This window comes from Leptonychotes weddellii, chromosome 8 (genome assembly GCF_054177405.1).
Source record: "Leptonychotes weddellii isolate Sample4059 chromosome 8, ASM5417740v2, whole genome shotgun sequence".
Classification (NCBI taxonomy): Eukaryota; Metazoa; Chordata; class Mammalia; order Carnivora; family Phocidae; genus Leptonychotes; species Leptonychotes weddellii.
Genome location: NC_138376.1, coordinates 18,248,766 through 18,317,066, shown reverse-complemented (window position 1 = coordinate 18,317,066; position 68,301 = coordinate 18,248,766). Strand labels below are relative to the sequence as shown.

At 45.4% G+C, this 68,301-nt stretch overlaps 3 protein-coding genes and 1 non-coding gene across 4 annotated transcripts in view; 2 read left to right on the top strand and 2 right to left on the bottom strand.

Moving 5' to 3' along the window:
- The first annotated feature begins 11,727 nt into the window (after positions 1-11,727).
- LOC115943330 (U6 spliceosomal RNA) lies at positions 11,728-11,830 on the top strand. The gene has a single exon (XR_004077914.2). It is a non-coding gene; the product is annotated as a U6 spliceosomal RNA (small nuclear RNA).
- Positions 11,831-17,130: 5,300 nt separating this feature from the next.
- LOC102731213 (heat shock cognate 71 kDa protein) lies at positions 17,131-19,374 on the bottom strand. The gene is given in 2 exon segments (XM_006727932.3): positions 17,131-17,488; positions 17,491-19,374. Coding segments are annotated over 2 exon segments (1,938 nt in total). The 5' UTR covers positions 19,313-19,374; the 3' UTR covers positions 17,131-17,372.
- A 25,464-nt stretch (positions 19,375-44,838) lies between these two features.
- Positions 44,839-47,334, top strand: PPP1R3G (protein phosphatase 1 regulatory subunit 3G). The gene has a single exon (XM_006740474.3). The coding sequence runs from the start codon at positions 45,670-45,672 to the stop codon at positions 46,723-46,725; it is 1,056 nt and encodes a 351-aa protein (XP_006740537.2). The 5' UTR covers positions 44,839-45,669; the 3' UTR covers positions 46,726-47,334.
- Positions 47,335-66,901: 19,567 nt separating this feature from the next.
- The window catches only part of LOC115943328 (LYR motif-containing protein 4), a 122,081-nt gene continuing 120,681 nt past the window's right edge, over positions 66,902-68,301 (bottom strand). Inside the window, exon 3 of the mRNA XM_081827533.1 lies at positions 66,902-67,339. Within this exon, the coding sequence (XP_081683659.1) occupies positions 67,271-67,339 (69 nt within the window). The 3' untranslated portion in view covers positions 66,902-67,270. The remainder of the gene's footprint in view (positions 67,340-68,301) is intronic.

Below are 68,301 nucleotides of genomic sequence, written 5' to 3'. Positions count from 1 at the left end.
CAGGAGGGGAAGAATGAGGGGGGTATCAGAGGGGGAGAGGAACCATGAGAGACGATGGAGTCTGAAAAACAAACTGAGGGTTTTAGAGGGGAGAGGGGTGGGAGGATGGGTTAGCCTGGTGATGGGTATTAAGGAGGGCACGTTCTGCATGGAGCACTGGGTGTTATATGCAAATAATGAATCATGGAACACTACATCAAAAACTAATGATGTATGGTGATTAACATAACATAATAATTAAAAAATAAATAAATAAGTATTTGGAACTTGATCCTTCTTATGGCTTTAAGGAAACCACTTCTACCTTATTCTTTGTTTCCCTCATTATGAAACAGGAATGATAGCATCTTGTAAGATTGCTCATAGTTAATTAATACATGTGAAATTCTTGGAAAAAAATATTAAATACATGATAAATATTTTCTGGTAAATATTATCTAACTAAATTTATAAATAATAGCACTTTACAGCCACATTAGAATTATAAATTAAAGCCCATTTGAAAATATATACAAATATATGCATATATATACATACCAGTAGGAAAAGAAAGCCACAATTATCAATGAACAAAGACAGAGAATATCCCTTTCATATAAGATTATTTTGATCAATATAATAAAAATATCTTGTGACTGATCTCTTTTCACTTAATTGTTTAATGTTATTTGGGCTCTGCCTAAATCATATGAAATTGAATATAGCAGGAAACTGTAACACTGCTGGCCTTTTTTTCTAGCTAATGAAGAGAAGAAGAATGATGAAATTATCCTGAAGATAAGCCATTTTATTTATTTAAAATTTGCCTCTGCTTTAGGAATCCAGGACTATACAATGAGAGAGCTTTGCATTTCTACAGGGAATGTTGCTACAAATCAGTGTCTCAATCTTAGCACTATTGAGATTTGGGGCAGCTGGATAATTCTTCACTGGGGCCAGGGCCGGGGGGGAGGGGCTATCCTGTATATTGCAAGATGTTAAACAGCATCCCTGGCCTCTACCCAGTAGAGGCCAATAGCACTCCCACCCCAATGTGTGGCAACCAAAACCATCTCTAGACATTGCTAAATGTCCCTGGGGGGCAAAATCCCCCCCCACCACTCCTACAAAAGTCTTTCTGTGCACAAGTGGGCCCCCTTTTAAATGCACTGAGGACAAAGGTCCACAGGTGGAGGTAGGTTTTTGTGTTCCAAACTGTCATTTCCCATTGGTTGGGCAGATACAGCAGCCTCCAGATGCTTGGATGCCCCCACTTCTCACCCCCAGGCAGAAGTAGAGGCACAATAGGGCCTGCTTGCATGGCACCTTGAATGAGCTGGAGTTACGGGCAGTTCTTGTCTGCTCACAGCACTGCCCAGGTCCTCCCAGGGCTCATGCCTCACCTTCCTACACTCTGCAGCTGGGCCATCCTTTTGGTTTTTCCTCAGTTATCCAAAATCCTTATCTAAAAAGTTTCCTTTATCATTAATTATGTCACAGACATGTTGACATTTTGTCCAGACAAACAAAAATCAAAAAGATCTTTGAGTTTTCTATCTTCATACATTACAACTTGAAAACAAGACTAGAGGAAAGAATGTGTAGAAACACATAAAGAAAGTGATATGTTAAAGCTGGGAGGGGTCTTAGAGCTGAGCTCCCAACAGTCAACACCTGCCACATTCCAAGGTCCCAGTTGCTACAGGTAGCTAATGGCTGCCATATTGGACAGCGTAGACATGGATCATTTCTGTCACCATGGAAGTTCTTGCAGGGGGCACTGTCTCAGAGAGTGCCTAGGTCACAGGCCTTATTTTATAGATGAGTAACTAAGTCCTAGAAGTTGTAAAAAAATAATCCAGCTGGGGCACCTGGGTGGCTCAGTTGGTTGAGTGTCTGCCTTCAGCTCAGGTCATGATCCCGGAGTCTGGGATGAGTCCCACATCGGGATCCCTGCTCAGTGGGGAGTCTGCTTCTCCCTCTGCCCCTCACCCCACTCTCGTGTTCTCTCTCTCTCACTCTCTTTCTTCAAATAAATAAGTAAAATCTTTTAAAAAAAAAATCCAGCTAAAAAGGGTGCTTGGCTGGCTCATGTAGAAGAGCTTGCAACCCTTGATCTCCTGGTAGCGAGCTTGCGCCCCACGTTAGGTGTAGAGATTTCTTAAAAAAAATAAAAAAGATAAATAAACTTAAAAAAAGAGTAATAATCCAGCTAAGAGAAACAGTAAGCTTGTGGCAGAGCCAAGACTGAAAACCCAACCAGTTAATTCCACTCCTGAGCTCTTTCTTCCACATACTACTTCACGGTAAGTCCAAGCTTGGAACGCCACAGGGCGTTCCTGCCACTGTAGCTTAAAAATGGGTGTCAGAGGCAAAAAAACAATTCCATATAATTAAGACAATGGACCCCCTCCCATGCCATGGCTGTCATTCACTCGCTGCTCAGGCTCTGTACCTTCCATGCTCCACAGCCTGTCAGGGGGCTTCTGGGGGCCTGAGAACCAGCCTCCTCTCTCTTTCGCCCATGCCCAACCACTCACGAAATCCCATTCCTTTTCTTTAAAAGCTCTAGAACCTACTCCATCCCCCTTACCATCTTTGTTCTAGCTCTCATCATCTTTTTAAAAAATTATTTTAATTTAATTTCAATTATTTTAAAGTGTGACATTCATTAGTTTTTAGTATATTCACAAAGTTGTACGACCATCACCAGTGTCCAATTCCAGAACATTTCACCTCCCCAAAAAGAAGTCCCACAGCCATCAGCAGTTAACCCCCTATTCTCCCTGCTGGCCTCTCCCTGACACCTGCTAGTCTACTTCATGTCTCTAGAGATTTGCCTGTGGCAGACATTTCATATAATGGAATCACACATTATGTGATCTTGTGTGACTGGCTTCTTTAACTTAGCATAATGTTTTCAAGCTCCATCTTTCCTGTAGCACCTGTCAGTGTCAGTACCTTCTTTCTTTCTTTCTTTCTTTCTTTTTTTTTTTTTTAGGCCCTTTTTCTTTTTAATGGCCAAATACCCTTCTGTACGGATATCTCATATTCTGTTGTTCCATCCTCAGGTGGTGTACGTTAGGGTCGGTTCCACTTTGAGGCTATTATGAATAGTGCTGTTATGACCAATGCTGTGCAAGTTTTTGTGAGGACACGAGGTTTCAATCCTCTTGGGTACCCCATCATTTTTCAATAACATTAGTGGATAAAGCTTGCAGTTTTCCCTGTCTCCAGGCTTATCCTCTCACTTCATTCTCCAAACCAACATTAGAGTCTTTTATCTTATTATTATTATTTTTTTAAAGATTTTATTTATTTATTCATGAGAGACAGAGAGACAGAGGCAGAGGGAGAAGCAGGCTCCCCGCAGAGCGGGGAGCCTGATGCGGGACTCAATCCCAGGACCCTGGGATCATGACCTGAGCCGAAGGCAGACGCTTAACCGACTGAGCCACCCAGGCGTCCCTATTTTATTATTTTTTTAAGATTTTATTTATTTACTCGACAGAGACACAGCGAGAGAGGGAGCACAAGCAAGGGGAGTGGGAGAGGGAGAAGCAGGCTTCCTGCCGAGCAGGGAGCCCGATGCGGGGCTCGATCCTAGGACCCTGGGATCATGACCTGAGCTGAAGGCAGACGCTTAACGACTGAGCCACCCAGGTGCCCCTAGAGTCTTTTAAACACGTAAGTCTTCCATGTGTATAAATCAGATCATTCTGAGCCAGTTTGTAAAAGCTTTCAATAACTTTCTATTGCACAGAAGAAAAAAACAAAGCCCAAAAACCTCAGTGTGGCCTACCTCTTCAACCTCGTCCCCAGGGTGATGATGGGCCCCGGGGCCATTGGCCCCTGTTTCCCCCAACTCACCTTTAGGTAAACTGAGGCTACAGGGAGGGCCACCAAGGAGCAGCTGTCATTGGTAGTAGTATCGTTTGCTACTTTCTTGTCCCCGCCAGTCCTCTGCCTGGGGTGCTTAGACAATGGGGACAGGGCAGACAAGCCTGCCCTACTGCAGCTTCTCTTTCCTCCCCTCGGGCCATTCCTGAGAATCCAAGTCTCAAGATCTCAGACTGCTAGAGCTTCAAGGAGCCTCGGGAGCTTCCAGTCTGGTGATTTGAGGGCTGTGCTCAGGGAGCCCCCCAGGTATGAGGGCAGAGGGCGTGAGACCAAGTGGGCAGGGCTCCATAGCATGTGGTTTTGTTTGAGGAAAATTTTTATTAGCTGAAAGCAAAAAGAGACCTGAGAACAAATTTATTTTTTTTATCCATGTTGATTGGTTGATATGTCTCTTTTATCTCACGTATAGGCTAAACCTCCATCTCTTTTCCCCCCGCCATGTATATTTTGTTGATATGTGGGTCATTTGTATTGTAGAGATTCCCAGAGCCTCAATTTTGTATCTTCATTTGTTTTTGTTGTTTTTTTTTAACACGTTCCTCCTGCCTGTTTGTCTCCTGTAAACTCTTCATTAGATCCAGAGGTTTGAGGAGATTCAGGATCTGTTTTGTGTTTGTGGTGGGGCTGGGGGACAGAGCAACTTCACAGACGGTGGTGTTTCCTCCTACCGGGAAGATCCACAGTCTGGTGGTCTTTCTGGTGATGTTAGCAGCCATTAACGTTCATTGCCAAGTCCATGGCCCATTAGGAATTACAAATCGTGGACATTCTAATTCTATTACTCCTTTTCCATGTGTTAGCTGGAATTCTTCTGTAACCCTCTTCATTTACAGATGAGGAAACCAAGGCTACAGCCAACAGAGCTCTTGCTTCTGCAAGCCAGCCTGGCTGCCCCGCTCTGAGCATCGCGGAGCGACAGGTGGTCCTGCCTCCCCGGGGAGGCCTGGCGAGGCCAGCGGGCCCGCAGCGGACTTCTGGCACCCTGAAGCAGGAAAGGGAGCAGCTGAAGAACAGAAGGATAAATGCTGGCAGGAAAAGCTGACAATGAGCTTTAAATCAAAGGTAATAATATAAGCGGGCCGCGCGAGCTGGGGCCTGGGGCAGAGGTCCAGGAGGAGGAATCCTCTTGTTGATGACTCGCCAGCCGGCAGGCATAGGCACAGGCAGGAAGTGCTGCCTCCAGAAATATCATCACAGACGAGAAGAGGCTGACCAGGCTTTCAAGAAACTTTGGTGGAGAGCTCCCAGACACAGACTTAGGGGAGGGAAGGGAAGGGTGACGCGGGCAAGGAAGTGGAGGGGCTTTGCGAGGCAGGAAGCCGAGCTGTCATCCTCCTCCCGTCCCTCGTCCCTCGTCCCTCGTCCCTCGGGGCTCCCGGACCCAGCCTGATGGCAGAAGCTGCAGGATCCAGCTGCAGTTTTTCAAACCAATTAAGGAGAAGTGCCGCGGCCCCAGGAGGGCGTGCTGTGGGCCTCTCCTGAGTCAGCAGGCTCAGACTGGGACCTTTGGGGACGACATCTGAAGGCTCTAATTGATCCCCTCAGAGTTAAAAATAAGAAGTAGCAAGCAGCTAGTCTTTTGACTTTAAACTGCTGCAGGAGGGTGGCTCTTTTTCAGCAGAGGTTTTCCATCAGAGATGCCAGAGAGCGGTGTCCCTGCTTGGCTTAACTGTTGGTACAGAGGCCCCGTACATCCCCTTTCCATTTGCACCGTCTCCTTCAGGAGGCTTCAGGTCCTGAATTCATCAGTTAGCCAGAAGTAAGTTCCATTTGGCAGGACAATACGGCCATTCAAAACAAAGCAGCCCAAATCTCTCAGCTGAGAAAAGTCACAAAGTCTCTGTGTTCGTCTTAAACCTGAGTCACTCTTAAGACAGTTGAGTGAAAAGCTGTGGAATATAACAGAGAAAGTGGGCCAAACCATCCCCTTTGGTCATTTTGTGATCCGTAGACCAAACTGCTGGCTGTGAAGGTTTTACTTTGCCTCCAATATTTCTGGCATTGTGTAGATGTTTCTTCAGAAAAAAAATAAAAAGGTCCTATTCACCTCCAAGTTTGAGAATCAGAATAGAAAGGTCTGGGCTTGCAGAGTGGGGAAGGGAAATGAAATCGGAGCGTTCACTGTCCTTAGGAGTGATACCCAGACTTCTCTCTTTCCCAAACCATGAACGCCAAAAATACTTTTTCTGTTTTTCTATGGAAGTTGGACAGCAGCAAAATCATCACTGACTGTCGTTTATGAAAACACAGCTCAGTACAGTGTAATCCATATAAACACAGGATCCCAGTATGGCCCAGTCCTGGCATGGTGTCGCCTTCCAAGAAATAACAAGCCTGACATTACAAAAGTAGGGTTGAGAGGAGTCCAAATCTGTATTTAGTCTCTTGAGGGAACTTGAAAGAGGAAACAGTTTTTAGACACAGCACAACATCTACAAAAGGTTCTATTTCTTCATCTTTCTCTCCCCTGGCACCCACGCCTTCCATCAGAGCTTCCCACGGACCCCACTTGGCCCCTCTCCCTTTTCCCCTCCTTCCTCTCGGCCGGTCTCTTCACTCTATCCATCCACTGTGGCTTTCTGGATTCTATCATTTTCTTAGCACCTGGATTCTGTACAAAATAGCCCCGAAGAACCAGAAATTGATCTAATAAGAAAGTGGGAGGTGGCAGGCAGAGGAAAGGTTAAAAGGTGCTCTTCCTTTGTTGGATCTTTGTGAGTCTAGCCAGGCAGGAAAGCATAGTTACTGTATCTCCCAGAGGGGCTTTGCCTCATCCCTAATCCCATACCTGTTTTTTCTCCTTCCAGTTGATCAGGATTCCTGACCAGGACTTCTGAAGACACTCACTCTCTGAGGGTTTCCAACATTTCTCTTTGCAGACCAGGGAGCAAAGATACTGGCTTAGGGGCTTAATCCCTGTGTCTAGCAAGAAGAGGGGAAGTTGTACTTCTTTCCAGGGGCCTTTGACCGCTAAATGACCCATGCTGCCACAACAGGGGGATGGTTCCAACCCCTGAAAGTCTGAGAAGGCTACAGGTGTCACTGGATGGTTTCACCATCCTGGGACCCACCTCAACCATTCCTTCCCACAGAAACCACAACAAAGGCTCTTGCCCACAGCTACTCCCTCTCCCTCTGCCTCCAGATCAACCCGGGGTGTGTCCTACCCCCTCCTCTTGGGAACTGTGAGTAGTAAACCATTTTTTTCAAAGGCCAGTGTCTCCTAATCTGTTGACTTTAATATACCTCAAATTTTCTATTAATACACAGTTTTTGTTTGTTTGTTTTTTGTTTTTTTTAACAGCTAGGAAACCTCTTATCCCCCTAAATGTCAGGGGTTCAACTTCAAGAGGGTGAGGCTTACCTGCTTTATTCCAGGATTTCCATGTGCACCCTGGTGCCTAACTCTGACTTCTATTGGATTTTTCCAGGTAGGTGGCCATGGTTTCTTTCTTTCTTTCTTTCTTTCTTTCTTTCTTTCTTTCTTTCTTTCTTTCTTTCTTCCTTCTTTCTTTCTTTCTTTCTTTCTTTCTTTCTTTCTTCCTTCTTTCTTTCTTTCTTTCTTTCTTTCTTTCTTTCTTTCTTCTTTCTTCTTTCTTTCTTCTCTTTCTTTCTTCCTTTCTTTTCTTTCTTTTTCTTCCCCTTCCTCAGCCCTGATTAACTGACAAACGTGAGAACTTAGCCCATTTGGTTTGTGATGAAATCCAGGATTAATTAGCCATTCTCAGTGCTTAATTCTCCCGGACTGACCTGACCCAGTCACTTCTGATTTTCCAAGCTAGACTCTTGCATCGTCCTGGTGGAGGGAACACGTTAGCACGTTATGAATACAAAGATGAAGCAGTCTTGCCTTTTTATTTTACCCAACTTCCTTTGCCATTCTACAAAAACTTCTTAATTTCTTATAAAATTATATGTCCTTTGAGATCAGGTTAAAAGTCAACTTTAAGCTGCTAATTTCATAAAGGCATCTTTTAGATTGGTGACCAACTCTTATTTGTGAGTATATTCTGTGTTTCTATCATCGGTATATTTTCCTGGACCTCTCCTGGTTTTAGCACTGAAAGTCCAGCACCCTAGGCCTGGGAAAAACAGTATGGTTGGCCATCTGACTTTTACATATCCTCAACTTCATGAACTTACTTAATGCTAAAAGCAGACTTTCCAAACCATACATTTGCCTTAAAATAGTGATTTCAACTCTGGTGAAGTCTCCACGTATGCCTTTGTCTTTCTGGTGGTTGTCCCAATCTGTAATGGTCTGTATCTGATCCACTTGTGTCTGGAGTGCTATAAATCCAATTAATATGGCAGTGAAGTCACATTCTTGGATTGGGCCTACAGTGATTCTTTTAATCCCAGATATAGCTGAGCACCATATCTTAGATCCAAAATCTAATACAGTAAGCCTTAAAAAATATGACTCATATAAGCCTAGAAGTTCACATGACCCCCATTCTCAGTAAAGATGTCATATTTAAAAAGCAATTCAAGTTTTATGTACATTATAAACACTAACATATTGCTCATTTTATCCTTATTATAATAGCATTAAATATCACAAAGTGGAAAGAATTATGGGTGAGTTATGGGTACTGTGGAGTTCTGCTAAGTGGTTCTGTACCCTGGTGAAGATAGTAAAGAGGGTATCTACCTCTGTTTCCTCCAGCTTGAGGTCTCTGTTAGAGTCAGAAGGCTCCTTAAAAATCAGTCAGCATTGCTCTCCTTCAATAGTTTTCTACAGTGTATGTGGTTAATAAATTCTGGGTGATTAAATGGCCTTGTTAAGCTCAATTTCTCAGAGTCATTGTCTACTAAATATTTCATTTTCCATTAAAGTTATGAGCATCTGAATCCTAAGATTTGTATAGAATATAGATGATAGACTAAAATTTTGGTGATAGAAAGCTCTTGATGATTCTGTAAGAACTTTTCCATATGATCACTCTCTTTCATGGTTATCTGGGCTCAGCAGAATGGCAACAACACATTTAAAGACAGGCTCTATTTTGACACTGTGCATTCTGTGCTGTCCATCAGGGACCCCTACTTCACCTTGTGATTTTTTACACAAAAAATGTCAGTGATGCAAGAAGGAGGGTGGCAGCCTAAGGAGGAGGGTGGGTAAGATCACTGAGTAGTGTGTACCTCAAGGGAGGAAACCAGTGCTTAAAGGAAAGTAAGTATTGGCCTGAAGGGGACAATGAGAAGGGACAGAAAGCTGGTAGTCCCTCTGAGCTCATGGAACTGGGGAATAAGTATAGAAGAATTAGCAGAACTTGCTCCAGAGGGCTGCAAGGGAAGCAGTTCCCTCAGGGGGAGCAAGGAGATAGAGCAACCTTCAGAGAGGAAGTTGTGAAGAGACCTGAGGACAAAGGGGGTTTTGATTACAGGGTGAGGAAGATGTGAGCGGGCTCACTGCAGAGGAAGCTTTGAAGAAGAGCCAGCGTTGGAAGGAAGAGCAGTGAGGTGATGAAGATCTTGTGGATATCATCACTGTGAGACAGGCTTGATGTTTGTCAGGACTACCAGACCTTCACCACCACCTCTGGCCCCAGAGGACTCTTGTGTTCCTGAAGTGGGAGCCTGCATCCTCCTCTGCACACACAACACGGAGCCCCTGCTACTACTACCCACGCTGAGAATCTGACGATGGGCTCTTCTTTCAGGCCTGAAGGCACTGGCAAGTAGGGAGCTTGCCCTCAGAAGACCAAATTTTCCACCTAAGGCAGCTAATGTACACTATGTGCTGTGCCTGAGAGTCCCTTGCACCCTGCTACACCCACAGAACTACCCCCTGCCAAAAGAACACAGCAGCTGAGATAAGCAGTTTTGGAATTTGTAGGGCCTAACACTTAACAACTGCTAGAACCTTCAACAGGTAAGGTATTGGCTATTCTAACTCTGTTTCTTCATCTTTAACATGGGAATAATAATAGCTCATTATAGCAGTACATGGCCTCTTTGATTGAGAGCCTAATTTGGATCTTTTTCAAAAGAAAAGTTCTGGGGTTTTTGGGGTTTTTTTAGATATATATATTTTTTTTTATCAGAGAGAGAGAGAGAGAGCCAAACAGGGAGAGCAGCAGGCAGAGGGAGAAGCAGGCTCCCCACTAAGCAAGGAGCCTGATGTGGGACTTGATCCCAGGATTCTGGGATCATGACCTGAGCTGAAGGCAGATGCTTAACTGACTGAGCCACCCAGGCAACCCTCAAAAGAAAAGTTTGGGTAGAATAGTTTGAGATCTCTTTTCAAAAAGAAAAGTTTGGATGTAAGGAAGATGGTGAAGTAGGAAGCATCCAGAGTCCCTCTTTCCATGTAGACAACAATTGCACTGGCAGAAATTTCTCTGATGTAGCTATTTTATACCCAGGGAATCTACTGAAGGCTTGCAACATCTAGAAGAAGGCTTAAATGGTAAGTTGTAGTTAATTTTGGTCAACTTCAACTCTTAACACAGTAGCATCCCCCACCCACCAGACCCCTGGCAGGCAGCCATGCATATGTTCCTGAAGCAGCTTGCACACAGTTTGCAAAAGCTAGGATGGGTGAGAAGGACCTTGTCCTCTAAATAATAGGGATCTGTCTCTGATCACTGATTGCTGCTTCTGATTGCAGAGATGCAGACACAGAGATAGGCAACATTGTTGTAGTTTTCATTGCCATTTTTATAAACCCTGACTTCTCCAGCCAAAGTGCTTTCAGGGGGATTTAAACAGTTGGCCCCTGTTTTGGGAGACTTTTTTCCCTTCATGCTCCCCTTTTTTTCCTTTTGGGGGCTAGACATTTAAGGACTAGGACATTCAAAAGCAACTGCATACACATTTAAAAATATGAATACATATACATTTACACACTTGAATTTAAAAAGTCACAGCATGTACCCAGGGAAGGGCACAGGCTCAGAAAAGACCTGAGAAGACCTTAGGTTTATATCTCAGGCTGATTTCTATAAAAACAAAACCAAAAACCAGCAAGGGGAGAATCTGCATTCCACACTTAACACATGATAAGATTCAAATGTCCAGTGTTCAACAAAAAGAATCAAAGGCATATAAAGAAACAGGAAACTATGACACATTCAAAGGAAAAAAAATAGAGAACAGACACCATCCCTGAGAAAGACCAGATGGCAGATTTATTAGACAAAGACCTTAAAACAACTGTCTTGAAGATGGTCAAAGAGCTAAAAGAAGCTTTAGACAGAGTCAAGAAAAATGATGTATGAACAAGATGTAAATGTCAATAAAAAGATAGAAAACATAAAAAAGAGATCACAAGCTGAAAACTACAAAAACTGAAATGAAAAATTCATGAAAGAGAATCAGAACAGCTTTAAGTAGGTGGAAGAAATGGTGAACTTGAAGACAGGATCATCAACATTCTCAAGTCCAAGAAACAAAAAAGAAAAAAAGGCTAAAGTCAACTGAGGGCACCTGGGTGGCTCAGTTGGTTAAGTGACTGCCTTCGGCTCAGGTCATGATCCTCTGTAGCCTTGTGTAAGTGTCATGCTTCTCCCTCTGACCTCCCCTCTCTCATTCTCTCTCTCAAATAAATAAATAAAATCTTTAAAAAAAAAAAGAAAAGAAAAGTCAACTGAGACTATAGGACCTGTGAGATGCAATCAAGTGGACCAGCATACATATTGTAGGAGTCTCAGAAGGAGGAGAGAGAGAAGAGGGCAAAGAGATTATTTGAAGAAACAATGATTGAAAACTTCCCAAATTCGATTAAAGCCATGGAAATAAATATCCAAGAAGCTCAATGAACCGCAGTAGGATAAACTCAAAGAAACCCACACCAAGAGGCATTATAATCAAACTATCAAGACAGAAAATCCTGCAAGCTTGCTTTAGCAGCACATATACTAAAATAGGAACAATGCAGAGAGGAGTAGCATGACCCCTGTGTAAGGATGAGAGAATCTTGAAAGTAGCAAGAGAGAAGTGACTCATCACATACTAGGGATCAATAGTTGCAGAAAAAATGGTGATGGAGAACACAGCTTCCCCGTTATCCCACGAGTGATTGGACAGCTATCTACAAACAAAAACAGCTCTGGGAGACCTCTAGAGTCCACTTAGAAAGTTTAGCAACACAGTGTAACAAAAATAACTGAGAATAATCAAGAATTGCATTTGCTTGTATCATCCCATACCCCAAACTGGCATTGTGGAGCATCAAGAAGGAACTTGCCAGCTAGAAAGAGTTCCTTTCACCAGGAAAGAAGAGCAGGATGAGCAACAAGTTTTTCCAGCCTCTTGGGGCACTGGGCAAGTGACCTGCTTCAGTTCCACCCCAATCAGACTAGCAAAACTGAAACACACAGAGCTAGCTAGGAACAAGGAAGAAAGGCAGTGGCTTGATTAGCAGACATGCAGTGAGAGCAGATGCAGTTTACAGAGATCTGATCTGCAGACAAACTCAGCAAACTTTGCTACTGACAAAGCCAATGACCAGCACAGCAGCCACAGACACCCTGCAGATTTTGCCAGATTTTACCCCATAGGTAAACACATTTGTTCATTGACACTTAGTTGCTTAATTTCCTCCTCATTCTCTCCCATCCTGACCCTGCCAGAGACAGCCATTTGACAGCCATCCAAGGTCTCCGTGTCTGCAGCTGTGCAAGTGTAAGATACCTGAATCCCTCCTCACCTCTGCCAGGGCCCTGGAGCCATGCCTGCAGCCAGCTTGGGCCTCTGCAGCTGCATGAGCACAAGACCCTAGCCTAGAACCCTCTCCCTGCTGACCCCCCTCCTGTGCCCTGCTGTGCCCATGGAGGTTAGCCCCTCTAGGTGTGTATCTACATACCACCAGGCTGAGGCCTATCATCTGCTCCACAAGAGTATGCATGCCCTGGGGGTGGGAATCGGGGGAGAGTGTAAAGCCACAGGTGAGCATGCCAACAGCCAGAGCCCTCCCCCCATCCAATTGCTTGTGGGTCTGCATCAGACCCTGCCTTCTGTCACTGGCCAACAGCACTGTGCCCAGCAGCTAGCCCCTTCCACTGTGTACTGGCATGTCCCTTGGGTGATTCCTGTCACTGACCTCCACTACAGTATGCATGCCTGGGAGGAGGATATGCAGCCACAGGAGAGCAGCCTGATAATCAGGGCCAGTTTCTGGTGAGCTCATAGTTGGCCCCAGCCCTTGGTATCTGCCTTGGCCCCATCACTATGTGTGTGTCTGTAACACCCCTGCCACTACATAGGCATCTGCAGCTGACCCCCACAGCTGAGTGTGTGCACACTTATGGTTCTGGCCACCACCACTGCCTGCTGAAGTTCCTGGTACCTAGGAGTGCTGCTGAAGACTCCAAAAGCTATTGTAGCCACGGCAGACCCTTTGAAGTTCTCACCAAGGACCATACAGTTGTTAATGTTGTGGGCCCCAGTGACTTGAGCCAAAGAGACATCATGCCCCCTCAGACCCAGTGCTGCCTTGTGTTCCCAAACTTGGCACCATACACCATTAAACCCAGGGTCACAGCACAGTCCAGCATGCCCCCATCCACAGGTGAAAGCTTCTCTTCCTGAAATCAATCTATAAAGTCTAGAAGAGGTAACTGCTTCAGACATCTACACAAGGCTACAGGGATCATGAAGAATCAAGGAACATGTCTCCACCAAAGGAATACAGTAAACTTCCATTAATTGTCACCAAAGAAACGGAGATGTGGGAATTGCTGAACAAAGAATTCAAAAAATCTCTTGATGCTCAGAGAACTACAAGAAAACATAGATAAATGATTTAACAATATCAGGAAGACAAAACAAGAACAAAATAAGAAGTTCAACAAAGAGATAGAAAACATTAAAAAGAACCAAATGTTGGAGTTGAAGAATGCAATGACCATACACACCTCAACATAAGAAGGACTATCTATGACAAGCCCACAGCTGAGAGCATCCTCGATGGGGAACATCTGAGAGCTTTTTTTCTAAGATAAGAAATGAGACAACGATGCTTACTCTCACCACTCTTATTCAACATAGTACTGGAAGTCCTAGCCAGAGCAATCAGGCAAGAAAAAGAAATAAAAGCCATCCAAACAGGAAAGAAAGAGATAAAACTATCTTTGTTGTAAATGATATGATATTATATAGAGAAAATCCTAAAGACACCACAAAAAAACTGCTAAAATGAATCAATAAATTCAGTAAAGTTTCAGTATAAAAAATCAACATACTGGGGTGCCTGGGTGGCTCAGTCATTAAGCATCTGCCTTCGGCTCAGGTCATGATCCCAGCGTCCTGGGATCGAGTCCCAAGTTGTGCTACCTGCTCAGCGGGGAGTCTGCTTCTCCCTCTCCCACTCCCCCTGCTTGTGTTCCTGCTCTCACTATCTCTCTCTCTGTCAAATAAATAAATAAAATCTTTTTAAAAAAATTAAATAAATATAAATAAATAAATAAATAAATAAATAATCAATATACTAAAAACAGTTGTATTTCTTATATGAACTCTACCTCTGAAAATAATAATACACTATATGTTAATTAATTGAATTTAAATAAAATAAAATAAAAATTAAAAAAATAAAGTGAGATTGTACAACTCTGTAGCTTGTGATAACAAAAAAAAATTTTTTTAAGTTGCATTTCTATACACTAACAACAAACCATATGGAAAAGAAATAAAGAAAACAATCTCATTAACAATAACATCAAAAACAATAGCATACTTAGGAAAAAAATTAACTGAGGAGGTAAAAGATCTATACCCTGAAAACTACAAGAGTTTGATGAAAGAAATTGAAGAAGACACAAACGGAATGATATCCCATGTTCATGTATTAGAAGAATTAGTATTGTTTGAATGTCCATATTATCAATAGTCATCTATAGATTCAGTGCAACCCCTATCAAAATTCCAATGGCATTTTTCATAGAAATAGAAAAAACAATACTATAATTTGTATGGATCTACAAAAGAACCGCATAGTCAAAACAATCCTAAGAAAGAAGAACAAAGGTGGAGGTATCACATTTCCTGATTTCAAACCATACCACAAAGTTATAGAAATCAAAACAGTATGGTACTGGAAAAAAATAGACCAAAGAAACAGAATCAAGAGCCCAGAAATAAATTATTGCATATACAGTTGATCTTTGAACAATGCAAGGGTAAAGGGTGTCCCCAACCCCCTGCCTGGGCAGTTGAAAATTTGTGTATAACTTTGACTCCCCCAAACTTAACTACTAATAACAGCCTACTGTTGACTGGACACCTTACCAATAACATAAACAGTTGATTAATACACATTTGTATGTTATATGTATTATATACTTTGTCCTTACAATAAAGTAAGCTAGAGGGGGAAAAAGTTTTAAGAAAATCTAAGGAAGGGAAAATATATTTATGGTACTATGCTGTATTTATCAAAAAATAAGTCCACATATAAGTGGATCCACACAGTTCAAACCTGTGTTGTTCAAGGGTCAACTGTACAGCCAACTAATATTTGACATGGGAGCCAAGAATACTCAATGGGAAAAGGATAGTATCTTCAATAACTTGTATTGGGAAAAGTGGATAACCAGATGCAGAAGAATAAAATCAGACCCCTCTCTTACACCATTCACAAAATGAAATGGATTAAAGACTTAAACACAAGACCTGAAACCATAAAACTACTAGTAGATTCCATAGGGACAAATTTCTTGACATTAGTTTTAGCAGCAATATCCTAGATATGACAACAAATGCACAAGCAACTAAAGCAAAAAGAAATAAGTGGGACTACATCAAATTAAAAGACTTCTGCACAGCAAAAGAAATAATCAACAAAAGTAAAAGGCAACAAATGGAACGGGAGAAAATATTTGCAAATCATATATCTGTTAAAGGATTAATATCCAAATCCTATGAAGAATTCATGTAATTCAATAGCAAAAAACAAACAACCTGATTTTAAAATGGGTAGAGGAACCAAATAGACATTTTTCCAGAGAAGACATACAAATAGCCAAGAGGTATATGAAAAGGTGCTCATCATCACTAACCAGCAGGAAAATGCAACCCAGAATCTCAATGAGATATCACCTCACACCTGTTAGGATGGCTACCATCAAAAAGACAAGAAATAACAAGTGTTGGTGAGGATGTGGAGAAAAGGGAATCCTTGTGCACTGTTGTTTGGAATGTAAATTGGTGCAGCCACTATGGAAAACAGAATGGAGGTATCTAAAAAAAATTAAAAATAGAACTACCATATGATCCAGCAATTCCACTTCTGGATATACATCCAACAGAAATGAAAACAGGGTCACAAAGAGATATCTGCACCCTCAGGTTCATTGCAGCATTATTCACAAAAGCCAAGATATAGAAACGATCTACATGTCCATCAATGGATTCATGGACAAAAAAGACATGGTGTATATATAATGGAATATTATTCAGCCATGAGAAAGAAGAAAATATTGCCATTTTGACAACTTGGATGAACCTTGAGGACATGAAATAAGTCAGACAGAAAAAGACAAATGCTGTATGATATCACCTATATATGAAATCTGAAAAAGTCAAATTCAGATAAACAGAGAGTAGAGTGTTGGTTACCAGGGCCTGGATAAACCCTTTCCTCCACCCCAGTTCACTGACAGTTCCACAGAGCACAGAAGTAAGGAAATAGAAATGGCTGGCTGTAGAGTAAAGTCTCTGACTTTGGCCTTGGAGCCAGTAATGCAGAGGAGGGGCTTGAGGGGAGAGAGAAAGAGAGGGAGGGGGGAAAGGGAGAGAGAGGAGGGGAGAGGGAGGGACTGTGGTAGGGAGGGACAAGAGAGACAGAAAGAGAGAAGAGGGATGTCACTCACTGGGAAATAAGTAGCAACAGATTTTTGTCAGAAATAGAAGAAACAGATTTCTCTAGAATAGCATGGGTAAAGGACTCTGTTCTCAAATGTGGAGCAATCATCTCTGGGAGCTTACTGCAAATAGTAATAAGTGCTCTGACACAATAAAGCAACATTCATTTAAAAATTGGACATTGAAACCAGAATCTCTGGGCAATTATTTTTTTTTTTTTTTAAGATTTTTTTTTTATTTATTTATCTGAGAGAGAGAATGGGAGACAGAGAGCATGAGAGGAGGAGGATCAGAGGGAGAAGCAGACTCCCCGCCGAACAGGGAGCCCGACGCGGGACTCGATCCCGGGACTCCAGGATCATGACCTGAGCCGAAGGCAGTTGCTTAACCAACTGAGCCACCCAGGCGCCCTCTGGGCAATTATTTATAATATTTTTTTATGGTGCCAATTTTAAATACAGTTTTAGTTAAGACATTGCATTTTCCACTTAACAATACAGTGCTTATAAAGTGCAATGTTTATTTCCTTTCCCTGTGCACATATTCCATATTCAAGTATCAAGAATGCCCAGTTTATTTACTATAGCAGCTCAACATTAAAACTGCCATGGAATTTGCTACAAATTTGGGTCCTTCAAATATTTTGTGTGGAACAATGTTAGACCTATTCTCAGGTTGGCTTAATCAACCTCTTCAATGGTGGGTCCAGAGGAGGCACCACCAGAGGGAGGAGCTCCACCACCAGGGAAGCCTCCAGGCATTCCTCCTGGCATACCCCCTGCACTCTGATACAGTTGGTAATGATGGGATTGCAGACTTTCTCCAGCTCTTTCTGCTGGTGTTCAAATTCTTCCTTCTCTGCAGTCTGGTTCTTATCAAGCCATTTGATGATTTCATTGCACTTGTCAAGAATCTTCTGTTTGTCCTCATCATTGATCTTGCCCTGAAGTTTTTCATCTTCAACAGTTGCTTTCATGTTGAATGCATAAGACTCAAGTGAATTCTTGGAGGACACCTTGTCCTGCTGTTTCTCATCTTCAGCTTTGTACTTCTCAGCTTCCTGGACCATGTGCTCAATGTCTTCCTTGCTCTAGCGGCCCTTGTCATTAGTGATGGTAATCTTGTTCTCTTTTCCTGTGCTCTTATCCACAGCAGAGACATTGAGGATACCATTAGCATCAATATCAAAAGTGACTTCAATCTGAGGAACGCCACGAGGGGCAGGAGGTATGCCTGTGAGTTCGAACTTGCCAAGTAGGTTATTATCCTTGGTCATGGCACGCTCACCTTCATATACCTGAATAAGCACACCAGGCTGGTTGTCAGAGTAGGTAGTGAAGGTTTGTGTCCGTTTGGTAGGAATGGTAGTATTACACTTGATGAGAACAGTCATGACTCCTCCAGCAGTTTCAGTGCCAAGAGAAAGCGGAGTGACATCCAACAGCAGCAAATCTTGAACGTTTTCAGATTTGTCTCCAGAAAGGATGGCTGCCTGGAGAGCTGCACCGTAAACAACAGCCTCATCAGGGCTGATGCTCTTATTCAGTTCTTTTCTGTTGAAGAAATCTTGTAGAAGTTTCTGAATCTTGGGAATACGGGTAGAACCACCCAACAGGACAATATCGTGGATCTGAGACTTGTCTAGCTTGGCTTCCCGGAGGGCTTTCTTTACAGGGTCCAGGGTGCCACGGAACAGATCAGCATTTAATTCTTCAAACCGGGCATGAGTAATAGAGGTATAGAAGTTGATTCCTTCATATAGAGAGTCAATCTCAATACTGGTCTGCATGCTGGAAGAAAGTGTACGCTTAGCACGTTCACAAGCAGTACGGAGACGACGAACTGCCCTCTTGTTTTCACTGATGTCCTTCTTATGTTTGCCCTTGAACTCTGCAATAAAATGGTTGACCATTCTGTTGTCAAAGTCTTCTCCACCTAAGTGGGTGTCTCCAGCTGTGGATTTGACCTCAAAGATCCCATCTTCAAGAGTAAGGATTGACACATCAAAAGTGCCACCTCCTAAGTCAAGGATCAGCACATTCCTTTCAGCACCAACCTTTTTGTCTAAGCCATAAGCAATAGCAGCAGCAGTTGGCTCGTTGATGATTCGAAGTACATTGAGACCAGCAATAGTTCCAGCATCTTTGGTAGCCTGACGCTGAGAGTCACTGAAGTATGCAGGTACCGTGACAACTGCATTGCTAACAGTCTTCCCAAGGTAGGCCTCTGCAATTTCCTTCATCTCCATCAAAACCATAGAGGACACCTCTTCTGGATAGAAACTTTTTGTCTCTCCCTTGTATTCTACTTGGACCTTGAGCCTGCCAGCATCATTCACCACCATGAAAGGCCAATGCTTCATATCAGATTGGTCAACAGCATCATCAAATCTACATCCAATCAGGCGTTTGACATCAAAAACTGTGTTGGTGGGGTTCATCGCAACTTGATTCTTTGCATGATCACCAATCAATCGTTCGGTGTCAGTGAAGGCGACATAACTTGGGGTGGTTCAGTTTCCCTGATCACTGGCAATTATTTCCACTTTCCCATGCTGGAAGATACCCACGCAAGAGTAGGTGGTGCCAAGATCAATGCCAACTGCAGGTCCCTTAGACATGGTTGCTTCTGTGTGGGCCTGGCTCGGCTTGAGAAGAAAACAGCTGTCTGGTGATCTAGCCCAGTGTTCAATGAGACCCTATAATATTTTTAATATTGTTTCCATGTTAACCATACAGAAAATTGCATATAGCTCCCATTCTGTTTGAAAGAATGTCAGCCATTTTCACTGAATCTCTTTGTTGTTTTCATGAAGTCCCAAGGTAAGGACCCTTGCATAGATAGCAGTGGGTGTGTTCTGCCTATTACAGCAAAAAAATTCTAGAACCCAATGTGGGCAAGAACAGATAAACAGCCCTGCTCCCAGAATGTGTCTTGACCAGAGGTAATATGGTCTGGTTAACCTACCTCAAATTCTCATAATAGTACCTGTGCTTTCACTGACTTGCCATTAACAGAAAATCACTGAAACGGCTACTTACATGTGACACACATTGTGTTTTTTAGTCTAGTTAAACTCTTACCTTCACCCAAGAACTAACGTGCAGATGGCTCTATCCTCACAAAGGTTACCTGGTCATGGCTGGAATCCTCATCTGAGTGTCTCTACAGGGGTGGAGGGAGGAGGTGGGAACACAAGGAAAGAAGTTAACCATCATTACATGAGTGCCTTGTCCCAGGCACTATGCTTCCACAAATGTTTATGATTAATTGCCTTAATTCTGAGAGGCTGGTACTACTGTGTCCATTTTCCAGATGGGGAAACTGAGGATTAAAGAACTGAGTAATTTGCTCAAGATCCCAGAGTAAAGACATGGGAAAGCCAAAATTCCAAATGAGTTCTGCCCTACTCCAATGCCTCTGGTCTTTTCACAGGCTTATGCCATCACCTAATGTTTTTTTTTTTTTTTAAGATTTTATTTATTTATTTGACAGAGAGAGAGAGACACAGCGAGAGAGAGGGAACACAAGCAGGGGAGTGGGAGAGGGAGAAGCAGGCTTCCCCCTGAGCAGGGAGCCTGATGCAGGGCTCGATCCCAGGACCCCAGGATCATGACCTGAGCCAAAGGCAGATGCTTAACGACTGAGCCACCCAGGCACCCCTGCCATCACCTAATCTTGAGCTTACTCTCAGTGTCAAGTCATCCAGAGTATTTCTAAACACACTTCTGATAATTGTCTTATTATAAGGCATGCCAAAGAGATGGAGGAATGATGCCTGGTTATAGGAGGAGATGTAGAGATAGAAAGAAGAGTAGGCAGGAGACAAGAACTGACTTGCTTTTACCATGATGAAATCAGGGTATCTAAGATTGTTTCAGATCTCTGTATGTTACATTGCAAGGCCAAATACAACATGTCCCTCAAGATTTGGCCCAAATGCTACCTGATCCATGCTGTGCTGTCTTCACTTTCTACCCCACTTTTTAATCCCCTTGGTTCAGTTAAATGGGTTTTATTTACCCAACTGCCATCTCAGGACTGAATATATTCTACCTTGCGTCCCTCTACCTCCCACACAGGCAGAGATCTTCGAAGTAGGAGGAAGGGATCCTGAGCTAAGTAGGTCTCTGGTCACCATGCCAGAATCTACTCAGAGGTGGAGATTATGGCTTCAATTCAGGGGATTGAGGGACAGAGCCAAAGGGAACCTACTAAAAGGTAACCTCAGAACAGTTGAAAGCCATGCACATCCTCCCAGATGGAGCTACTGGTGTTACTCCCAAATCAGTAGTTCAAGTTTTTGGTCCTGGGACCTCTTTATTGTAACTATTGCTGTTGTCATCATTGTTGTTTTTGAAGACCGTGAAGAAGCTTTTGTTTATGTGGGTTATACCATACTTACCATAATAGAAATTAAAACAGAAAAATCTAAAATATTGATTGATTAAAAAAAATTGTATGTTAACATAAAAAACCTTCTTTTATGGAAAAACCCTATATTTTCCAAGACAAAAGAAAATTAGAAAGGAAGCAATGTTTTATACATTTTGCACATCTTTTTAGTGATTGGCTTAAAAGAGGACAGTGGGGGCGCCTGGGTGGCTCAGTTGGTTAAGCCTCTGCCTTCGGCTCAGGTCATGATCCCAGGGCCCTGAGATTGAGCCCCGCATCAGGCTCCCTGCTCAGCTCAGTGGGGAGCCTGCTTCTCCCTCTCCCTCTATCTACTGCTCTGCCTACTCGCACTCTCTCTGTCAAATAAATAAATAAAAACTTAAAAAAAAAAAAAGAGGACAGTGGATTCGCTTACCTGCTTCTGCACTCAATCCTTGTCAGGTTCCAAATAGTTACGTCTCCTTTATTGTTAATTACCTAAGACCCAGTGTCTGCTTCTTAAGGGTTTCGCCTCCCTGAGGAGTCCAAATGGGGCTCTCTCTGCCTAGAGAGAGGAGATGGTTGGAGCCCAATGAAACCACTTGGGCCACTGCTTATCTTTGTCACATGGGATCACTAATGGAAACAAGTTCTGTCCAGATGCTGTCTGCCCAGACCCACTTCCCCAACAATCTGCCCAAGCCCACCGTCTCCATGGGAATAGGATGCTCCAAAGGCACAGCCTTTATTTCACACCCCATCCTCAACCATCGTTCTCCAAACCACAGCATCTGTGCTCAAAAGAGAGTGGACTGGAGGAGCGTCCCTGCCACACCCTGGTCCTACCCCCACAGCCTGCACGCCCTCTGTCCTTCTTGCCCTTTTCTGCTTCTGGGTCTTGCCTAGACCCTGTGTGGTTGGCTCAGCTTCAGGCATCCTTGGGGGATACTCAGTGGGTACCCATTTCCAACCTATAGCCTGCACTGAGGACTCTTGGCTTTGTCTGCCTCCAGAGGTTATCTTTTCCCTTCTTCTTTCATAGTCCCCTATTATTTTTCCTGTTTTATCAATGGCATGTTTGATTTTACAGCTCTGTATCTCCACACTATTCAAGTATATAAAATTGCCTTAATGTCTGCTGTTTGTTTTCCATTTTATCTTTCTGCTTTAATTTCCTTTATTTTCTTTAAGGTAAAAATGTCCTGCTTCCAACTTGTTTTCCTGGATTTTCTATTAACTATTTTTAATTGGAAAAGTAATAAAAGCACGAGATGAAATGGAAAATGATAAAAGGGTAAACAATGAAAAGCAAGCAAGACCGCTGGTCTGCTAATCCCTGTCTCCAGAGGCAACAGTGTTACCAGCATCTGGTGTTTTCTTCCAGAAACGGTCTATGCATATAATAAGCATACTCCTCCCCCTTTATTGAACCAATAGAAGCTTGCTTTTCACACAGTCTGGACCTTTGGTTTTCTTTTTAACCTTGTATCTTGGAGACTGTTTTAAATCAGCATGCAAAGACCTACCCCAATATTTGTAAGGGTTGCACCAATAACACAAATTATGGATGTACATAATGTATCGAATCTGTCCCCTTTTTATAGAGCACGTAGGTTGTTTCTGATCTCTTCCTGTTACAAATAGTACTTCAGTAAAGTATGTACATACACATGAGATTATGGAAAAAGTTCTAGAAGTACAGTTCGTATGTCAAAACTATTTGCTTTGAAAATGTTGGTAGATATTATCACATTGCCCTCCAATGCATAGGTCATAGGTATCGTAGGTGTTGGAAGTATTGTTCCCTGTATGTTTTCTTTAGATTTTGTTTATTATATATATATTTTTTGTCATGAAGAAATGATAGGTTTTTATGCAAGTAAATTATTTTTTTATGCTTTGCAGATAAATTCATGTATGGCTTTTGACCTGTGTTTCTTCCTTAATTCAGGTCTTCTCCTATCTAAGATTTTTTTCCCCTGTACTGTGCTTTTTTCTAGTCTCTTTTGTTTTCAATTTTGACATTAAAATTTTCAGTCTCTCTGGAATTTATTTTGAGAATTAGAATCAAGGAAGAGCTTCATTTCTTCCCAAATGGTCAACTGGTTTTACCAGTAGTAATTTTTTTATACATTTTTTAAAAAAAGATTTATTCATTCATTTTAGAGAGAGAGTTGGGGGGAAGGGGCAGGGGTGAGGAGAGTGAGAATCCCAAGCAGACTCCATGCCAAGCACAGAGCCCAATGTGGGGCTTGATCCTAGGACCCCTGAGACCAGCACCTGAGCCGAAACCAAGAGCAGGAAGCTCAACTGACTACACCATCCAGGCGCCCCATCAGTAGTAGTTTTTAAATAATTCATCTTTTCTCCACTGATGCTAAATATCACCTTCATCACATAGTTCCTATTGTTATTTCTAGGTTCTCTGTTCTGTTTTAGTGATCTGTTTTCCTAGTCACATGTGTTAAGTAAATAGCTTTAAAATATGCTTTAATATGTGTTAGGACCAACCTCCTCCTCATTCTTTTTTTCTTCTCAGACTTTTCCTGGCTAGTTTCTTTTCTTTTTTTTTATTTATTCATTTGAGACAAAGAGATAGAGAGAGAGAGCATGAGCAGGGAGAGAGGCAGAGGGAGAGGGAGAAGCAGGCTTCCTGCTGAGCCAGGAGCCCAATGTGGGGCTCAATCCCAGCACCCTGGGATCATGACCTGGGCCGAAGGCAGATGCTTAACTATCTGAGCCACCCAGGCCCCCCGTTCCTGGCTATTTTCATATGAATTTTAGTATATAGCTTTCCAACATATTTTTATTTTGGGGGTTCCCAGTAAATTTGTGGATTCTCTTAGGAAGAATGAACACCTCTCTACTATTGTTTCTTCCTATTCAAGTACAGGGCCCTTCTTTTCATTTATTTATGTATTCTTTTGTGTCTCTCAATAGAAAAACAGTTTTATTCAATGTACAGATTTGAGCCTATATATTTCTTGTTAAGTTTATCTGCAGATATTTTATACTTCTTGTAGCTTTTATTAAATGGAATATGTCCTCCTTGCCCTAAGTTTTTAGTTTCATTATTTAAAACAAAATCAAGTATCTTTATTTGGGGGGGTATTATTTTACTTTTAACTCTTTAATATTTAATTCATTCTTAATCCTTCAATCCTTCTATTTTTGTGATTTAAACTTATTTCTCAGGCTTTAGCTTTTTGTCTCCTTTATCCCAAACATGATCGATAAGCAGTTTTCTGTTTCATGTACCGACTATTACCCAATGTATACTTTCTCAATGTCCACCAACACCCGCAAACCACCATTCATGTATGACAACTAACAAGCATCTCTGTCTTCCAGATGCGCCTGACTTTCGGTCAACAATTCAGTTCTGGCTGAATTACCACCTCTGCCGTAGAGCAGTGATTTCCCAACTACGTGAATATTTTATTTCATTTTTGCCCTTTTTTAATATAAAAGAATGAACAACTCTAAAATAAAAGGGGTTGATTTTATTTGTAACACAAATGAGATAAAGATATTAGTTGTGCCCCAAACTTTTAGCTTACTAAGCTTACATAGCTTTAACGTGTGTTCATTAGAAATAGCTGAAGGGTAGGTAAGGGGTTTGTGTGTGTGTATGCGTGTGAGGTGATGAGAATATTCTAAAACTGGCTGTGGTGATGGTTGCATGTATCTGTGAATACACCACAAAAACACATTAAAAAAAAAGCTTAAAAAAAACATTGATTTTTACACTTCAAATGGGTGAATTGCATGGTATGTGAATTATACTTCAGTAAAGATATTTTCAAAACAGTAAAAGCAAATGAAAGAGGCTGTTAAAAATGTGGGGGAAAAGAACATCAAAGATTATATCCATAAACCTGGGGTAGGAGTATAGGAAATGGAGAGAACTTGAACATTTTGGGATGACAATTGTCATAAAAAATTCTTTTGATCCAAATGCAAAGAGTTTTTCTTAAGAGGGTTTGATAGGTGTAAAAGAACTACTGATAGGGATACAAATAAGTTCTAAAGAGAAGATAAGAAAGTTGATAGGATACCATCAAAATCCCCTGCTCAGTCTGTGCAGATTTACCCCAACTAAATCCATCTCTTGTGTTTGCCCATTTGGCTCTCTAAGCTGAAAGAACCAGATTTAAAGGAAGCATCACTTTTTTTTAAAAAAAAGCTTCATTTAGATATAATTTACATATCATACAATTCACCCATTGTATATGATTCAAAGGTGTTCAGTATATTCACAGATACATGCGATCATCATCACTGTCAGCGTGAGAATGTTTCACTGTCTTAAAAAGAAATCTTATCCCTTTTAGCTATCATTCCCTGCCTCTCCAGTCTCCCAATCCTAAACAACCACGAATCTACTTTCTGTCACCATGGAGTTCCCTCTTGGGATATTTCATATATATGGAATCTTAGAATTTGTGGTCTTTTGTGTTTGGCTTCTTTCATTTAGCATATTTTCAAGGTTCATCCAAGTTATAGCATGTGTCAGAACTTTCTATGCCCTAACAATATCCCATTGTACGTAGATACCATATTTTGTTTATCTAGTCACCTGTTCATGGACACTTGGGTTCCAGCAACATGGCAGACCAGGATGACATCTATCACTGCTACAAATACATGGAGTAAGCCTGGATAAAACACACACACATCCCCAGGAAATTATATACTTTATACTCATAAAGTTGATTGTTTTAAGTTACAGGGAAAAAACCCACATAGCTCCCTTTCAAACCAAGTTTGAAAGAATGAAATGTAAACCCTTGGTATCAGAAATAGAGAGAGAAAACAGAACGCAAGTGGTAGGAAGCAGTTGATGCGGGAGTATGGGCTGGATAGCAGCATGAGGGGCAGGATTTCAGAGATGTGGTGCTTGGCACATCTAACGGAAGTGCTGAGAAAGTGTGCCCGCTCTCCTTAGTGTCACTGGTAGGGGAAGAGTGACAGGTCTGGGCCATAGGTGGTGGTGAGGTGGATTGGGTCTGAACCCAACACCTGCATGGCCCAAGAACTGAAGCCTGAGAAAATAATACAAAATCAGGCCTGTGACCATTGAAGCCTCCAAAGGTGCTCGCAGAAAGAAACTTCATACTCTTCTGGACCATGCCAAAGTTTTCACCACGAAGGGCTCACAGAACTCCCACAGAAAACCATGAAAATGAGTTCGCTCACAAAGTCTTATAAACCACTGGGAGAAATAAGCATAATGCGGAGCTGTAACACCCAGAAACTGAACATTTACCCCATCATTGAGGACATTGTAATTTTGTAGTTCTGTAAATGGAGGTCTTTTATACATGTGTTTTGCTCAACTGTTGGATAATTAACTCTGGTACTTTTGTATAAAAGTAAGAGTTTTGTACTGATATTTTGCTGTTTTTTTCCTATTCTCCTGGTTTAAAATGCTATTATTCTAATTTCCTGATCATACTTCATTCTCCTCAATCTCAGAACCTCTCTGTGCTTTTCCTCTCTGATCACAGTTTAATTTATAATCTCTTTTTCAGAAAGGCCTGAGGTAAGTATGGCCTGAGGCAGGAAGGATTAGAAGCCTTGTTTATTCTGAGCTGCCCATCCTTTTCTTTTGAAAGTTCATCCTTTTTAAGGATGCTTCTTTAAAAACATAACAAAACAAACAAGCAAAACCTGCATTCACCACCTCCCTAGTCCCGGGTGACACTCAGGACAAAACTAGGTCTCCGTGCAAATGGACATGAGTTGCTGGCTCTGTCAGATGATTTCCGGAGTCATGTGCTAACGGACACACTGCACAGTTTAGAGTCTGTGATTCCTCACGAGTATGTAACTGCTGGACTGGGGGCAAACCAGAGCCCCAGCGCAACCAGGAGGGGAAGGGAAGAAGGCAGTCACATGGGAAGGGACCATGGTAGGACCCATGTAACACTGATGTCCCCGTGGTCAAGGGGCCCACGGAGGTGGGTGGCGTGGCCAGTCCTCCACCAGGCCTCTCGAACTGTGAGCTCACAAACCAGCCCTCCGATGAAGGCGTTTCCATCTCTCGGCTTCCTTCTCAAGAGGCACAGGGGGATCTCTGAGGGCATTTCCCCTTCGATACAAAGCTGTCCTGAGTAGCATGGTTAAATGGGATAAGGTGGACAGCACGCTTAGACTGTTTTTACAATGGTGTAATCTAAGAAGGCAGGGAGGCCCATTTCATCTACAAAAGCCTTGGTCCCATGATGCAATAGTACATCTGGCTGAGGCTGGGCTTTAGGGGTCCACTGTACCCCCCGGAGAGAGCCAGGTCCCTCCCTCCAGCCACATTCACCAGACTTCCGTTTCCAGCGGCCATGCCTTCCCTGACCCCCTTACCCATCACGACGTCTTCCGCTCATCCTATCCTCCTTACCCCTCCCCCTTACTTTGCTTTTAACGAGTATCATCATTCACACTCGCGTGAACATGATCTGAGCCCCTCTCGAATAGAATCCCCAACAATCCCAGGACTTTGGGCTGGCTCACCTCTGCACCCCAGCACCAGCACTATGCTATATGGTCAGTGAATGAGGAAGAATACTCCCGACCGTGTGCTGTTACCAGGCCAGATCTCATGCTGGGTACCACTGTGGACCGGGTTGGGGGCGCCATCTCCCAAGGCTAGATCAATCCTTTTAATGATTGCTCAGCCTCTCTAGGCAATTTGTCCCCTGGCATCCTTTCCCCAGACCCTGAACAATCCTCTTCATCTCTGTTCACCCCAGCACGTTGATAACCTCACCCAGGGACTGTCATCTGCTTCCCAGGAACTGGCTGGCCACACTTTGCCTCCCAGAAAAGGAATGTGACCTGCTCAGCGGAGGCAGTGGTCCAGTGGGAGCTGCCTGCCTACTGGTCTGAAGCTCTGCAGTAAGGCTTATAGCCACATTCTTTCAGATCTGGTGGACTCTCCCTGGCCCAGAATCTCCTGGAACATTACAAGAGTCCACTCTCAATCTGTTGTTAGCTTTGGGGGGTATGTTTTAACAATATATACCTGTAAGGGACCAGGGTTTTGGAATAGTCTCCATTCCAAAGTCAAAATTTTTGAACTTCTATCTGCTGGCTGGAGAAAAGAAAGAAAAAAAAAAACAAAACATTGATAGAAATAAGGGTGACAGATGAATCATTCTTTCCATCTTGCTCACAGAAGTTGCTATTCCAGCTGGCCCTGATTGGTTCTCTGGCAAATAGGATGTGATATCCGTATTTGTATATTTGTCTTTATTCATCTTTTAAAATTTACTGTATTTTTTAAATAATTAATAGACTTTATTTTTCAAAAATATTTTATTTACTTATTCGAGAGAGAGCAAGAGACAGAGCAGGAGGGGGGGCGGGGCAGAAGCAGGCTCCCCGCTGAGCTGAGCAGGGAGCTGGATGCGGGCTCGATCCCAGGACCCTGAGATCATGACCAGAGCCAAAGGCAGATGGCTAACCAACTGAGCCACCCAGACACCCCTAGACTTTATTTTTTAGATCAGTTTTAGGTTTACAGAAATACTGAGTGGAAAGTGTAGTTAGTTCCCATATAATCCATAGTCCCTCACCCCACCATTTTCTATATTATTAACATCATGCATGAGTGTGGCACATTGGTGATAATTGAGAGGACAGTATTAGGCCACTATTATTATTTCAAGGCCATAGTTGGTATTAAGGTTCACTCTTGGTGTTGTACATTGTATGGGGTTGGACAGATGCATAATGACATGTCACTGCTCTTATAGTATCATACAGAATAGTTTCACTGCCCTACAAATCCTCTGTGTGCAACTTATTCATCCCTCCCCCCAGACCCTGGCAATCAGTGATCTCTTTACTGTCTCCATAGTTTTGTCTCTTCCCATAATGTCATATAGGCAGAATCATACAGTATGTAGCCTTTTCAAATTGGCTTCTTTCATCTAGCATTTAAGTTTCCTTCATGTCCTTTTGTGGCTTGATAGCTCATTTTTTAAAATTCCTGAATAATATTCCATTGCATTGTATAGCTATACCACAGTTTTCCATTCACCTATAAAGGACATCTTGATTGCTTTAAAGTTTTGCCTTTAAATTTATTTCTAATTATATAATTGAAACATACATATATTCATCTGAAGAAAACATTAAAGCAATACAGATAAACATTAATTTCCTTGTTATTACTGCACCTCCTCCATGTTTATTTTTTTTAAGATTTTAGTTACCTATTTGACAGAGAGAGACACAGCGAGAGAGGGAACACAAGCAGGGGGAGTGGGAGAGGGAGAAGCAGGCTCCCACTGAGCAGGGAGCCCGATGCTGGGCTCGATCCAGGATCCTGGGATCATGACCTGAGCCAAAGGCAGACGTTAAACGACTGAGCCACCCAGGCACCCCTAGATTTTACTTATTTTTGACAGAGGGACAGAGAGAGTGTACAAGCAGGGGAAGCAGAAGGCAGAGGGAGAGGGAGAAGGAGACTCCCTGCTCAGCAGGGAGCCTGATGCGGGGCTCAATCCCAGGACCCCAGGACCATGACCTGAGCCAAAGGCAGACGCTAAAGGACTGAGCCACCCAGGTGCCCCCTCCTCCACGTTTAACACATTGCCATGTGCATCTTTCTAGACATTTCTTATGCTTTTATAGACACTTATGTTCCTAGACTACATTAACTATCTATTGCTGTGTAACAAAATAACCTTCAATTTAGGAGCATAAAGAATAAACATATTTTACAGATTTTGAGTGCTAGGAATTTGGGAGTGGTTTAGTTGGGTGGTTCTGACTCAGTTTCTCTTGAGGTTGCACTGAAGATATGAGTGAAGGCTACAGCCGTCTGAAGGCTTAGATTGGCTTCCAAGGAGGCTTGCTTGCCCAGAAGACCGGCAGATGGATGTTGGCTGATCACGGGGCTGCCTGAGTGCTCTCACCACATGGTGGCTGATTTTCCTAATGCTTTCCTAAAGGAGAGCAAGGAGAACCCTCAGTGGCTTTTGTAACCCAGCTGGGAAGGTGTGCCCAGTCACCTCCACAGGCTCCTGCTGGTTACACAGTTCCGCAGGTGGGGGGCGGGGAGTGGAGGGGGTGGGACGTTAAATACCAGGAGGCGAGGATCCCTGGGCAATTCATGGATTTGTTTTGTGACTTTTGTGGGAAACTTTATATTTGGCAAAAGGAAAAATTACAGATTTTAATCAATTTCGGCTTTACCCATATAAAGTAAGCAGTATTAAATCCGCGGGACACCTGAGTGGCTCAGTCAGTTAAGCGTCTGCCTTAGGCTCAGGTCATGATGCCAGGGTCCTGGGATCGAGCCCGCCTCGGGCTTCCTGCTCAGCAGGGAACCTGCTTCTCCCTCTGCAACCGCCCCCCTCGTGCTCTCTCTCTCAAATAAATAAATAAAATCTTTAAAAATAAATAAATAAATAAACCATCCTTTAAAAAACCAAATCCAATGCCAGTTTGTAGTAAAAGATTTGTGTGGTGGAATTTTCACCATCATAATAATGGGATAATAAAATTACTAAATATGAATACACAATACGAAGATTTAAAATTTGCATGAACACTAGTCAATGCTTGGATATAGGAATATTGTAGTAATAAATTAACTTCCACATATTTAAAATCTTCTAACAAGAACACCCTACATTTATCTCAGTGTTGGATATGCTCTAAGTTTTATTTTTTCCCATTAAGAAAAAATCACAGTTCCTCCCACTCTGATTTGTTTTAGGCTTGGGCTCATAGATTTGGCCTTTGCTTATTTACAAAGAGATGCTTGTCTTAAAATAGTGTCGTCCATTAGCCCACCCATCTTGTGAGGTTCAAGTTCCGGCTCTAGGGGGTTTTGAAACAGGACAGGAGCCGCTGCTTGGTAACACAAGGGGTCAAACACGCTCCAGCCAGCACCTCCCAACCCCCACCCCTTTCACAGAGCAGCAACTATTGATCACAACTGAGTGCAAACTGCAGAGTACAACCGTGTGCTCATCCGGAAGAAAACCCACGTAAAAACACGTATTGGTGTCTCCGAATGCCATCGGTAAGGGTGTTGCATGACTTCTGGCCTGGTTTTTCCACACTGCGGCCCTCATCAGTCCTATGTCTAAGATCCGCTGCAGGTCTGGAGGGGGTAACCCCCGTGTGCGTTATTTAATCCCATGGGAAAGCAGGACTTGGGACAGAGAGAAAGTGGGGGAGAGTAGGCTAGGGAACAGTAAATGACTCAATAAACACATATAATGAGCACCTACGTGTAAAACTGTTTCCCGTAACAACTGTCATTATCAGATATGCTGTATATTTTGTATATGGTCTCCACTCCCAGCCAGACAGTAGGATGGGAGCTCCCTAAAGGCAGGGTTTTGTGACTGTTTTGTTGACCGCTGTGTCCCTGGCACCTAGAAGAATGTCTGGCACATAATCGACATGCAATAAATGTGTGCTAAGTGAATGAATGCACTATGCTAATAATAGGTCATATTAGAAAACAATCATTGAAAGCAATTTGCATGGATTATCTTCTTTAAGTAGGCACTAACATTATTCCATTTTACAGGTGAGGGAACGGCTCAGGGAGATCACATAATTTGCAGAAATGGTCTCCCAGGTCCTTATGCAGACCAAGCCTCCTATCTCACACTCCGGGAAAATTACAAAGACCAACTACACACAATCCCTGTTCTCCAAGCAGAGATGTGCTCATTGGAGAAAAGATTTGGAAACAAGTCAGACCCAACCAGGGTGGTAAATGGTAAGAAGTATACCAGAGAAGCAGGCAATAAACTCTGGGTCTGAGGGAGTGGAATAGGGGCAGATAGAAAAAGATAAATGCTAAGATACTAACAGGATTATTGCTGGATGAAATTATGAATGTTCATACTTTCTTTTTCCTACTTTTTCTCTATTTTCTAATTTTTCCCTAGTGAGTAAGTATTGCTTTTTGTATTAAGGAAAACAATACATTTATCTTGGGAAATTTTCCCTTAAAAATTAAAAAACACAGGGCACCTGGGTGGCTCAGTCTGTTAAGTGTCTGACTTTGGATTTTGGCTAACGTCATGGTCTCAGGGTCGTGAGATGGAGTCCTGCATTGTGCTCCGAGCTGGGTGTGGAGCCTGCTTGGGATTCTCTCTCTCCCTCTGCCCCTCCCCCTACTCATGCTCTCTCTCTCAAAAAAAAAAAAAAAATTGAAAGACACATTTTCTAAGGCAAATTTCCCCCTGTAGCATGCTCTATTACTGGTTTTTTGGATAACTTTTTTTTTAAGATTTTTATTTATTTATTTGAGAGAGAGGGTGAGTGAGTGAGAGAGAGCACACAAGCAGGGGGAGCGGCAGGCCGAGGAAGAAGCAGACTCCCTGTTGAGCAGGGAGCCCGATGCGGGACTCGATCCTAGAACGTTGAGATCATGACCTAGGCTGAAGGCAGACGCTTAACCGACTGAGGCACCCGACTGAGGTGCCCCTTGGATAACTTTTCAATGATACTCTGTGTATGCAGATATATGGCAATATATTTATGGTGAAGGTTTAATTTAATATGGTTTTGAGACAAAGTTTTTTCAAAATCCATGTATTTATATATTATATAAAATATATAAAAATATGCTATGTAAAAATATATATTAAACATTTTTTTCAAAACCATATTAAATTTAACCTTAACCTAAGGAGTCAGGAAGTGCCACTGAGGAAAGAAATGTATCTTGGGTGACTTTCCAACCACCTCCAACAAGCAGGGAAAGGGTGGAGGCCTCCTTCCAGGGCAGTATAAAATCCTTTTAAGGATGGTTTCCTCTTGGGCGCCTGGGTGGCTCAGTTGGTTAAGCGACTGCCTTTGGCTCAGGTCATGATCCTGGAGTCCCGGGATCGAGTCCCGCATCGGGCTCCCTGCTCGGCAGGGAGCCTGCTTCTCCCTCTGACCCTCCCCCCTCTCATGTGCTCTCTGTCTCTCTCATTCTCTCTGTCTCAAATAAATAAATAAAATGTAAAAAAAAAAAAAAGGATGGTTTCCTCTTAGGACGGGGGCGCCTTGTCCCTGCTTGCCTTTCTTCCAATTATCCTTCATTATAGGGTGGTGGAGAGGGAAAATTTTGGAAAACTCCCATCAAGTTTCTTTCACACAGCAGCTGTAAAAGATGTATTATAGGTTTGTGCCTACAAGTGCAGGAAGCTAATAAATTCTATTTCACGTAATTATCGTAAAAGAAAAATCTTCCTTTCCACATGAGCCTCTTCCTTCAGAACATCTCACAACTTGGCATCTGGCTTCTTCAGAATGTCAGTTAAGACGGAGAGAGCCAGAGAGTGTCAACAGAAGACTTAACATGGGAGTGACATCCTATCACTATTCAGTAGGAAGGAGGCCTTGGGCTCTACCCACACTCAAGGAAAAGAGATTATACAAAATGGAGGGCATTGGAATATGCCATCCCAAAATATGCCCACTTTGGCATGAGGATTATTTTGAGCTAAAGAAAATTAAGAAACAGTAGACAAAGAAAAAAGCTCTCTGCCCTCCCCCTATCTGGCTAGAAGCACAACATAAATTTCCATTTGTAAAAATGTTTTCCTCTCTTTACCCTAAAGAGGACAGCTCTTAAGACTCTTGATTCACATCAGCTCAGGCAGCATGGGAGGAAACTTACTAAAACAACACTATCTTCTGTTAGTTTCCCCTATACATTTACCTTACCAGCTTTACCACCTCCAAAAGGGTTTATCCTTTTTCCTTTGTTTTGCACTTCTCTACAAATTTATTGTTCTTTGTTAAGGTGATGTTTAAGCCCAAGTTCTAACCACTAACCACCCCTGTGAGTTACTTATCACTGAGTTTCTCCCCTGTGAATGAGTGCTGCACATGTAAATAAACTGTTTCCTTTTCTCCTGTTAATCTGTCTTTTGTCAGCTTAATTTTCAGGGTCCCCAGAACCTAGTAGTTTAAAGATTTTTTATTTATTTATTTGGGAGACAGAGAGAGAGCACAAGCAGGGGAGAGGGGCAGAGGGAGAGAGAGCAGCAGACTCCCCGCTGAGCAGGGAGCCCGGACTCAAGGCTCCATTCCTGGACCCCAGGATCATGACCTGAGCTGAAGGCAGCTGCTTAACAGACTGAGCCACACAAGGTGCCCCAGAACCTAGTAGTTTAGAAGAAAAGTTTTCTTCTTCTCCCTGTAGCCTGAACATCAGGAGGGAGGATCCCTGGGAACTATGTGGGAGCTGTCCATCACAGCACCATAGGACACCTTCATGTGGTGCTGTTGATGCTGGCTTTGTACCTTCCTGTCACACCACTGGCTGAGTAGACAGAGTGGGCCACAGTAACATGCTAGAAGCCATTCTGACACCAGACATCTAATAACACTTTAGATAGACAAATGCAGGTCATTGTGCACCACCTAAACATACTCCATTAAATTGAAAGATGTGTCCCCAACTCATTTGTCTCTCATCTGGATCCCAAAGTGCTACAGGACACTCTAAAACCACCTCACACAAGTGGTCTTAATTAATTGTGGTTAAAACACCATACTCCTGCAAATTTTACAAAAGCATGACTGTGAATACATCAGAAGGGGTCAAAGAACACTTAAGCTTCAGGAGTTTCAGTGTAAATCTGCCTCGGAGCAAAAGTCACCATTACTGACTAGGTTGATCCCAAAAAATGTCATAAAGGAGGTAAAATTTGGAAATTGCCTTAAAGACCAGGTCAAAAAGTGGAGGTGGGGGCAGATATTCCAGGCAATGAGAAGAGCAAAAGCACTTTTAAGGGAATAAGTTGTAGAAAAGTTTTCTCTAGAGCACTTAAAATATGATGGTAATGATAATGGTGATGATGATGGTGATGTTGATGATGGTGATGATCACGGTGATGGTGGTGATGATGATGACGGTGATGATGGTCATAGTAATAATGATGGTGATGATGATGGTGATGATGGTCATGGTGATGATGTGTGATGGTTGTGGTGATGATGGTCGTGATGATGTTGGTGATGATGGTGATGATGATGACATTATTTTACTGTGGAGTTCTTTGCTCAAACAATATGGTGGGGAATCCCAATATGTAACACAGGTAAAAGTACAGTTTCTCAGCTAGATTTGGAGCAGAGGGCCTAGGGCTCTGTTGTCTCAGCTCATATCAGCCCAGGGGGCTCCTAGAAGAATTTTGTGGAAAATAACTTCTTAAGGTGAATAGAGAAGAGGGGATGGAAAAGTGATTGGAGTCAGATTATTTACAGGTAAGGAGTTTGGACCATACTTGGGAGATGTATACGGATGGTGTCAAAGCAAAGGTCAGGTAAGATTCCTCCATCAGGGCTGCGCCAAAGGACTGGTGGAGGTCATGCTAGGTAACAGTGATATGGAAAAGGAAAAGATGTCCTCATTATAATAAAAGGAAGAATGGGCAGAGGAATAAGACCAAGCAGCCAAAGGTAGCCAGTGAGAAGGAAGAGTCACGTGCTATAATGAACCCAATTTTTATAGATTTTATTTATTTATTTGTCAGAGAGAGTGAGAGCGCACAAGCAGGGGGAGCGACAGAGGGAGAGAGAGAAGCTGACTCCCCGCTGCGCAGGGAGCCTGAAGTGGGACTCGATCCTAGGACTCCAGGATCATGACCTGAGCAGAAGGCAGATGCTTAACTGACTGAGCCACACAGGCGCCCCAAGTTCAGTTTTTAAATATTGAATCCTATGAATGCTTTTTTTAATATTTTTAAGATATGGCAAAATATATGTAATATAAAATTTATCTATAAGTGCTTTAAAATTTTTACTATTTAATAAAATGAAAAGATACTTGCACAAGACAAAGAATTCAAACAGTAGAAAGGATCTACAATGAAAGTAAGTTTTCCTCCCACCTCATAGCCCCAGTCCCTCAGCTCCACTCCCTAGAGGCAACCCCTATAACAGGATTTTTCCAGAAATACACCATGCATAAACAAACAGATATGTGTTGTGCATACATTAATTTTTTCCACGTAAAACTTCTGTCCTTCATTTTTTTTGCTTGTTTGTTTTTGTTTGTTCATATTTTTCCACTGAACAAACTAACAACATTTGTTCTTTTGGAGGAAACTGATGGGAAAGAGAAAACAGAATAGTAAGGTTCAGAGTAACTTCCATGTGCCTGGAGAGAAAGCAAATAGGGACGAAGTAGCCAAGCTTTGAAGTTAGATCTAGAGCCAAATGCTGGCTCTGCCACCTGCTCGTTGATATCCTTGGGCACATTCATTGACCTCTTTGAGGCTCATTTATTCTTTCTTTCAAAATTACTATAATAATTCCTTCCTGTTAGGAGACCCTGGGCTGCAACCAGCAGAAAGCTCAATTAAACTGGTTTAAATCAAAAGGTTGTATGATAGGAGGTCCAAAGACAGAGTATCATGATTCTCAATGGGGGAGGGAGGTTTGGAAACAAGAGTATGGATTTTATGGTTGTCACATTCCTGGGGTTGCCAGTGCATTTTGAGGGCAGGGCTCATGGATGTTAAAGATCTTAAAATGTTTGCTACAGATGGTCACAGCAAAGACTTGCCCTACTCACAAAGCCAATAGCCTTCCCACTGAGAAGCATCAACTTAGCAGCTCATGTCAACTTTCCGTTTCCCATGCTCAGTTAGCACCTCACCTCTGACTGTAGCAAGGTAGTTATGACTATTGCATCATCTCTTGCTCTCTCTTGGGAAGAAGGAAACATCCCTTGGAAGCTTCCTTTCAGACTTCCCCCTCACAACTTACTGCGCGGGATCACTTGCTCATTCCTGAACCAGTCATGGTCAGGATGGGGATTCCTCTGAGATCAGACAAATGCTACTGTGGAGGGGAGTAGGGGAAAGACGTGTGTGGGATACCTGCCAGAAAGGAGGAAGAGGGGTGTGTGTGGAGCTCGCCAGCCACATGCCCACTCCACTCCCTCACAGGCTGTCATGGACCCTATTAGGAGACCAAATCTCTGTCATGTAGTGAGAAGGCAAGACATGTGGCTTCCATCCCTCCTCCCTTCAAAGAAAGATGTCAAACCCAGTTGTTTCCCAAAACTTTCAGTTCTGCCTCACACACAGAGGGGAGAAAGCAGGCAGGCTCTGGACAAGAAGGTTGAGAGGGCAAATGAAGGGCCTCCTTCTAGAAGCTGACAGAGGCTCTGTGCAGCCATGCTACTACTTTAGTAGATTGGTATCAGTCTTGCGCTCCTAGTTTCGTAGGTTTACTCAGAGTTGTGTCACATATACCAAGAACTTTAAGTTTTTACACATTTGTTTATGCTTGTGATCAGACTGGTATTTACACTCATCCAAAGTCAAGTGAGAAAAGTCACTAAATATAAGTAAAATGACTTAAACGGACAGAAAATTGATATGAGAATAAAAAGTTAAATGAAACTTGAAGTGTTAATAGATAGGAAGTCAACTCAATTCTAATGGGCTCTTTAAAATGTAATGTTTAGGGGAGGCTGGGTGGCTCAGTTGATAAAGCATCTGCCTTCAGCTCAGGTCATGATCCCAGGACAGGTCATGCTCCCAAGGTCCTGGGATCGAGCCCCAAGTTGGGCTCCCTGCTCAGCGGGGAGTCTGCTTCTCCCCCCAACTGTGCTCTTTCATTTGCTCTCTCTCTCTCTCTCTCAAATAAATAAAAATAAAATCTTTAAAATGTAATATTTAAATGACCGTTAATTTCAGAAAAAAAATTGGTTGGGTATTAAGCCAGTCAGCTCTAGGAAACTTACAAATTACACTTAGAACATATTATGCAAATCATGTTAAAATCTTGATGATCAGAAAACATGAATAAAACTCATTGAAAGACAGAAACCAAAGAAATTAAGAATAAAAATAGAAAAATCCGTCCTTAAGCCTTTCTTGTTAACTCCTCATCCCTAGGAACGTGGGAAGGCCCCTTTTGACTTGATTTTTGGGGTTTTTTGTTTGTTTGTTTGAGCCAAAAGCAACATGACTTGTCTCCAGCGGGATCCCAGAGAGGGCTGCAGTGGGGTTCAGACAGGGCGCTGTGACCATGGGAGTCCAAATCCTGGCTCGGCAGATTCCACCCTGGATAACTAGAGTGATTCATTAAAACTTTGTAGGCCCTCATGACTCCATACTAGGTGTAACAGTAACCATCCCCGTGAGCAGTGTGAGGATATGTGACGCTGGTAGATTTTAACACACGGTGATGAGCAAGGGCTAGCTGTATTAGAGATCATTCCAGCCTCAATCTTCTGGGTAGCAGAAGATTGGTTAATGGCTTTGGTTAAGCAAATCATTAGGATCTTGCTTGGCTTTATTTTCTCCACTTTTGAAGCGAGTCAGCTGTATACTAAGACCTCTTAAGAGTTCCTTGACTCTCTGTTAAAAGGCCCACATAAGAAAGAAAAATGAACCAGGCGAGCAGGGTAATGTTTTTTTCAAATTTATTACAGGTTCATTCCAACGCCATATTTCAGTTGTGCTGACAAAAGTGGCCTAAGGCACTACAAAATTTGATCCTCTCAAGCTAGAGGACATTTTTCTACGAAGTTTCCATGGCTGCATTTAAGTTTCCATGGCTGCATTTTTCTGTGAAGTTCCATGGCTGAAAAATCACTGTGACTTTACCTTAATCAATCCAATCTCCTTCAAAAAAGCTAAAGAAGAGTTAGGGGAAATGTTTCTAAAATGCTTCTGCTCTTTTAAAATACTTTAAAAAGTAGGGCGCCTGGGTGGCTCAGTTGGTTAAGCGACTGCCTTCGGCTCAGGTCATGATCCTGGAGTCCCTGGATCGAGTCCCGCATCGGGCTCCCTGCTCAGCGGGGAGTCTGCTTCTCCCTCTGGCCCTCCCCCCTCTCATGTGCTCTCTCTCTCTCAGTCTCTCTCTCTCAAATAAATAAATAAAATCTTTAAAAAAATAAAAAATAAAAAAATAAAATAAAATACTTTAAAAAGTAAGTATTTTTGAAATACTTTAACATATTATATATGGTGTCTCTATCCGCTTAGATTCTGTGTTTGGGCCTAAGAATTAAACTGACAAAAAGACAAATTTACAAGAGAAAAGCATAAAAAGTTGATTTCATGTTAGGAGTTTTGTGTGTACGTGGAGGTCTTCACGTGTTAAGAAATGAAGACTGGAATAAACAGGCCTGAGAGCTTATGTACCACTCTAACAAAGAATGATAATCAGTGGGGCGGGGCGGGGGGATGGGGTGATGTGGCAAGACAGAGGAAAAAGGGGTCTGGGCTAAGGGTAATAAACTGTGGGAAAGTGACTCAGAAATACACGGGGGAAGCTAATGGAAGCTAAGAGTTAGTTTAGTAGGTTTGTTTGTCCACATTCATCTTGGTGTCAACTCTGTCTCAGGTGATAAGAATATTTTCTTTTTCCTGGTGCAGGAAACGATGCCCTGCTTTTAGGTAGAAAGGAGGAGGGCAGAGAGCCCTTCCTGTATCTGCTCTCAATTGTCCTCACTTCAAAATAATCAATGTGCCTGCTATGGTCTGCATGCTTGTGTCCCCTCAAAGTTCATATGTTGAAATCTAAACACCAGTGTGAAGGTATTAGGAGGTGGGGGCTTGGGGGATCATTGGATCATGAGGGTGGGGCCCTTAGGAATGGGATTAGTGCCTTTATGAGAGGGACTCAAGAAAGCCCCCTTGGCCCCTCCACCATGTGAACCCCTTCCACCACGTGAGGACATAGTGAAAAGACAGCTGTCTGGGAAGCAGGTTCTCACCAGACACCAAATCTGCCTTGATCTTGGACTTCCTAGCCTCTGGAACTGTGGGAAGTAGTTCACTGCTCATAAGCCATCCAGTCTATGTTTTTTCATTATACCATCCCAAACAGACCAAGACAATGCCAAGGTAGCATATTTTGGGGTTCTGATCACCTCCATAGTTTCATGTTAAGTAAATAATATCAGCTTTATTTACCCAACTGTCTAACCATCAAAAAAGGAAACCAATGGTCATCAAGGAATGGTGTTATCTTAAGAAAAAAAAGATGCGATTCTGAGGCATGGTCTCAAAGACTAAGAATCAAAAGACTGTTCTTATTCCAGCTCAATTCTTGCCTTGAGTGAAAAGTTTGAACAACCCTCCCTCTTTGAGTGTCAGCTTGCTCATCCGAAAAATGAGAGTTTTAAGCTAGCTGAATTCTCGAGTCCTTTCTAATTTGTCCTGCTCTATGATAGTTTGATGGTTTTAAGACACACCTGCAATTTCTTGGACACTCTTCCATCAAAGGGAATCTAATTCCTGTCTCTTTGAACATGTTGGCACTCGTGACTCACTTCTGAGGAAGACAATGTAGCAGAAGAGACACCGGGAGGCTTCTGGACTAGACCATAAAGTCACGCAGCATCTCCGTCTCTCTCTCTCTTTCTTTCTGAGCAAACAGGTTACCAGACCAGCCCTGAAGCCACTGTGCTGGAGATCACACAGAGATGCCTGAGGACTGCCAGTGGATAGCCCGGCGGTCCGATCTTCCAGCCCAAGCATCAGTGGATCCCCTCCCCAACCTCCAAGCAGCCACAACCGGAGCCCCGCCCACCTTGCAGATTCACGCAGAAAATAAATGCTGTTGTTATTTTAATAAGCAGTTATGTCTGGGGGTGGTTTGCTATGCAGCAGTAGGTAACCAGAAATGATGGTAAAGCTAGGAGCCTCTGAATGCCTGGAGTAAACATTTTAGCAGCTGAGGCACATGATGTTTGAAGTTGGACTAAACACATTTCAGTGGGGTGGATGACATTTTGAAGTTATTTTGCATGCTGCGTCATTTAATGACTGACTTCAGGCACCCAGATCCCCTACTGGGTCCACCTCTTTCAGGAGACAAGGGAGAGGACCCCAAAGCCCCTGTGAGCCCCAAGTGGAATGCTTACCTCTCCTGCTTCTGAAGTCTTCCCGTGGCATCCGAGGAACAGAACTCTCCTCATTCCTCCAGCCCTGCTCATTCTCTATCCCTCTGCAGGCTCATCCTTTTCCTTCTGGCCTTTCAATGCCCGAGTTGCTAAAAGCTCAGTCCTCGGCCCTTGTCCTTTTCTCAGCTCTAGACCTGTATATCCTTCTGTGGTGTAATAAAAATATGTGTTTGGCCTTTGTCCCCAGTCCTGGCACAGAAGGCCTACAAGGCTGGAAATTTCCTGAGTGATGGGAGTGCTTTAAGTTATGAGTCCCTTTCGATCACACCTATTTATGTTAATGAGGTGATTTAGGGTAGGGCCCCTAGATGGCCTCAGGGTAGCCCAGGGTGGAGGAGGGGGCTGCAGATTGAGCTCTATGAAAGCTCTTGAACAATAAGCTTCAGAGAGCTTCCTGGTTGGTGAACACATTGACGTACTGGGAGGGTGGTGTACCTGCAGAGGGCTTGGAAGCTCTGAACTCCTCTCCTCACATCTTTTTCATTTCATTGTTCCTGAGTTGTATCCTTTACACAACTGGATAAACTGGTAAATGCAAATAAAGTGTTTTCCTGTGTTGGGGAGGAAACACTTTTCCTCTATCCTCTTAGGTTCAGTTAAATGACCTTACTGGGTAATTTGGCTTTCCTTTTCTTACTTTCTTTTTTTTTTTTTTCCTGAAATACTGGATGTATGCTTAAATACTGGATGTATGCTTTTTGGTTAGTGTTGGTCTCCAATATATCGAGAGCTCCATGAGGGTGGAGTCCTCTCACATTTTCACCAAAGAGAAGAGTAACAGGGCTTCAAGACAGATTAGGAGTAAAAAAAGGTTTATCTCATATGCACATGGGCACTTCACTAGAGAGAAGTGAAAACCCCTAAAAGCTGTTAGGCCAAGGAGCTTATATCCCACCTTAGCAAAGGGTGATAAATTGTGGAAAAGTGACAGAGGAAAAGGTGCTTGGGCTTCTAGGGGCAGTAATAGTGGGAAGGTAAATATAAGGGGGAAACGAATGGAAGATAAAGGTCATTTAGTCAGGTTTATGTAGGTTATAAGGTTTAGTAAGTTTATGCAGACTTAAGTCAGCATCATCTCCAGGGTCATTTCTGGTGATTAAGAGAGGGAAACACATTTAGAAGTGGAGAGTTATTATGTTACTTTTACAAAGGGAAAATTAGGCCCTGCTTTTAGGCAAAAAGTGGGAGGACAAAGATCTTGAGCTGGCTGTCTTTAATTGCTTTCTCAAAATAATCCTTATGATGAAGCGGCATATTTGCAATAGCACATTCCTATCCCCGTGACCTGAGTTCTGTGAACCATTCTGGTGGATTACTGAACCTGAAAGGGGGGATTGTGGGAACCCCCAAATGTGTACTTGGCTGGCCCAAAGTGTGGTGGCCTGGGCACCCCATGTGCAGCTGGCATCCGAAAGGGGGCTCTCTCACAGGAATGAGCCCTTTACCCTGCAGGATCTGATACTACCTCCGGGTAGTTACAATCAGACTTCAATTGCTGGATACCCAGGTGGTGTCAGAGAATTGGTGTCAGAAAGAACAGAGAATCTATTAAGCTCAAAATGCCCAAAATGGGATTCATGATCTTGCCCTCCCTCCATTCCTCTTCTTGATGGTCCCTGCCCCCAGGGAGTATGACTGCCTCTAGTAACCGCTCATGTCCAAATCCTCAAGGCACCTCCAGCCCTCCCCCCCTTCCCCTCTATGGGTCCATAAGCACGTCATGCTGGTCTCACGCCTAAATAGCTCTCAACCACCATCACCACTACTCTTGACCTAGGTGTGATCACCTTTCACCTGAAAGATACTGAGAGTTTCCTAACAGATTCACCTACATTGCCTCTATCCCCCACAATCTGCTCTTCATCCTGCTTCCAGAAGGAGCTTTCAAAACTTAAATCTGGTTAGTCACACCTATGATTCAAAATACTCCAATGGGAGGGGGGCGCCTGGGTGGCTCAGTCGTTAAGCGTCTGCCTCGGGCTCAGGTCACGATCCCGGGGTCGTGGGATCGAGCCCCACATCGGGCTCCCTGCTCAGCTGGAAGCCTGCTTCTCCCTCTCTCATTCCCCCCGCTTGTGTTCCCTCTCTCGCTATGTCTCTGTCTGTCAAATAAATAAATAAAATCTTAAACAAAACAAAACAAAAAACAAAATACTCCAATGGTTTCTCGTTGCTCAAGGCCCTGAGTGGCTGGCCCCTTCCTACCCCTGCATCCTCAGCCCCCGGCCCTTGGGCTACACAGGCTTCTTTCAGTCTCTCCCTATGACCCATACTCCTTCCCACGTGGGGTCTTGTATGGGTTGAATTGTTCTTTGTAGGCCCACTCACCTTCCTCCTGGAGGCCTCCCTGGCCTCCCTGGCCAGGTTGCATCCTTCATAGCATCTGCTAGAGTGGCTGAGTCTGTATTTGCTTATGTGGATTTTTGGTTAATGTTGGTCTCCTCCAATATATAGAGAGCTCCACGAGGGTGGAGTCCTCTAACATTTTCACCAAAGAGAAGAGTAACAGGGCTGGACCCAGGGCCCTGCACAACCCTAAGAATGATGCCTCCTTAAGTCCCACTCCTTAGGCTTCTCACCTTCTCCAGTCCCAGTCCTGCAGTGGGCACATGCCCTGAGAGGATCAGCACAACCTCAAAATCTCTTTGAAATCTTATTTTATCTTCCAAATAATTTGCAAAATTTGTGCTTACCTCCCTAATATATAAATGTTTACCTAAATGTAAAAATAATGTCTTCTTCCTCAAATCTTGGAGTTGTTCCAGAAGGAACACCAGAAGTATCTGGTTCCTCTTGTAAGCTCCCAAGTTGACATGTAATTATAGTAATTCTGTATTGGGTACAGTAGGACCTACCATCCCAGCAAGAGGACAGCAGAGCCCCTACCTCATGAACACCATCCCCAGCCCTGGCTTCCTACCAATGGGAGAAATCTTCCCTCTTAATCACCTGGGTGCAAATCCACCACACCCAGTTGTGAGGCCTGGGTAGTGAACAATCTTTCTATGCCTTTATGTCCCATTTGTAGAGTAGAAACGGTCTGAGAATAAGATCATGCAAGAGGAGTCAGTTCAAGCCAGCACTGTTGATGGCTGGGTGCTCCATGAATATGAGCTATTAATATGACTCTACTCATCACCTTCTGCTTGCCCCCTCACCAAAATGCCTAAGGCACTGGGCCCTCTTAATTCCCCTTTAAATTCTGCCAGACCATAAGGTATTTTAGTTACAATGCCTCAGTTAAATGACCTTACTGGGTAATTTGGCTTTCCTTTTCTTACTTTTTTTTTTTTCCCCTTAAATACTGGATGTATGCTTATACTGATCTATGTCTAAAAAAGCTAGAATCCCTAGCTTTTTACACAAGTAACTCCACACGTCCACACACAGGTTTATACGTAGTTCCCCAAAATACAGACCTAGAGCCCAGCATCAGTACGCCCTTGTTAGAAATACCGAACCAGCGTGGGGCCCCGGACCGGTTTCACAACCCCTCCAGGTGACACTGACGCGCTCATGTTTGAGAACCACTAACTCCGGCCAGGGCAAAGTCGGCCTGAAAAAGGAGATCATGAGATCATCAAAACCAGACAAAATCAACCACAAAAACCCACTATCGAAAGTCCCCCCGGCGCCCAGGGCCCCGCGCTCCGTCCGCAAAGCCGCAGGTCGGCCGCCTCGCAGCGCAGCCCCAGCGCGCGCCAGGACCCCTCGGGGCGGCGGGGAGCGGCGGAGTGCGCGGCGCGGCGTCGGTCCCGCGGGGCCCCCAGTCCTCGGGCCCCGAGCGCGGCGGGCGGGACCGGGCGGGGGTGGGGGGAGGAGCGGGGACGTGCTCCCGGGCCCCGCGCTAATGGCCTCCGGCAGCTGTCGGCGCGGGGCCGCGTCCACTCCGCGCCGCCCGGCACCGTCCCCGCCCCGGACTCGGCCCCAGCCCCCCGGGCGCCGCCACTGCCGGAGCGCCGAGGCGAGCGCGCCGGGCCGGGGCCGGCTGGAGAGCGGGACTGGAACCCGGGCGCCCTGAAGTTTGGGAAGGAAGGAAGAGAAAGCGAAGGAGGCGCTCGGCGCTCGCAGTCCGCGGCCGGCCGCCTCCCGGCTCCCCCGCAGGCGAGCTTCCTTAATTGCGCGCCTGGCCCGGGGACTTCCTGGGCCGCTACGACAGCGGGAGGAGACCGCTCTGCGACCCGCCGGAGGGCAGACCCGCCAGGACCTGGGGGCTGACTTTACGGGCAGAAGGCAGTTCGCGCCCGTGTTCACGAGAACTGAGCGCCAGTTCACCCCAGGAGCTCCGGAGGCAGGACAGACGCGGGCCCCGCCGGGGTGGGCGGGTGGGCGGGAAGAGGGAGGCCCCGACTTCCAGAAAGCCGTCTCTCACCTTCTGCCCGAGCCTTCGGCAAGCCCGCCCAGTCGCTCTGGCCCGCGCCGCCCCGCTTCCAGGTGTTCCCACGGCCCGCGCCTCCCCGCCCCGGGCCCTCCCCCGGCTGCGGGCAGGTTCAATCCCCAGAGCCGGCCCCACGCCCGCATCCTCCTCCCACTCCGTCCAGGGCTGCCGCCGCTAAAACCCGAGGCCCCGCGGTGGAACTGCCTTCTCCTCTCGGGTCCGGGGCGGGCTCTGAACGCTCCTGCAAAGACCCAAGGTGTTAAGTCTCCAGAGGAGCCCTGAGCCGGGGGTGGGGGGACGCGATCCGGGGCCCGGCGGGGTCATGGAGCCCCAGGGGACGCTAAGTTCGGAGAAGCAGGCACCCGCGCTCTTTGGAGAGCCCCCGCCAGCCGAGGGGCTGCCCGCCCCAGGGGTCCTCCGCATGGAGAGTGGCGGGGACGGCGGCGGCACATCGGAGGCCCCGAGCCCCGACGCTGAGCCCTTGCCAGCGGAGGAAGAGGCTGCCCCCCGGGAGCAGGAGGAGGCGTGGGAGTGCCGCCGCCGCCTCCCGCGTTCCTTCTCCCTGCCCGCGGACCCGATCTTGGAGGCCGCCAAGTTGCTGCAGCAGCGACAGCAGTTTGGCCTGGGGCTGGGCCCAGAGGGCGGCGAAGGGGCCGAGGGCGCGCCGCACAGCCCCGGCGGCTGCTGCGCCAAGTGCAAGAAGCGGGTGCAGTTCGCGGACGCGCTGGGGCTGAGCCTGGCCAGCGTGAAGCACTTCAGCGAGGCCGAGGAGCCGCAGGTGCCTCCCGCCGTGCTCTCCCGCCTCCGCAGCTTCCCCCTGCGCGCCCAAGACCTAGAGCAGCTCCCCGGCCTCCTGGCCGCGGCGGCAGCGGCCGCGCCCCTCTCCGCGCCACCTCCCCGGCTTCGGCCTCTTTTCGAGCTTCCCGGGCCGAGCGCCGCCGCCGAGCGACTGCGGCGGCAGCGCGTGTGCTTGGAGCGCGTGCAGTGCTCGGCGCCCTCGGGCGCAGAGGTCACGGGCTCCGGCCGGGTGCTGGGCTGCCCCGGGCCGAGAGCCGTGGCGGTGCGCTACACCTTCACCGAGTGGCGCTCCTTCCTGGACGTGGCGGCCGAGCTGCAGCCCGAGCCGGCGGAGCCACAGCCGCCAGAGGCGTCGTCTGGCGGGCCCGGGGACGCCGAGGAGGAGCCGGGCGCCGAGCGCTTCCACTTCTCGCTGTACCTGCCGCCGGGTCTGCAGCCCCAGGAGGGGGAAGACGCGGACGCGCCCGGCGCCGCGGTGCACTTCGCCGTCTGCTACCGCTGCGCCAAGGGCGAGTACTGGGACAACAACGCGGGGGCCAACTACACGCTGCGCTACGTGCGCCCTTCCGACGCGCTCTGAGCCCGAGGCCCGGCCCCAGGCCCCGCGCCGCCGCACAGCTGCCAGGTGACCTGCGGGGACGTCTTCCTGAGCACCGTCCACCGGAGAAGGAAAGCTGTAAACTCGCACCAGGACGGATCCTTTGAGCAAGCATCGTGAGCCCGGGCAAAGCACCGAACCTGCCCGGCCCGTTTTCTCCTCGCTTAGGCCTCCCTAGGCTGCCTCTAGAATTCTCGCCCTGCGCCAGAATGCGAAGAAATTCTTGACTCCGAGCCGTAGCTGCCTTCAAGAAAAAGGTCCTGACCCCTGTGCACAGCTGTAAGACCTTGGGATTTGTTTTCAACTATAGACATCGTGTTTTAGCCTTTGCAGCTTGCTGCAGACGCCTCGGGTCTCAGGGAAAGGAAAGGCATCCCGCCACATCGTGCGGAGAGAAGGCGCTGGACCGTGGGTGTGCGCCCGGGCCTTCACACAGCGGCCCGTTTCTCGATGAAAACCGGTGGGGCCTTGGATGAGCTGTCCTTTTCTCTTAACTGGGATCTGGGAGATATTTGCACAGACTGGACGTTATTTACTTGGCCCTTTGTGTACACACGTCTTTTAAAAAATAAAGGCCACTTGCACACCCTTTCACGCTGTACTTTCTATTTCAGCTCCTGGGGAGTTTGGGAGGTCTTGATAGTCAGGGGATCTTCCTCAGCTGATCATGCTGGCCCTTTAACAATAATTAAACAACAGTATTTCCAAGTTTCCTTTCTTCAGTCTTTCCTCTCTGAAGTGGAGAGGCCCAGATTTCCCATTCTGGGCAAAAATGTTCTTTGAAACGTTTTGTAGAAGGCTTCTGTTCGCTGTCAAAATAAGGTGCTTGGTGAATTGACACACCAGAGTAGTCTGGTCGGTTTGCTGTAAGCTGCAGGGTCGCTGACCCTCAACCCCCTTTGTGTAGGCAGAGCACAGAATAGCTTAGCTGCTAGACTTCTCTGGGTCTTTAGCAGTCAGAGAAGCTTGACTGTCAGGGGCTGGGTGATGGGGGGGAGGAGGGAGGGACAGGTGTCTTTCTGTCCCCCCTCGGAGCCACAGTGGGTAGTGATGATCTGACAGAGGATGAAGCATGCCCAGCAAGTATGTGCTGCTCAGAACCAGATGGGTGCTCTGCAGGCTGGCCTTCTTCACTCACCTGCTGATGGCCGTGGATGCCAGGATGAAGTGGCCTTGCATGAGCAGGACAGGTGAGCATCCTGGGTGAGGGCCTGATTTTTAGCCACGCCTTGCTCATCCTTTGGTAATTTGTCTTTCTTTCGATTTTATATTTTCCGGCACATGACTAGTACAATCAGTTCATTTTGCAATGGTAATCTTTAAGGAAGGATGGTTTCTACTGTTGCTTTATGGGAACGAAGGTAGGCATTCCACAGCCCATGGGCCTAATTCAGCCTGAAATCTGTTCTTATAGGCCCTGAGAGCTGAGAATGATTCTTACATTTTTTAAACAGTTGGACAAACTCAAGAGAAGAATACTGTTTTGCGACACATTAGAATTGTATGAAATTCAAATTCCAGTGTCCAGAAATAAAGTTTTATTGGAACGCAAGCCATGCACATTCATTTACATATAATCTCTGACTGCTTTCCTGCTACAAGAGCAAAGTTGAGTAGATGCAACAAAGACCATATGGCAAAAGCTAAACTATTTACTATCTGGTCCTTTAGAGAAAGTTTGTCAACTCCTGTTCTAGAGAACTATTTTTTAACACTACATGCTGAGAGTTACACTTAATAAAGCAGCTAAACTTTTAGTAAGGTTTGCCACTTGAAAGTAACCTCTTTCGTTTAGAGGTAATACTGCTTACATTACTTTCAGTAATCTTGGTTAGAATAAACACTAAGACACCAAATGTACAATTATTACTACACAGGGGAATCTACTTGTCCTCTTTCATCTAAGAAATAATAATAAATCAGTACAGCTGAAATAGAGCATCCATCTGAATTGACATCAAGCTACAAAAACTGCCAGATACTTCCATGCTTCAACATGAGAAGCCATAGCAATATTTAATTTAGCTTCTGGTTTGGAGACATCCCTTTTGACTATAACAGTGTTTGCCAGAGGTAATTCATTGATCCTGGGAAAAATGTTTAAATAATTATTAGTGGAAAGCCATCAGAAGCTAATAAATTATAATTTACACTTGGAGTAAAGCAGACTAAAAAATAGCCACGCCTATGAAATAATAACCCTTAATTCACATCTAGTTATAAAAAAAACTTTATAACAATAAAAATAAGCAATCATTAGAATTACATCATTTTTCTGTTATAAAAATAAGCAATGTCCCTTTTTGGATCTTGTATACTATTTCTTTTTAAAGAGTGCATTATTGCATAATAACACTTAGATAAATATCTTTTGTATTTTTCTTATGTGTTTAGGAACACGTTTTAGTTGAAAAGTATTGATAGTGTATATAGCCTACAGCACAGTTTGAAATGCCAGTTCCTATGATAATTACGCATTATTTTGGATTGTTTGGGATTTTTAAAAATTACACAAGGATGAAATTAGGAGCCCAATATCAAGATTAAAATAGAGATCCCCTTGTCTGGCATTCTTTAAAATGGTAACCCTTCAAATCTGGAATAAAATAAGAAATGGGTTCTAAAGAGGTATGAAGAGCAAACTGTCTATTCTTAAAAAAAAAAAACCAACAAACCATTATTGACTTTCAAAAGTATATTTTGGAATTCAAGCAACTAATTTTAGAAGTACTTATTTCATAATATAACAAATGTCAAACCTGGCTTTTAGGTAAGGAAATCAATCTAGCTTTGCTGTCTCCCAAATCATGGAGAATGGCTTTTCTGAGGTTCAGACTTTTGTGAAAGATTTGGAACAGCCCAGTCTGTGTAAATGTGGTTATAGCCTTTCGAAGTACTGGGCAATCTTCTAAATGCCAATTTTATTTTATAAAATGCCATCTTTTCATCCTAGACTGATAACGAGCATGTTGTGAAGAAACTTAAGGAAGTTAAGTAGGTTTTGTTTTTGAAAAGGCGGTTTCAGAGGAAGGGGCAATCCTGATCAGACTAAGGAAGTATTTAAGAACGTATTTCCTGAATGGAATGAAAACTCACACGCTCATCCCCCAAAGCAAAATCCCCAAATTCAGTTGTTGGTTTTTGGCAGGAATATTTACCTCAACTTGAGGAAGTAGGGGTCAGTCTGGTTGAAACGTAATCGCTGAAATACCTTGCCCAGCTCTAATGATCAAAACTCACTTCTGCTCAGCTCATTTAGTGATGCTGACCTCCACCAGAGAGATTCCAGCTTCTTCTTTATGGGCAAATGAGTCCCTGGGTCACCGGGTCAGGGAATGTTGAATGAAGTGTGTGTCTTTATCTGAGGAGTTTCAGAAACAGTGGCTGGAAACGTGACAGTCTGTACGGAACAGAGTTTCCCCCTTACAATCCCCAGGTTTATGAAGACTTCACTTAGGGAGGCCAGGATCCTGCTCCAGGGAGTGGGCGCTGGGGGCTGGGGGCCCACTGAGCTCTGGGGGACGCTGAGGCACCTCTGTTCCCGGGGAAGCTTTCCTGCAGCGCATGGGGGTGGGGCAGTTATCATCGGAGAACCTTAGCTGCAGGGGCGGGGGAATTTTCTCCTGGGTCAGGTGCTTAGGGGGCTTTCAAGCTGACCACGGCCTCATCTGCTGTGCCCTTCCTTCTGCCCTGACCCGGACTGAAGTCTTCCCTGGTGACATTATGGTTCTGGAGTCTCTTCACCTGTCAGCTCACAGCAAAGCAGAGCCGTCTGCTCATTTCATTTTTGGGAGTTGTTGTGTTGGACTCTGTACATTATTTCACGAGTTCCCCATATTGCTGCTTTCTAGCACGGCAGGTGTGCATATTTTAGTAGGCCAAGTTTTTCCATTTTCTGACTCAGTCGTGTTTCTTAGGAGCGTGTGGCTTGGAGCCACTTGGAGTATTGTGATCTGCATCACATGCGCTTTGTCAGGAGTGCAAGGAACAGCCTTCGAGAGGAAATGGGATGCTTTCCTTTTTCTTTGGCATCATGGAACTGAATCGAATGTGTATTTTTGATTCACACAATGGAGTACAGGTTTGTAGGTTAAAGACAGCCCCATGATGTGTGGTAACTTAATAAAGCAACGCTGACAAACAGTGAGCTGTTCGCAGCCCAGCCTTTGCCCAGCCAATCCCCATGAAACCAGGGCCAGGACGGTCTTCCAGAGATCGGGGATGTGCTCGGTGCGGCGACAGGGGTAAAGGGCTGGGAGCAGGGTGGAAACTGACAGCCCTGGTTCAGCCCAGTGACCCCGGCTTTCCCTCTGCCGAGCAGTCCTGGCTATCCTGTAGATAAGCAGGCGGAGCCTGAAACCCGCTGGGAGAGGCCAACCCAGGTTTCTCTTCCAGACTACATAATAGACACATTCCATCAGGTGACCTGCTGTGTTTTCATGTTCCTCTCTGGACTCCCTTTAGCGAATCGGGGAGACTACCAGAAGGCAGCCCTAAATGGTCCTCAAATCCTCCAAGGGCTGGTTGTTGGAGTGCTACATAACTTTAGGCTCATTAGGATTTACATTTTCTTTTAATCTTTTGGATAGACTTTGTATTTGCATTTTGTGGAGTCTAGTTCTTTGACCTTGGCCGTCTCTTCGGGGACAAATTTTGGCAAGGAGAGAACAGAGTCACATTTCAGCTGAATATCGGTTTTTAAGATGGCAAAGATCAAGGGCTTACTTTTAAGATGTGCCGCTGAGATTTGCCAGTGAATCTAATAGAAGAGTTTAAGTCGTGAGTTCAGAGCCGGTTCAACTGGGAAATCTACATATCTACAAACATCTCTGGTAAAGCAAAGGTATTTTAGAGTCCCTTACAGACATTTAGAGAAATTAGACCAGTATAATTTCTCCATGATTGTATTTACTCATCCCATTCTTATTGTTGGCATTGCTCAGGTCCTTTGAAACGTGTTACCTGAGGTCATTTCCCGAGGAGAGTCAACAGCATCCTAATGTTATCCTGAAATGGGAAAGTCTGTCTGAAAATCTGAATTGAGTAAAGATTGAAAACAGGTAGATTTTGAGAACTAAGCTTGAAACATTTAATCTCCAAGTTGAAAAATTCATGAGCACATCCTACAGATGGCTTTTCTGTAAATAGCTACACGCATGTAATGTTGAGGAAGCATCCACTCCAGCAGACGAGGAGTTTATGGTCGCGGGAAACTAATAGTCTTTCGAGGGGACACCTTGCAGTGCTCTCTAGAGGACATGCCCTTTCTGTTCCTTCCTCGACATCTTTCGGTAAAACATCCTTGTTGTCAGGAGGCTGTTCTAGTGTAGTGAAACAGGTTACGAGTTCTTGCAGAGAGTTAGGTTTTTTTCCTAATTTTACATTATTTAAAAAGAAATGTGAGTTTATATTCAGAAAGACTTGAAATAGTCCAGAGCATTCCATTTGCATATTCCTGTCTGCTTAAGGAGCAATTGTGTTTTTAGGCACAGATTTCAGGCATGTTGCTGAGCCTCCAAGGCAGGGCCCAATCTCAGTACCCCGAAATCATGACCTGAGCCAAAGGCAGACGCTTGGTCAACTGAGCCTCTCAGGTGCCCAGGCGTGTTGCTTTTGAGGTTACATTTTTTAGCCAGAAATCCCAAAGCCGTGGTGTCACCCATATCACAATTAAGTGCAGACCCCAAGATTAGCGAGGTCTATTGTTTTAGGATTATGATCCTAAAACATGTCTATACATTAAATTGTCTATACATTAAATTGAGTTTGAAGGTCCCTGTCTATACATTAAATTGAGTTTGGAGGTCCCTGAGATATCCATACATTGATATTAAATGGATAATTGTGGAAATAAACGGATGTTAAGTCGCAAACAAGTGCTTAACAGTGCAATACATAACATGTTCTTTTGCAAAAATAAAGAAATAACAGTAATAAGAGTACCTCTTTAGAAAGGTTTGTGAGTAACCCCTTTGTCCCCCATTTCCCCAAATCTGAACTACAGGTTGCTTCTGTTCCTAGATCCCATGTTATTTTGGACTTTGCTATTTACCATAAAGTCATTAAAAATGAGTTTATGTATTTGCTGCAACATGCCCGGAGACACTAGTTTTCTGGCAGAGGAAACAACAGCTTCAAAATGGGTTATGAAAGGGGCGCCTGGGTGGCTCCGTGGGCTAAGCGTCTGCCTTCGGCTCAGGTCATGATCCCGGGGTCCCGGGATCGAGCCCTGGGTGGCTCCGTGGGCTAAGCGTCTGCCTTCGGCTCAGGTCATGATCCCGGGGTCCCGGGATCGAGCCCCGCGTCGGGCTCCCTGCTCGGCGGGGAGTCTGCTTCTCCCTCTGCCGGTCGCTCGCCCTGCTTGTGCTCTCTCTCTTTCTGTCAAATGAATAAAATCTTTAAAAAAAAAAAATGGTTGTAGAAGCATTGAGTTCTGAGGCTCAGGGCTGTCCTGCCCGGCACTACCTACCACTGCCTAGAGCCGAGAGAAGGTGGAGGGGATGAGGCTCCCGTCTTGGGTCTCGGGCTTGGACCACGGCTCGTCCTCTCCCAGCCCCTGCAGGCCCTGGCACGCGCAGAAGTGAACTGATGGCCACTGCGAGGTGGAAGGCATAGCTTTTTGAGGCTTGGCTTTTGACTCTGCCACCTCCAGCTGGTTCAGAAGATCTTACAAATGGAGTCTTCACTATCCAGATCATAATGTGGCAGCCAAGGGTTTCTAAAATGATTCAGCAACATTCTCTGCAGGCTTATACGTAAGAGGCAATGGCAGAGGCCTGTGGTACGTGATCCATTATGTGATCGCAGAGGTTGGTGTGCAAAGGCTCCCTCCGTGAGTAAAGATGGACTTGGGTTTTCGTGTGTCAGCCCAGAGCCAGATGTTGTTAAGGCTGACTGCCACTGGGATGTCGCTGACCCACCCCAGTCATTTCTCCAGAGCCTAAAATGCAACGGAGCCTAACTAGGCGTGTGTCCGGAGGCCCCGAGCTTTCTAGGGATACTGCCTGTGGAGGGCTCTGACCTGCCAAAGGAAGTTGGTGAGATTCCCAGCCCTGTCTGGGGGCAGGGGGTGGTTCTCAGAGCTGGAGCAAAAACAACCATCAACTTTGATTGGCCAGGGTCTGCCCTCCTTAGCAGAAGCCAGATGGGGCCAAATGTTCCTTTATTAGCCAGGCGGCAGCTGCAAGAATGGGCCACTATTTCAGATGGGAGATTGTTACGTGATTCTGTAGGATTTTTTTTTTTTTTTTTTTTTACAGTTCTTTCTAATAATGTGAGAGGAAGTAACCTCATCAGTCTCTGTTTTAAGATTTGCTTGAGAAATGTGCCCAGTGGGATGTTTGGGATGAGTAACAGGTTTCTGTGAATGTGATTTTTGTTAGTGTTTACTTAAACAGAGAAGATGTAGTCAAAACGCAGCCTTCATCTTTCTCCAAGATTTTTTTAAAGGATAGTTCTATTTTTGTGGTTTGGAAATGTCTTTGAAATTCTGAGGATTTAAAAAAAACAAAACAAAACTTTGTTTGCTGTGGTTATTTTTCTATATGCGTTACGTCTAAAAAAGGCCAAACCCAACGTCGTATTTTGAATAAGGAATGTACAGCAATTTGGTACTTTAAAAGCCATCACGGAGTCTGGACACATTTTTGGTGGTCACAGCTGGGGCGGGGGATGCTGGCGTGCTGCTGAACATCCTACAAGGCACAGGACAGCGATCCCCACCCCCAAGTAATTGTCTGGCCTAAACCCTCACTGCAGAGGTTGGAGAACTCTGAGTTTGGGGCGCCTGGGTGGCTCAGTCGGTAAAGCGTCTGCCTTCGGCTCAGGTCATGATCCTGGAGTCCCGGGATCGAGTTCCGCATCGGGCTCCCTGCTCGGCGGGAAGCCTGCTTCTCCCTCTCTCTCTCTCTCTCTCTCTGACTCTCATGAATAAATAAATAAAGCACTGTCAGGTGCTATGCTAGTGGTGAACACTTAGATGTCAGGGTTGGAGGCGTGATGTGGGAAAGACACGCAGGCCCCAAGTGAGCCAGGCCTGCAGCTGACCCCAGCTCAGCTCTCTGTGTGCTTTCCAACGGGTCCCTTAACCTGTGAGCGTGAGTTTGCACGTTTGCAAAATAGGGGTGGGAACTCCCGCCTAACTAGGTTGTTGTGAGCACAAAGGGAAATTACTTATGACGTACCAAGCAGACATCTGGTTCTCAACATCTTTCTCTTTTCCCTTTGATCTCAGCCAGGTGGTTTCAACGGATTTCACTCTGACGATAGATGTTGTCTCTCTTCATCCGAATGTAGGAAGAATAAATGAAACTTCCAACTTGGGCGACATATCAGTGGCTGCCAAGGCACTAACCAAACTGTTCTTGTTACTGCACTAACCGAACATGCCATTTGTTTCCTGGTATTCACATGATGGGATGTGTATTGTGTATGTATGTGGTTAGAACATGCACAATGTACCTACGTTCATCTGACTTAGATCTTTGCATTTCCTTGAGACAGTTTCTTCAAAGATTATCCACCCTATGTTAAGAAACTACTCTTGGAGGGCTTCCTGTTTGTTGAGTACTGTTTGATATTGTTGAAAATCCATTCTTTTGGACCCGTTTTGATTTTTGTGACCACCCTCTTCTGATTTGCCTCCTTTCCCTCCAAGCTGTTCCTTGTCAGTCCCTCTGGGACTGATTCTCCTTCTGTCTGCCACACAGTCCTCCAGAAATCCACCTGTAACTCTTTTTTCTCTTATAAAGATGTTGTAAATTCCACAGGGAGAAGACTATGTATGATTCTTTTTTTTTTTTTTTTTAAAGTTGGCTCCTCACCCAGCATGGGACCTGAACTCACGACCCGGAGATCAAGAGTTGCATGCCCTACGACTGAGCCAGCCAGGTGCCTCCTGCAGTGGCCACGCCCTTCCCTCAGTCACCTCATCAGAAATCTATCCATTCTTGCAGCAAGAGGTGACGGAGCGCTTCCCATGTGGCCGGCAGAGCCGTGGCATTGGGATACGTGGGGACACACAGGGGACGTGGCTCTCAGGGAGCCTGCATTCAGGAAAGTGGGGCCTTTTTGTGGACAACTCCAAATCTATGTCTACAGGCACATTCTCTGCACTCATGCTCTCATCTTCCTTTCTTCTACAAACCCTAGCCAGCTCCACGCACATGAAGAAATGTTTTCCTCAAAAAAATCTGACCCTCAGAATCCCTGGAGTTGGTACTGCCTGAGCATCTGGTAAGGGAGGGCTGGTAGGCCTTGGTGGCTCTGTCTCTGCTCCCCTCAGACGATCCTTCCTCATGGCGGAGGGCTTTGGACAAAAGCTGCCGCCTCCCACAGCAGACAGCTGCGTCTCAGCCCCTTTACGTCACCCCTGTTCCCACACGCATGTATGTCTAGACATCCCAGGAGTGGGCCTGTCCCATTGCAAACCTGTTCGGCCGTATCTGCTAAAGCGGAATACACACATAACCCCCCGACCGGAAGTTCCACAGACGTACAGAAGTGTATACTATGGGCACCAAGAGGCACGTCCAAGAAAGTTAATAGCAGCATTGTTCGTAGTAGTAAAACCTGCGAACAATGCACATGGCCGTCATGGCCAGCACATGGAGATCTTCACAGCCTTCTGAAGCAGGGTGGGCGGAACAAGCGAGAAGGTTACAGGTGCCCACGTCCCATCCCACATCTCCCTGAGATATGCACCCCTCAAGGGCAGTCAGTGGTGTCCTAACTTGTCAACTGTGTCTCTCTCTTGCTGTAGAGAATGGCCAATTTTAATTGGTTAGATTCCCATGGGATGTGAAGCCACGTGCCAGGATTAGTTCACTCCATCCTCACAACTAGCTGCTGGGGACTGGGGAGGGGAAACACTGTGTCTCCACGCCTGGTCTCCCTCACTGGTGGGCTCTTGTGCCCTCCTCACTGCTGCCCACAGTGACCTGCTAGGTGTAGCCTACACATCTAGACCTCTTATCAGGACAAGAGGTCGATCTCCCTCTGCTTCCTACCTCCTGTCATCAAAGTTTCAGTTACCTACTTCTTCTGGGGGACTGGCACAGGGACTAGGTCCCCCTTTCCATTTTCCAGTTCAGAACTTACCTACTGAAAAATGTGAACTTCTTGTAGTCTTCAACATGGCCCCATAGTTCAATACACACAGACACAAACACAGAAAGACAACGTATCTGAAGTTCATCCGTAAGAAGGAAAGGAGAGTTTGCTTGGGTTCCTTCCTTCCTCCTAGATGTCTCAGGAGGGTGCAGCCCTAGACATCTAGACCTCTTATCAGGACAAAAGGTCAATCTCCCTCTTCTTCCTACTTCCTGTCATCAAAGTTTCAGTTACCTACTTCTTCTGGGGACTAGGTCCCCCTCTCCATTTCCATTTCAGAACTTACTGAAAAATGTGAACTTCTTGTAGTCTTCAACATGGCCCCATAGTTCAATAAACAGCATGAGTCAATGTTCCAAACTGCAAGTTACAGAAACTCAAGCCAGCTTGAGCGAACAGGGGAGTTGGTTTGATGGATATCGGCCTATCACGTGGCATCCGAAGGCAGCCGGGCCTCTGCAGGGCCTGGAGCTTCCAGAGTCAGGAGGGACTCTGTCTGCCTCATCTCGCTCCATTCTGCTGCATTCATCTCTCCCTACAGACTAGAGATTTCCTCTTCTCTGTCTACGCAATAGATGGAAGGTGGCTGGTGTACCTCCCAACTCTGTGCCTCTTGAGGTCCAGCAAATAGCCCAGATAAAAATAGAATCTCACTCCTAATTCTGAGTTTCTAGGAGAAAAAATTTGGCCCCCTTTGGGTCAACTAGGGTATGCAACCCCGTTCCATTAGCTGTGGCTGGAAGTGGGGTTGGATTATGATGCAAAATGGTTGTCAAGAGCTCCTGACTCCTGTTGGGGTCTCAGGAGATGGGCGGATACCCCAAAGTGTCTCTACTGCAAATACAACCCACAGTAATGTGAACTGTAGACATACAGCAGTGCAGTGAGGTGTATGTGTGTGGACGAGTTTGCCTTAAGGGAGATGTGTCATTGCCCTGCATCTTATTTCGGGGAGAGGCAACCCACCCGGCCAGTCTTTCAGGACACAGCATTCAAGTTATCTTTGCTTCACTCCCATTCTTTATTTTATGTATCCAATCTCTCCTCAAATCTGACATTTGGAAATACCTTTTGGACTCATTATTTCCTCTCTATCCAATCCACACCACTAACCCCAGCCAGGCCTTAGACTCCGTGCATCTAAGTTACTACAACAATTTCCTGGCTGCCTCCCCTCAGGGACATTCTGTATGTCACTATGCAGTTAATCTGCTGTGTACCGCCATTCTCTTCTTAACGGCTCCCTTCCCCACCAAATAAATCTCAGACTCCTTAGCCTAGAATTTATAGCTCAGGCAGAAGTAATTTCTCCTTTTGATCTTACCTCCCTTCCTGCTTCTGGCCCTAAAAGTAGGGCCCGCCTAGGTAACTTATCACCTTAGACTTTGCAAAGGTACTTACATGTCTTAAGTATGGTGCAAAATGTGCTGTCATTAAGTATATTAAGGGAAGAATCCACATCTGGTCCATTTCTACATCTCCTGAGGCATCTGATACAGTCTCTAAGCGAATGATAAAACACCTGAAGTTTGCTTGCTCATTCTATATCAAATATGGTAGAAGAACTTTATGTATATTATGCATTTGCAATCTTCACAGCAAACCTGTAAGGTAGGTAGGCAGTTAGATCTATTTCAGAGATGGGGACACAGAAGTTTCGAGAAGCTGCTTACCTGGGATCTCACTGCCAGGAAGAGACAGAGCTGGAAGATGAAAAGAATGAAGGACTGTCTGGGATGTCTGCAGCCTGGAGCCACCTTGTGGACCTGTCCTTGTCAATCCCAAACCCCCAAGAGCCAGGAGCCAGGATTTGCTCTCTTCTCCATTGTGCCCTCGGTATATCTGCCTTGCCCATGGGAATGCTCCCCAGCTTCCCAGTCCCAACACTGCACTCCCACTCTGAGGCTTATTCATGCCCCAGGATCTCTCGAGCTCTCTCCGGTCCACGCTGTTCTCTTGCTCTCACAGCCAGGCTAGCCTTTGGTCATTTCCTCGTTGTTCTACATGTGTTTAGTTGCGGTCCCCAAATAATTCTTGGGGGCAGGAACCCCTGGCTCATGGCGGCCCACAACCTTCCTCTACCCCAAAGTGCTCACTCTTCCTTGAGTACGTTCAGAACGTTCTTTTTTAACCACATGACTGGTGGGAAAACATGCAAAGCGAAAGTTATTGCTGGTGCATTAAGAGTAAGCGAGAGATGGATGTCCCCTTTCGTTTTTAGCAGGCTCCAAACATTGCTTTAGGAATCTCAGCAGCCAGTAGAAACCAGGGAGAAAAAGTTTTCATTTTTTAACTTATATTTATTTTTATTTTTTAAAAGTAGGCTCCACACCCAATGTGGGGCTCGAACTCAAAAGCCGGAGATCAAGAGTCGAATGCTCTGACTGAGCCAGCCAGGCGCCCCCAAGAAAAAGTTTTTAGTTCAGAAAAAAATTGGAAACCCACTTCTTCGGTTAGACACTGGCCTGGAGGCTGGGGAGGATTCTGAGGGGCCAAGGTCTGCCTCTGGGACTTCCTTGTACCTTTGCAGAGAGCCCAGCTGGCTGCAGTGCCCAGTTTAACCCTAAATCCACATTCTCATGGACCATGGGCTGGGCTGAACACAATGGCTCACCCAAATAGCACCGAACCCCCGTACTACTCAGGGGACGGGTCCTGAAGATTTCCTGCTAATTATCCCAAAAACAGACATTCAAAGGGTCTCCAGAATGGGTTCTTTCCTTTTGATTTCACTGGAATTACAAGCTTTTACAGCTAGACAGGTTGGTAGGGGTCCTGGGATCTGACTATCCCACATTGCCTGGAAGAAGCAAAGGCCCCGGATGCAGGACTTAGGCAATGTCACAAAGTCCAATGGCCTAGCCGGAATTAGAACCCCTTGTCCAGGTGGCAGCCCCAGGACTCGGGCGTCTGGCCTCAGTGGCTAGTTAGTTTCTACCATCCTCATTCCTCTCATTGCTCCATAGTCCTGACTTCCAATTTTGTTTTTTTTAGTAAAAGAAATGTTTTCTTTTTTTGCAGTCTGAGTTACTGATACATCCTTTCCCCCCTTTGAACAAGCTTCTGTTTACCAAGTCCCACAAAGACTCAGTGCTTTTAAAGTGAAAATACATGCTAAAATGTGGCCACTTAGTCATCTTAAATATGTTACATGTTTGAAGCATGAGTGGAAGAGTAACTATGGCAAATCCTGATGAGATAGATACTTGACATTAATGTTGCAGCCCTTGATCCTGTATCGTGTATGTGCTGTGTACATCACCTCTCTGCACCTAAGTGAAATATTCCTTTAAAAACCCAGAACCAATTACATTGTTATTAAACTGTCTCTGTATTCAAGACAGATGAAGACACATGAATTCATTTAGTAACTGATTGGGTTTTTTTTTCTTAAAGATTTTATTTATTTATTTGAGAGACAGAACACAAGGGAAGGGGAGCAGCAGAGGGAGTGGGAGAAGCAGACTCCCCGCTGAGCAGGGAATCTGACTTGGGGCTCCATCCCAGGACGCTGAGATCATGACCTGAGCCGAAATAAGGAGTCAGACACTGAACCAACTGAGCCACTCAACTGCCCCCTGATGAGAAGTTTTATCGAAATGTTTTAGAAATTAAGTGACAGCCACTTAAGTGATACTCTCAAACAAAGAAAATAAAGTAACTTTGGGGCTAATGAAAAAAAAAGGGTTTAGTACCATCCATCGAACGTTCTAAGAACACGTATCACAGCAGTAGGAAGAGATCATCTTTAAGAAGCTGTTTTCCTGGGGCGCCTGGGTGGCTCAGTCGTTAAGCGTCTGCCTTCGGCTCAGGTCATGATCCCAGGGTCCTGGGATCGAGCCCCGCATCGGGCTCTCTGCTTGGCGTGAAGCCTGCTTCTGCCTCTTCCATTCCCCCCTGCTTGTGTTCCCTCTCTCGCTGTCTCTCTCTCTCTCTGTCAAAATAAATAAATAAAATCTTTAAAAAAAAAAAAAAAAGAAGTTGTTTTCCTGCTAAGCCTGCTGATCCCCAGAAGTCCAGCTTCTCTGGGAGGGGCAGCCCAAACATTGCGTGATGGACACGGCCACACTGGTCAGCACAGGCATGCCGAGTCTGCGGCCATCCGGTTCGGAAAGACCCCAACAAGTGCACCTGCAGCTTTCTTGGTGTCAACATTTGTGAGTGGTCCCATTTCAAGATGGCAAGACACAGACTGTGTTTGCTGTTACCATTGTGGTGTCAGTGGTCCCCTTAGGTCAAGATCATAGTCAGATTCATTTCTGCCAGTTCTTCTTTGCACTTAAAAGTTGGCCCTGGAGGGCGCCTGGGTGGCTCAGATGGTTAAGCGTCTGCCTTCGGCTCAGGTCATGATCTCCAGGTCTTGGGATCGAGCCCTGCATCGGGCTCCCTGCTCCGCGGGGAGCCTGCTTCTCCCTCTCCCTCTGCTGCTCCCCTGCTTGTGCTCTCTCTGTCTCTCTCTCTCTCTCTCAAATGAATAAATAAAATCTTTAAAAACAAAACAAAACAAAAAAACAAACAACAAAAAAAAACTTGGCCCTGGAGCAAAAGCAAGATTATCTATCTTATTTCTCACATGGATCTCAACATGAGAAGCAATTTTCACGAATGGCTCCCTGAGGTACTGATAAGGGCTGCAGAAAGATTGAAAAGTAAAGATCTTATTTGTTCTCAGAGGCGAGGGGAGCTGCTGTCCATAGAGGGGATGGGCAAGCGGTCACAGGAAAAGCCTGCTGGATCATACACAAATCATTGCTTTCCCTACCAAGTTCCAGCTTTCTTCCAGATCGTTCTGTAACAACTGGCCAATACTAGATTAGCGATGAGGCATGTGCCAACCCGGGATGTGCGAAGCACAAGTTTCTGTGGATGGTTTCTTTTGTTCATAATAATGAACATCTGCATGAGCTTCCCCACCCTCACTGGCGTGACCTCACCAGATGTCTGTTCCAAAGATCTAGAAAACGTGGCCGCTTCTCGTGGCTTCTGAATCACCCACTGGGTTGCAGTCATGAAGCCACCAGCAGAGTTTAACGCGGTGAACTATTAAAATGTTCTTCGGTTCATATGATTGTCTTTAGTCAAGAATGGGTCATCTAGGGGCTCCTAGGTGGCGCACTCGGTTGAGTGACAGACTCTTGGTCTTTGGCTCAGGTCATGATCTCAGGGTCCTGAGATTGAGGCCCAGGTCTGGCTCCGCGCTCAGCATGAAGTCAGCTTGGGATTCTCTCTCTCCTTCCCCCTCTACCCCACCTCCCACTCTCTCTCTCTTAAAAAAAAAAAAAAAAGAAAAAAAAGAATTGGTCATCTGGGTTCTGGCCATATTTACCAAGGAAAAGAACTTCCTGTTCGTGATTGTGGGGAGGTCCAGGAGAAGAGTTCCCAACTCAGAGAACATCATTCTTGGCGCAGGAAATGCTTTCTCCTTCTGTGTTTTGAGTGCTTATCATTTCTTCCGCTGCAGCTATATTTGTAGCCTGGCCTCAGTACCTGTGATATCCTTCAGTCTGGAAAGCGACCGAACAAACCTAAGCAGCTCATTCTGTTATAAAACATATTGGTGCATTTTCTGTATACTTGTTGATATTTTACTGTGCATTTTTTTTATTTTTTATTTTTTGTAAAGATTTTATTTATTTATTGGACAGAGAGAGAGACACAGCGAGGGAACACAAGCAGGGGGAGTGGAAGAGGGAGAAGCAGGCTTCCTGCCGAGCGGGGAGCCCGATGCGGGACTCGATCCCAGGACCCCGGGATCATGACCTGAGCTGAAGGCAGACGTTTAACTACTGAGCCACCCAGGCGCCCCTTTACTGTGCATTTTAGTTGCGTTCTTAGAACCATACTCTTAGAATATGTAGACCAACCTTCCTTTGCCTTTTTAAAAATCTTACGCTTTTTACAAAATATAGAAAACTTTCCCCCTACTCCTCCTGTCCCCAGAGAGAATACATATCTGTAGGCTTTATCTGTAGAAGGAGTATATTTGTTGTACAGAGAGCTATGGGTAAAATCTCTTTTAAGGGTCTTTTAAATTTTCTTCCAGTGGATTTTTTTCTTTGTTTGGAAAAACCGGAAATAATATTTTCAACCTTTGGAAGTAAGAGATACATTTGTAGATGCTAGTCTTCCTGTTTGAACTTGAGGTTATTTGAACCTGGCAGGTGGACAAAGCTTCAGACAGTGCCCACTGCTGTCTTGTCTTAGCTGGTGGCCCAACCTCTGCTAAGTCACCCAGGCCCCAAACCTGAGACCCCTCCTGGACTCCCGTGACACCCTCTCTGCACTTCACATCCAATCAATGATCAAGTCCTGTTGACTCCCTTTTCCTTCTTTTCTTGGTCCTCTTTTGTGCTAGGCACACACTAATGGGGCCCAGTGGTTGGCAAGCCCTTTCGTCTGTAAGACATTTGACAACTGTACTCTGTGGGTGCTTGTGGAATGGGCTCCACACAGGAGCCCCCCAGTTTTACCAAGTTTGCCTACCTACTCTTTGGTTTGCTAGGTGGCCCTGAAAAAGAGACATATTATCATATGAGCTCTCTGTATGAGCTTGTCATTGCTCCATAGCCACCCACAAACTTAGTGCCTTAAACAGTAATTTGTTCCGTATCAGGGCTTGGCTGCAGTGGACTGACCTCAGCGAGACTTGGCTGGGAGGCTCAGCTGGGCGCCTCTGCTCCACGTGTCTCTCACTCGCCTTGGGAGAGCAGCTGCGTCAAAGCAAGCTCTTCTCAGGGTGATGTTGACTCTACCTTGCAACCGTCACCGTCCTAGGTGAAGTCACTACCATCTCCTACCTGGATTAGTGTCCAATCTAACCCTCCCCCCACCGCCCATAAAAGGTGGTCTCTCTGCATCTCTCCCAATTGATTCCCCCTATACAAACTTCATCCTGCTGAAAAACTTCAATAGCTTCTTACAGCCACAGGCCAAGGCTCCCTGGGCCTTCTGCAGTGTGTTCCCTGCCTTTTGACTCATCCTTGCTTGCCAGCCATCCTGGGCTGCCTGTAGGTAGTTCCTTGCACGGTGCTCTCCTCCTACCCCCGCACCCCCCCATTCAGGTCTTTGCATATGCTGTTCCTCCTGCCTAGAGAGCTCCTCTCCCTACCCTTTGTCCAGCCAACTCCTCATTTAATCTTCAATTTAAATCACCCTTCTCTCAGGGAGGGCTTTCCAGATACCCCCCATCAGCTAGCTCCTAGAAGACCTTTATTTCAGCCTTTGTAACACTCCTCAGACGTGTCCTTTCTCATCCAGTTCCCCTGCTGGACTGCAAGCTCTGTGAAGGCAGGGGCTGCCTTGTTCACTGGTCTCTCCCTTGCGCCTGGCACCAGCTGGCTCGCAGTCAGCGCTGAATGAACGAAAAGACCAGCAAAAGGGGTGGCAGGGAAAGGTCTGCAGATGACCCGGGATGCTCAGGATCTTGGTTTTCACACCTGCCAATGTGGGGGTTGGATCAGGTGGACTCTAATGCCTGGCAGCTCCGCCATATTGTCATCTCTGCAGATGTCCCCCTAGCCTGTCCCCTTCGCTCCTGAATGCCGGGTGGCGCTGTTGGTTGTATTCAGGCGCTGGAGATGTTGGATGAAGCTATGGATGAAGGGAGTTTAAAGTAACTGCTGTTGGTGGCAGGGCAGAGTAGATGTGGGGCTAGCTACGTCAGATCCACGATCATCTTTCAGCTCCAGAGTCCAGAGAACAACAGCCATCAGAACAACATAGCCATGCCTGTGCTCAAGAAAGGCTTCCCGGGTATCAAAGCATGATAGCCAGACCAACCAAGTGTCATCTCCGGAGGTCTAGAGAATAGCTGTGCTTGGCCAATGGTTTTGTCTCAGAGGTTAACTCGTATTGGCATTTCTCACTTGCTAAATGCTGACACCGCAAAGTGGTCTCCAGACTCCAGCCCGAATCCCTCCTTCAGAACAGCCGAGCACACTAGAGAGGTCCGCAAGGCTGAGTGTGATGTGGGGCTCCAGTCGAGCACGGGGAACTCTTAACTATAGAAACAGACACTCCCACGGGCATGTCACTTTATTCAAAGCTCTGGAGTCCACCTTGGGTCCTCTGAGTTGAGGAGTGCCCAGTGCAAGGCTCTGCCTGCCTCACCTGTACCTGTAAGACAGGTTCTAGACTGTGGATTTTATGGGGCAGGATTTTTTCATGTCTTTCTATATATTCCTAATTCATAGTTATTCTTATCCGAGTCACAAAAATTAAGCTGTTTAAGGCTTTGGGCCTGTTCAAACCCATTCATGGGCTTTATTTATTTATTTATCTTTTTAAAGATTTTATTTATTTATTTGAGAGAGAGAGAGAAAGAGAGAATGAGAGAGAGAGCACGAGAGGGGGGAGGGTGAGAGGGAGAAGCAGGCTCCCTGCTGAGCAGGGAGCCCGATGTGGGACTTGATCCTAGGACTCCAGGATCATGACCTGAGCTGAAGGCAGCCGCCCAACCAACTGAGCCACCCAGACGTCCCCATGGGCTTTAATTAACATAAAAGTGACCTGCTGTTATGTCCTGCAAAACGAGCTAAGTTTGCTTGGTTCACTGCCTCTGTGACTCAAATCTGGGAGGGGGGGGGAAGTCTCCTCTGGAACGGATACCCTGCTAGTAACTTGACACTTCAAGGGGAGAGGTTCAACCCTGGACTTAGGTTTCCAAGTAGCAGCTGCTTTAATTCATTAAGTGTAAATCAGAGGTGACATTCATTAGCTAGTCCTTGGACCATTTCCTACTGACACAGAGTGGAAAAAGTGACCGAGAGCCGCACATCCCAGGTTGGGTTACTCTGTCCCATGACAGTCAGCCGAAGAGAGAGAGCACATTTCCCACTTCACCTATACTCACTGTCTACTCCGCACTGTAGCGCTAACATTGTTTGCGGGGTGGGGGTCAGGTCCAAGACCTACCAAGGTGCAGGTGTACAAGAGTATCCACGGGCAAAAGCCTTCTGAAATCCTAAGTTGTACTGCCAACCAGGAGTACACTCGTAATTTATTCTGAATGCACAGCAAAATCCACCATCTGGGGGTGAGGAGGGCACATGTGATCTTTTCACATGGGAGAGGATGAGGACCCAGACTTGACTCACATGACTATAAGAATTAGAATGACAGGGGCCGTGGGTCAGTGGCAGGTTCAGTGACACTGTCATTTTAGAATCTGGAAATATTCATATGAGCCTGTTCCAAACCTCAACACCTTAAGTCATGAATTCACTTAGTGCCTTTTACAAAGGTAAACAAGTCACTCAGATAGTATCTGGGTCCCCCATAAAATCCCCAGAAATCAAGTAAGTTATTTAATACCTTCTTATTATGTTTTTAGCTGATGTGTTTCCAAGGCTAAATGAACACAAATGTCTTTATTACCTGCAACATCTTCAAAAAGCAGAGTTTCCTGAACTGACTAGACGTAAAAACACCAGGGGACCTTTAAAAATGTAGATATAAATGATCATGCCTCACCTCTCACTTACTAAGTCAGAATCCGAGGGGAGGGAAGCGCCGAGAAATTCTTCTTAAAAAAACTCTCCAATTCTGCAGATGCTCATGGCACTGTGAAGGGAGCTCAGGGAAGCCAGCTTTGGGAAGCAGAGCCGAGTGGCCCTTTCCCAACCTCAGCGTGGGCTGGGGGCACCTGGATGTGTTAGACTCAACATTCGGATTCAAAGCATTTGGGCTGCGGCCTGAGATTCTGCATTTCCAACCAGCTCCCAGGCGGGGCTGCTGGTGCCCATCCTCAGACCACACTCGGAGTAGCAGGGCCACCAGTCTCCTGTCTCCAGGTGGGGAGCCAGGGGTGAGCCCCTCTGTGGTTGCACTGGGCCCAGCTATAAATTGTGGGATGCACCTTCTACCCCTTTGGCCTTGCCCTACTCCATGCTGCCCTCCAAATCTTGGGTGCCTAGACTTGTCTCCACAAAGGGAGGGCTCAGCTCGGGTCTGGACCCTCCCTCTGGGTCTCCACCGCCCTCTGCAGGCCCTGCCTCAGCAGGAAACGAAAGTGCATTCATAGTCAGGAGCGTATCTGGCGTAGGAAGGCTTCGGGAGACAATTCTGTTTATTGTCAACGAAGAGACAGAGGGTGGAGGAGCTCTATACAAGTGGTGGTGAGATACAAAAGAGGAGTGGGGTCGAGAGGAGACGCAATAATACACAGCATTATTCTGAGCCAGCTCCAGCTCTTCACTCGGACACTTGAATCAAGGAGAGCCAGCCACCCTTTTCCACTAAGGCTGCAGAAGAATGGAAACCAGACTCAGTTTATCAGCTCCTACAGGGCAGGCCAAGCAAGAGGCTATGCTAAGCTGATGGAAGAGGCCACTTGTGGTCTGGGGGGAGCCCCCACCCCAAGCGCAGAATGGATGCTGAAGCTGGTCCACGGCTGTTGGTGGTGGCTGGTCCCGGCCCCCTAGGTCCTAGGCTTCTCTTGATTCTCAATGATAATCTTGTCAGTCAAATACATTTGGCCGATGTGGACCTGAAGGGAAAGAAAGACACAGGCCCATTAGCTGTGAAAGGTCAGAAAGAGCATTTCTAACATTTAAATGCCAACGTCTGCCATCCCAGGGCTGTTCCTGGTGGGGAACTGCATCATGGGGCAAGTGTAGTCACCGGGTTGGCCTTTGCTAATTCCACACCCTCCAATTCCCGCTTCCCTCACTGTGAGAACAAGTTAGAGATCCACACTCCTTCCTTTCTGGCCTTTGAAATGGCACCAGCAGCTGCGGCCTTGGTTCCTCGGGCTGTCCTGGGCCGGCTGAGACCACCCATCAGGTTCCCCGGCTGGCGGCCAGAGAGAGAGCCATCCGGACGTGTGTACAGCAGCTCCTCACCGAACACGACCCCCTTCCTTCAGAACCGGCTCTCCCATTTGGAAAGGCTTCAGCATAAAGCAGAAATGTGCCTTGCCTATGGTGGGCTAGAACACGGGTTGCATTAAGGGCACTGCAAGGAATACGGCTGCCTGTCTGTCCCAGGCTGTGCCGAGGACCGTGGTCTGGGTTCTTTCACCCCTTGCCTCTTGTCTTTCCTGCCCTTTCCTTTCTAGGTGTCCTCTTACACTGTTTCTGCTAGTGGTTCCCGCCGTCCCAGGTGGATGCTGCTGCCATAACCCGGGGCCACAGCGTGACTGGTCCTTCCTTTGGAACAAAGGGTCTTCACGAGGTTTCTCCAGAAGCATTTCCTAAGTGATACTTTCTTAGAACCAGGTACACTGCAGAAAGGATTTCAGAGGAGTCAGTCACCACCTATGGGTGGTTTGGGGTCTTTGCTCTTTCAGTAAATGAGGGAGCCTCTCACTGGCTGTAGTGGCTACCCAAAGCAGCCGGGGTCAGAATCAAGACCCTCCTGTGGTTTTCCCAACTTGCTTTAATAGTCTATTTTATTTTTAAAAAAGATTTATTTATTTGAGAGAGAGAGTGCACGCAAGCGGGAGCTTGA

What these genes read in the sequence shown, in the direction of transcription:
- PPP1R3G (XM_006740474.3), top strand. Translation starts at nt 45,670, where the DNA reads ATGGAGCCCCAGGGGACGCTAAGTTCGGAGAAGCAGGCACCCGCGCTC.